Source organism: Lolium perenne, chromosome 3 (genome assembly GCF_019359855.2).
Source record: "Lolium perenne isolate Kyuss_39 chromosome 3, Kyuss_2.0, whole genome shotgun sequence".
Lineage (NCBI taxonomy): Eukaryota > Viridiplantae > Streptophyta > Magnoliopsida > Poales > Poaceae > Lolium > Lolium perenne.
In genome coordinates, this window is record NC_067246.2 from 119,412,581 (window position 1) to 119,484,669 (window position 72,089).

The 72,089-nt window shown below is 43.8% G+C and overlaps 1 protein-coding gene and 1 long non-coding RNA gene across 22 annotated transcripts; one reads left to right on the plus strand and one right to left on the minus strand.

The window, feature by feature from the left end:
* Window positions 1-10,196: 10,196 nt before the first annotated feature.
* LOC127322775 (uncharacterized) lies at window positions 10,197-18,275 on the minus strand. 4 transcript variants are annotated; one of them, XR_011755305.1, is made up of 9 exons: window positions 17,344-18,273; window positions 17,006-17,203; window positions 16,790-16,907; window positions 16,216-16,300; window positions 12,911-14,882; window positions 12,573-12,770; window positions 12,357-12,474; window positions 11,783-11,867; window positions 10,197-10,449 (listed from the first exon to the last, which is right to left on the minus strand). It is a non-coding gene; the product is annotated as an uncharacterized lncRNA (long non-coding RNA). The 4 variants fall into 4 exon arrangements; XR_011755306.1 differs by having other exon boundaries at window positions 12,911-16,300; window positions 17,006-17,200; window positions 17,344-18,275; XR_011755307.1 differs by having other exon boundaries at window positions 12,573-12,767; window positions 12,911-16,300; window positions 17,344-18,275.
* A 17,904-nt stretch (window positions 18,276-36,179) lies between these two features.
* Window positions 36,180-44,337, plus strand: LOC139838472 (uncharacterized). Of its 18 annotated transcripts, none has more exons than XM_071828116.1 (10): window positions 36,183-37,192; window positions 37,344-37,516; window positions 37,616-37,731; window positions 38,364-38,449; window positions 39,672-41,386; window positions 41,511-41,596; window positions 41,720-41,920; window positions 42,020-42,135; window positions 42,768-42,853; window positions 44,076-44,310. In XM_071828116.1, exons 5-7 carry the CDS (start codon window positions 40,978-40,980, stop codon window positions 41,855-41,857), a joined length of 633 nt encoding a protein of 210 aa, XP_071684217.1. In that variant the 5' UTR covers window positions 36,183-37,192; window positions 37,344-37,516; window positions 37,616-37,731; window positions 38,364-38,449; window positions 39,672-40,977; the 3' UTR covers window positions 41,858-41,920; window positions 42,020-42,135; window positions 42,768-42,853; window positions 44,076-44,310. The 18 variants fall into 18 exon arrangements, 13 of the variants coding, with proteins under 13 accessions (XP_071684210.1, XP_071684212.1, XP_071684208.1 ...); XR_011755310.1 differs by having other exon boundaries at window positions 36,188-37,192; window positions 41,485-41,596; XR_011755309.1 differs by having other exon boundaries at window positions 36,189-37,192; window positions 41,748-41,920.
* The last annotated feature ends 27,752 nt before the right edge of the window (window positions 44,338-72,089 follow it).

Here is a 72,089-nt window from a genome sequence, read left to right on the forward strand (position 1 = left end):
GCTTAAACATGATCTATTTGAGAGCTCAAAACAATTGCCAAGTATCAAATTATTCAAGACCATATACCAGTTACCACATGAAGCATTTTCTGTTTCCAACCAAATAACAATAAACATTAAAAGTAAAACGAAGAACACAAGTGTTCAAATGAAAAAGTGGAGCGTGTCTCTCTCCCACACAAAGAATGCTAGGATCCGAATTTATTCAAACACAACCAAAAATAAAAACATACAGACGCTCCAAGTAAAACACATAAAATGTGACGGAATAAAAATATAGTTTCACTAGAGGTGACCTGATAAGTTGTCGATGAAGAAGGGGATGCATTGGGCATCCCCAAGCTTAGATGCTTGAGTCTTCTTGAAATATGCAGGGACAAACCACGGGGCATCCCCAAGCTTAGACTTTTCACTCTTCTTGATCATATTATATCATCCTCCTCTCTTGACCCTTGAAAACTTCCTCCACACCAAACTCAAAACAAACTCATTAGAGGGTTAGTGCATAATCAAAAATTCACATATTCAGAGGTGACACAATCATTATTAACACTTCTGGACATTCCGCAAAGCTACTGAAAGTTAATGGAACAAAGAAATCCATCCAACATAGCAAAACAGGCAATGCGAAATAAAAGGCAGAATCTGTCAAAACAGAACAGTCCGTAAAGATGAATTTTTTAGAGGCACTTAACTTGCTCAGATGAAAAAGCTCAAATTGAATGAAAGTTGCGTACATATCTGAGGATCACTCATGTAAATTGGCAGATTTTTCTGAGTTACCTACAGAGAGACCTACTCAAATTCGTGACAGAAAGAAATCTGTTTCTGCCCAGTAATCCAAATCTAGTATCAACCTTACTATCAAAGACTTTACTTGGCACAACAATGCAATAAAATAAAGATAAGGAGAGGTTGCTACAGTATAACAACTTCCAAGACACAACAAAACAGTAGCAAAAAATAAAAACATGGGTTATCTCCCAAGAAGTGCTTTCTTTATAGCCATTAAGATGGGCTCAGTAATTTTAATGATGCACTCGCAAGAAATAAGAGTTGAAGCAAAAGAGAGCATCAAAAGCAAATAAGAAACACTTTTAAGTCTAACCCACTTCCTATACATATGAATCTTGTACACAAATAAATTCATGTAGAAAAAAGTGACAAGCATAGGAAGATAAAACACGAGTAACTTCCAAATTTTCAGCATGTAGAGAGGTGTTTTAGTACCATGAAAATGTCTACAACCATATTTTCCTCTCTCATAATAATTTCCAATGGCATCATGAACAAACTCAACAATATAACTATCAGATAAAGCATTCTTATTCACATGCATTAAAGTATCATTACTCTCCACATAAGCATTGTCATTCTTATTAATTGTAGTGGGAGCAAATTCAACAAAGTAGCTATCATTATTATTCTCATCACCATAATCATCAAATATAGGAGGCATAGTATAATCATAATAAACTTTATCCTCCATAGTAGGTGGTACCAAAATACCACTATCATTATAATCATCATAAATGGGAGGCAAAGTATCATCAAAGTAAATTTTCTCCTCCATGCTTGGGGGACTAAAAATATCATGCTCATCAAAACCAGCTTCCCCAAGCTTAGAATTTTCCATACCATTAGCAACAATAGTGTTCAAAGCATTCATACTAATAACATTGCCATTAGCATGCATATAAAGTTCCATAGGTTTTTTAATTTTCTCTTCAAACACCTCATGTCCTAACTCAAGATAGATTTCATAAAGATCTCTAATTTTGTTGTTGTTTTCCATTAAGCCTAACAAGTGAAAAATAAAACCAAGAAACAAAAAGATGCAATTGCAGGATCTAAAGGAAACAGCTTCGAGCACTCACACACCGGCAACAGTGCTAGGAAATAGCTTAGTAGTCGGAGGATGTGAATACCTTTTACCTTACCTCCCCAACAACGGCGCCAGAAAATAGCTTGATGTCTACGCACGCTTCTATTCCTGTAGACAGTGTTGGGCCTCCAAGAGCAGAGGTTTGTAGAACAGCAGCAAGTTTCCCTTAAGTGAATCACCCAAGGTTTATCGAACTCAGGGAGGTAGAGGTCAAAGATATCCCTCTCAAGCAATCCTGCAATTACGATACAAGAAGTCTCTTGTGTCCCCAACACACCTAATACACTTGTCAGATGTATAGGTGCACTAGTTCGGTGAAGAGATAGTGAAATACAAGTAATATGGATGGTTGTAAGTAGTAATTGCAATCTGAAATAAAGATGGCAGCAAGCAAACATGTAATAGAACTTGTTGGAAACGGTGTTTCAATGCTTAGAAACAAGGCCTAGGGATCCTACTTTCACTAGTGGACACTCTCAACAATGATCACATAATAAAACTACTCTACACTCTCTTATTGGATAACAAACACCATTCATTGTGTAGGGCTACAAAAGCACACCTCAAGCCGGAGTAAACAAGCTCCACAACATCCGGAGTTCATATTTAAAGAACCTCTAGAGTGCATAATAGACCGTTGCAATTTAGACCGAGTACTAACATAGCATACACACTGTCAACAATAGCTATGAAAGGGGGAATAGATCGCATCAATAGTATCATAGTAATAGTTAACTTCATAATCTACAACAGATTACAATCATAACCTACGCCAAGTACTACATGATGCACACACTGTCAACATTACATCATGGAGGAGGAATAGACTACTTTAATAACATCACTAGAGTAGCACATAGATTAATAATGATACAAAGCTCATGATCACATAAAGATCACATGGGAGAGAGATGAACCACATAGCTACCGGTAGAGTCCTCAGCCTCGGGGGAGAACTACTCCCTCCTCATCATGGGAGATAGCAACGGCGATGAAGATGGCGGTGGTGTAGATGGAGATGACTTCCGGGAGCAATTCCCCGTCCCGGCGGCGTGCCGGAACACAGACTTCTGTCCCCCGAATTGGAGTTTCGCGATGGCGGCGGCGCCCCTGGAGTCTTTCTGGAGTTTTGTCAATTGGTATAGGGTTTTCACGTCACGAGAGATTATATAGGCGAAGAGGCGGAGTCGGAGGAGCCAGGGGGCTCCCTCCCCATAGGTCGGCGTGGCCAGGGGGCCACCCGCACCGCCATATGGTGTGGGTCCCCTGCTGCCCTTCCTCGTCTCCCCTTCGGACTTCTGGAACCTTCCGTGAAATATACGGTCGTGGGCTTTTGCTTCGTCCAATTCCGAGAATATTGCCCGAACAACCTTTCTGGAACCAAAAACAGCAGAAAACAAGAACTGGCACTTCGGCATCTTGTTAATAGGTTAGTTTCAGAAAATGCATAAAATCATTATAAAGTGTGAGCAAAACATGTAGGTATTGTCATAAAACAAGCATGGAACATCAGAAATTATAGATACGTTGGAGACGTATCAGCTCCCATGTCTACAAAGTGTTATAGTCATGGAGATCGAAGTACCTATTGAACTTTGTAGATATGGTTTACTTTGTGCTCAAATAAATGATTTGTGAACAAAGGATTGATTTTGAACAATGATAAACCAACTACATACAAAGAAGTTATGATGGGCCCTGACTCCATTAAATGGCCATGTGCCATGAAATCCAAGATAGGTGAATACTTTTTGAAAGTAAATGGATCTATAAAATTGATGGACTTGGATGGAATATCCTTGAAGAAGCTCGACTTGTCAAAAGATTGTTTACGACAAAGTTCAAAGAGTGGACTGCGATAAGATTAGATCTTCAGCAGCGATGCTTATAGTCTATGCGGATTGTTCTAGTAATCGCTACATATTGCTTTTATGAGATATGTTAGTAGGATGGCAAAATACATTACTTAACAGAAGTATGTATTAAAGGTGTATACAAGATACATCAGAGAGTTTTGATAGTCCGTAGAATACTAAAAAGGTATACAAACTTCACTGGATGAAGTGAGTATCACGGAGTTGGAATCTTCACCGGATGAAATATTCAAAGAGTTTTGATTTCATCAGAAACGATGAAGATGCTTGCATTTTCAAGAAATTAAGTGGGAGCGCTGAGACATATCTATAATACTTTATGTAGATGACATATCGTTGATTATAAATAATGTAATCATGTACTTGATATGATAGAAGGTTTCATTGAGAATTAACTTCAATGAAAGGATATGGACTGAAACATATTTAGTGTCAAGATCTATGAAGATAGATTAAAACACATAATGAGTTTAAGTTAAAGTACATAGAATGAATATTGAAGTAGTTCAATATAAAAATATTAAGAAGGTCTTCTTTTCCATGTGAAGGTTTAACAAGACTTGAGTGTATTTGACACTCGATGAGTAAAAACACATGAGTTATTTTAGATCAAGAATAATATGTACAAAATCAAATGTCCTGTGCTCTAAAGTGTTAAGAGCATATACCAGAATGATTCATGTAATGATCATTGGACAACAGTAAGAATATCCCTGAGTGCTTTAGAAATATATAGTTTTGTGTGGGTAATGACAAACAAATCGCTGTAAGGTGTTGCACCGATATTAGTTTGGTCACATATAAAAATAAAATTTCAATCTCAATTAGGCTAAGTGTTGTTTAAAAGTAGCACAATGAGCTAGAAGAAGTCTATGCTAGATTTAGATGAGTTCTAAATATTTTGACGGATTCTACAAATGAAGGCAGAGTATGTCATTTTTTTGACAATGACTGAGGAGTTTTAAGTCGAGGAGTTCTTTGAGAACTTGGTGTAGTTCCGATAGTGTCAGAACTTTGAAACTATATTGTGTGTGAAAATATTAGTGACATATTTCAGACCGCGGAATTAAGGTTCCACCAGAAGACTGAACATATATGATTAATGCCGACTCATTTGGAAACTGAGTGATGCGTTGAGACGCAAATGAATTGCAAAATACATTATTGTTTCTGAGCGTGTCAGATCCGTTGACTGAAAGCTCTTCCGTGAGCAAAACATGATAAGCACCAGAAGGCCAAGGTGTTATATCTTTACAAATGTAAACTACATTATTGGCTCTAGTGCAAGTGGGAGGCTGTTGGAGATATGCCCGAGAGGCAATAATAAAATAGTTATTGTTATATCTTAGTGTTCATAATAAATGTTTACATCCAATGCTATAATTGTATTAATCGAAAAATTGATACATGTGTGTTATGTAAACAACAAGGAGTCCTCAAAGAAGCCTCTTGTATAACGCTTGTTGATTAATAGATGATCATGGTTTCGTGATCATGAACATTGGATGTTGTTAATAACAAGGTTATGTCATTGGGTGAATGATATAATGGACATACACCCAAATAAGCGTAGCATGAGATCAAGTCATTAAGTTCAACTTGCTATAAGCTTTCGATACATAGTTACCTAGTGCTTCGACCATGAGATCATGTAAATCACTTACACTGGAAGGGTACTTTGATTACATCAAACGTCATTGCGTAAATGGGTGGTTATAAAGATGGGATTAAGTATTCGGAAAGTGTGAGTTGAGGCATATGGATCAAGAGTGGGATTTGTCCATCCCGATGACAGATAGATATACTCTGGGCCCTCTCGGTGGAATGTCATCTGATTAGCTTGCAAGCATGTGACTAGGTCACAAGAGATGACATACCAAGGAACGAGTAAAGAGTACTTGTCAGAAACGAGGTTGAACTAGGTATGGAGATACCGATGATCGAACCTCGGACAAGTAAAATATGGTGTGACAAAGGGAATCAGTATCGTATGTGAATGGTTCTTTCGATCATGAAGTCATCGTTGAATATGTGGGAGCTATTATGGATCTCCAGGTCCCGCTATTATTTATTGATCGGAGAGGAGTCTCGATCATTTTCGGATAGTTCTTGAACCGTAGGGTGACACACTTAAGGTTTGATGTCGTTTTAAGTAGATATAAGATTCATATATAGGAAGTCACTTTCCAAGTTTGGAAATGATCCGGTGCATTTATGGAAGGCGCTAGAATATTCTAGAACCTTCCGGAAGAAATCACAATGGAAGGTGGAGTCCCGAATGGACTCCACCAACCCTAGTCGGCCAGCCAAAGGGAGCAATACCACTTCCCCTAGGTTTCACCCACATGGAAGTTTTTGAGTTGGACTCTTATTCAGATTTTGGCCAAACCCTTGGGGGTTCCACCTATATAAAGAGAGGGAGAGGGAGAGGGCTGGACACACTTGGCCGCACCACCAAAGGGGCTCCCTGGCCGGCACCCCAAGCCCCCCTCTCTCCCAAACCCTAGTCTCTCCTCTCCTCCATCTTATCCCGCGGTGCTTAGACGAAGCCCTGCCGGAGATCTCCACCACCACCGACACCACACCGTCGTGCTGTCGGGATTCCGAGGAGGATCTACTACATCCATTTCCCGCTGGAACAGGGAGAAGGACATCGTCATCAACACCGAACGTGTGAGCGAGTACGGAGGTGCTGCCCGACTGTGGCACCGTCAAGATCTTCTATGCGCTTTTGAAAGCGGCAAGTGATCGACTACATCAACAACGAGATCTAATCTCGTAGGCTTTGGAAATCTTCGAGGGTTAGTCTCATCTTCATCTCGTTGCTACCATCTACTAGATTAGATCTTGGCTTGTTATTCGTTCTTGCGGTAGGAATTTTTTGTTTTCTATGCTATGAATCCCATCACGATCACCTCCTGTCCTACCACTGTTTTCAGCCCTCTTGTCTAGACAACATCAGGTGTTCTGTGGATGATAAGTATGGATGCGCCAAACCACCTGGCCTTAGCCCTCCTTAAGGAATATGAAGCAGCAACTACCCTGCGGAAAGCAATTAGGGGTACGTCGGTCTGCCCCTCTAAGGCCTATGTGGCGTACTTCCCTCAATTGTCGTCTCTTGTTGGAAGGATATTTTGTAGGCGGTATTATAATCTACATGGTAGCCACGCCCCTCAAGAATGCGCTTTGCGCCCATTATTCTCAAGCTGTGTTTTCTCCTGGAAGGATCTCTTACCGGCAATATTGTAATCAATGCAATTGTCAAGTCTTTCAAGAATGCTCTATGCGCTTATTATTCTCAGATTGGTCATCCTCGGATCTACACATTCGTCTCTCCATCTGAGCTTCATGAAGATCAAAAAATTGTCTCAAAGTGTTCCCTGAGTTCTCGGGGAAATACGCTGCTTAAATTGGGACTAGGCATCACGCCTCACTCGGGGCAACCCATCAACTCCGTGCCCAGGAAACAATCTCTGGCAGCGGGGTCGCTACCTGCACTATGCCACCTTTCTAGGGCCTCCGGAGTCTAATCCGCTGATGCATCATGAGTACCCAAGGAACACATCGCACGATAAAAAAAACAACGTGCAGAACCCTTCGGTCACCTCCCCGAGGGACCCGCAAGGAGACACGAAATCAACGCGCAGAACCCTTCTGTTACCTCCCCGAGGGACCCGCAAGGAGACATGAAAACAATGCGCAGAACCCTTCGGGTACCTCCCCGAGGAACCCGCAAGGAGACACGAAAACAACGCGCAGAACCCTTCGGTTACCTCCCCGAGGAACCTGCAAGGAGGCGCAACATAGCCTAAGGCGCAGGTCTATGGTTGCCTCCTCGAGGAACCAACAGATTCCGCTGACAGGAAAATTCTAATATATGTGCAAATCTTATGGTCACCTCCCCGAGTGACTTACAAGGAGACACATCAGAGCCTACATGGGAATCTTATCGCCGCCTCCTCGAGGATCCATCAAAAGAACGCATACATGATGCCCCTCACGTGCAAGCCTTAACAGTCGCCTCCCTGAGGGACCAACAAAGAGTCACGTTCAGAGCCTACATGTGAATCTTATGGTCGCCTCCTCGAGGAACCATCAAGAGAACGCATACATGATGCCTCTCACGTGCAAACCTTACGGTCGCCTCCCTGAGGGACCAACAAGGAGTCACATTCAGAGCCTACATGTAAAGTCTTACGGTTACCTCCTCTAGGAACCAACAAGAAACCCCTCACGTGCAAACCTTACGGTCACCGCCCCGAGGGACCAACAAGGAGTCACGTTCAGAGCCTACATGTAAAGTCTTATAGTTACCTCCTCGAGGAACCAACAAGAACAAGAATACATGATACCCCCCACTTGCCTCGCACGTCAGAGCCTACATGCGGAGTCTTACGGTCACCTCTCTGAGGAACTAACAAGAAGACGCATAACATGACAATTCTCTAGAGCCTAGATGCAGAGTCTTACGGTTACCTCTCTGAGGGACTAACAAGAACACGCATAACGGGACGATTTCTCAGGGCCTACGTGCAAATGTCTTATGGTTGTTTCTTCCAAGAGCCAACAAGCATGAGCACATAGGAAGATATTCATTGGAGCCCACAAATGGAATCCCACGGTTATCTCCTTGAAGAACCAAAATGGGCGGGTACGGAGGACGATCTCTATATGATGAGTCTTGTGATTGCCTCCCTGAGGGGCCAATAAGGACGAGCATTCCGAGCATCCTCCTCTAAGGACTACCCGAGGAACTTCACGGTCACCTTCACAAGGGACCTGCAAGTACATCGAGGTTAATACGGTGGTGGCAGCACCCCTGATGAGCAGCGGAGTTGGCTTGGGGCCCGGGGGCTCACCCAGAGAAGCCGCACCATCACCAGACATACATCTGGCACACAGCGAAGCCGGAGCCAGGGACCTCCCGCCGCATAGGCTAAGTGCTCACCCTAAACGGGCCTTCGCTAACTCAAGGCTTGATGATTATGCGTCTCCGCTTCTCCTCAGCATGTTGGACTCCGTGGCAATCCCCATGAGTCATTCTACTTACTTCGGGAGGACCTTTAGCAGGTAGCAGCCGGTACAACCAATGGCTAGCTTTCAAAGGCGCAGCCTCATGGACAAATCAAGGCAAGAATCCACCTCGCGGATGGGTAAAAGACTCAGTGCTACCCTGACATAGAGGTCCTGAAACTAAAATTGCTCATAAGATAGAACTTAAAAGACAACTACAACAGACACAGTACCTCGAGGAGCCTATTGCATTCCCCTTTTTTGTTGATCCTAACTATCATAGTTGAAGCAGAAGCCATGCTACATCAGATCGGGTGGCATAATTACGCGGCACCAGAGGTTATTCCACACATACACAGAGAAGTGTCCGCCCCCAAGGTAGCGGAATTGGAGGATGTTGCCTTGCGAGAGCCCGCTGTCGTGGACGAATCTGTCCTAGCCGGCGGCAAAGGACATCCTTCCGAAAGACGAAACCTCAAGGCCCACGTCCCAATGGCGTCCCCCTTGGCATGAGACAAGGTGACTGGCAGGGGCAGGATGTCAACCGAGCCAAGACACGAATGCTCGGGAAGCGAGAGTCTCTCCCTCCAGCCGGGGAGACCAAGGATGGAGACAAAGTCGATGCAAGGCGGAGGGTCCTCGTCCTCCAACTTCACTGCACCTTGCGGAGGAAGAGGATGTGAAGGCGGGTTGACCTTATGGGCACCCCTCTCTTGTTGCGACTCCCTGGTGGACGGCCTCGCGGCCGTTTTGCCACTGGAGCTTCACTACTCACTCTCACCCCGGAGGATGACGCCTCGCCGAAGAGCCCCCGCGGCCGCCACGACCACCTCGACCTCCGTATCTCCCGCTCCCGAGAGGGCGACCGCGCGGCCTTCTAGGCACAGGACTTAAGTACCCCCTCCGACACGGTCAGACCTTTTTCTTCTCCGATGCGAAGAGTGTCTTCGACGCCGTCTGGTGGGAGCAAAGGAAGAGGAAGAAGACTAAGGAGTAGACTAAATAGCGGGCCACAGTTCTTGTTGGATCTTTTTGGTGGAGAGATGTTTTCAGTTTGTCTGATCAATACAGAGCTATCACCAAATGTGAGATTGGTAGTGGTGCATCTGTTTTATTTTGGGCTGATCAGTGGAAGGAGGAAACCCTTGATGTCAAATTCCCCAGTCTTTTTTCCTTCACCAAGGATAAGCTTCAGTCAGTTAAAGAGTTTTGTGCTATGGAGGATATCACAGATGGATCTCATTTACCCCTATCCACATAGGCTCGTGAAGAGATGAGGCAGTGTGACGCCCCAAAACCGGTACCATGAAGATCCCAGCGAACCCGCCGAAATCCGCACGATATCGATTTTAGGAGACGCACCACCAAGCGCCTCGTACACGCCGAAGCATGCACGCGATGCGGGTGGAATCAATCACGAGCGGTAACATTACAACAGGATTACAATAGAGCCCACAAGAAACATATATATTACAAGAACGACTCCAACGAGTCAAGATACAAATAGATACATACAAAAATCCACATCATACAGAAGATCAAATACATCCGAGTAAGGACAAGATACAAATTTGGACTAAGAGTCCTGAAGATAACCAGTGGCGTCCATAACCCTGCCCAGGCCAAGCCGGAAGGGTAACCTTGCTAGCGTCGTCTTCATCGAACATATCTTCATACCTGCCCGGTTATGTCCCGTAGAAGCAGCAATAAGTACGGGTTCGTACTTAACAAGACTTCAAGACGTATAAGCATTCGTCAACCAGTCATCCTTTGTACTTGAGGCACGCAGGGGACTTAGAGGACGCAAGAGGAACGTCATAGGCAATATGGTGGGGTTAAGTGGCAGCGGACAAGCACTAAAAACCTATAGAGACACTCTACAACAGTCGTCTATCAGAGAAGGTGAGAGGGCGCACAACTATCAGTTCTATACTCTGCAAACATAACACAGCCGATGCGTTCCCCCCTCGCAAGAAAGTACTTACAAGGGCACTCACACGGTTGTCAAGTTTTAACCATTTATTATTGAAGTTGTACTAACTTACTACACAAGTTATTATTAATAAACAACAGGTGTAAGTTGTCTATGATCGAGTCATACAGCTCCAAGTCGTCCATAACCGCGGACGCGGCTTATCGATAAGATTTAACCCTGCAGGGATGCCCAAATGTGCCCACATGCACGATCAACCCAACCTAGCAAGGGAAGGATATCACGACTCGCACTCTCCTTCACGACAACAATGTCCAGGAAGCCACCTAACTAAGTTGAACCCGAATCGAAGTCCGGCCGAATCTCCGAGACGGACCTAGCTGTTTGCGACCACGACTTCCGAGGGTCAAAACACACACTGGGGCGAATGACCCGCTTCAGCACGCGATAAACGCTCGTGCCGCACCTATACGTGCATACCAGAAACAAGGGATACAAGGCACCCAGGGGCTTCCCAAAGTAAATAAGTAACAAGCTGGCATGCACGCAACAACAAATGGTAAAACATTACGAACTAGTTGTGGCCACTGGACAAAACTGTAGATTCCGGCAGTGGTCGAGGGGAGACCCAGAAACATACCCACGTGTGGTTAGAGCGCTCAGTCTCGGAACAGATAACAAGAACTCGGGGTCCTAGGTTTCATGGAAACACAAGTGAGCCGTCATAAAACGAGCAACTGACCCACCGATGTCTCCGCTTAACAATTAAGGTAACCATGATACCCTCAACAGATATAACCATGTAGCATGTGTCATGATTCCCAAACTGATAACCTGATAAGATAGCGATAACGGTATCAAGATAACACAGCACTAGCACGCACTACGACTCGCAAGGCAGACCCGATAACCAAACAATAGCTGTAGGTGGTTGGTGGAGGCAATATAGGCTGCTTGAGGTAACAAGTGGAAGGGACACGTGACAAGAACGCAACTTAAGGATAGCATGAGGGAGAAGGCAAAATAAAATAGGTGAGCGACTTCTGCAGGGGCAGGAGTACAGGGGAAAATGCTTGCCTGTTAAAGCTTGCCGAGGAACATCCGGAGGACTTGTCGTATCTCACCACACCACTTCGCGATCCTATCCGTGAAGAAGCAGATGCTGGAACACACACAACGTATGCAAGTCTTACTACTACGGATAAAGAAGATCCAGCATGTTCATGATGATATGCATGACATGGCATAGATGGTGCAATGCAACTTATCACATTAATCGGAGTCGAAACACCGGACAAGCAAATTAGGTTGGAGTTGCATTTCTACCGACAAAGTTAAGCGTTGATTAGCATGGCATGACATGGCAAGGGTGAGCTACTTCAATATTAATCGGAGCGGGGGAAACCATATTCGGAATCCGAAATACTCCGTATATATGTTAGGTGATTATGCAAAACTACCACGAAACGACATGATGCGAAATGCAAACAGGCATATGGATGACATATTCATGTTATTCACATTTTTCTGAGCAACTTTCATATAAAATACTTTGTATTTCGAGTTACAGATTTAAAGATATAAATTTCACAAGTTTAGAGCATTTGCAGCAATTTTCAGAAAAACACAGAAAACATAGGACTTTTCTCACCGAAAAGAAAGAGAGCCTGTGCGGCTGAAGCGCAGGACCAGAGAAACAGACTGGGGCTGGATGCTGATCCTTGTCTCACCGGAGGGAAGCTAGCACAGGACACAGACGGCAGGCCCAGCTGTCAGCGGAAAGGAAGAAATATGTGAGTAAAAGGATGGCTTTGCATGTCCTCGGGATAGATCAGGGAATTGCACGTATGCAGTACATGGAACGTACCAGCTGTGCTAGCTTCAGATCATGTCAAACAGGCGTACTGCAACAACTGAACTAACAAAGCAGCTCCTTGCCTGCTGCACGCGATGCTGACGGAGGGAGGGGCGACGGGAGTAGCCGGAGCTGGCCGGCCGGAGGCGTCGACGGCGGTCTATGCTTGGCCGTGCCGTGGCTTGGATACTGGCGTTTGTTACCGGCCTGCTGCACGCGGAAAACAACTTCAATGTCAACACGAGCTCAAGCTCGTTCCCTTGCCGGCCATGCACTGGACGGGAACAGCACAACGCGGCGGTGCACGAGATGAAAGAAGAAGAGGATTTAGGTGGGGAAGGGGTGCTCACTGTGAAGGGGATTGCGTTGATGGACTAGCAGAGACGTCGACGATGGGGAGCGACACTCCTGGACAAACCGGATGGGGTTTGCGACGAAGACGCGACCGTCTGAAGCCATCTTGACGGAGCGCGGCCGGGGAGGACGGACGACGTCGGACGTAGAACATGCCGACGTGCTTGGAGACGCGCGCGCGGACGGCCACGTCGAGAAAACGGTGAACTTGCAGCTTGGAGCGGCCGGCAACGCAGCAGCGGCCGGTGCAGACGAAGAAGAGAAGAAGGGCGACTGCCGGCGAACGGCGATCTTGACGGAGGCGGACGAGAAGAGGACGCTCGCGCGTTGGCGACCTTGGCGACGAGACGGAGGAGACAGGAGGTGCAGGTTCTCACTTATGGCAGAAGTAGAGGCAGCAGCTCGAGCGCCGCGGCCGTTAGCAAGAGGAGAAGCGAGCGGCGGAGTGGCGGCGCTTGCTAGAGCAAACAAAGGGATGAGAGAGTGGCGGCGGGGAGGAAGCTGCTAGGGTTGCAGGGCTTGCGCCGGGGTCGTTTTTATGAAGCAGCGGGAAGCGATGGATGTCCCATCGATCAGGTAGGGGGGTACGTGGCTCCGCTCGATGCGCGTCCGTACGAAGAAGAAGGCGTTGTAGAGGCTGGGCTGCATGCCACGATGTGGTTTTGGGCTCAAGAAGAAACATGCCAGGAATAAAGAAAAAGGCTGGGCTCAACATTCATATGGCTAGGAGTGGCTTCGGTTGAAACTTGGGCCAAAGAGTTTGGCTGCTGTGGCTTCACTCCCACGTTCTCCAAACATTTTGAAATAAGGAGAGAAATAGAGAAATAAGGTTGGAAAGGAATTTATAACAAAGCTTCAAACAAATTCTAAGACTTTAAAAAAATAATACTTAAACCAGATTTGAAATTAGTTTTCAAGATATCCAAAATAATAATATTTTGGTTTTAATATTATTTTAAATAAGATAAAGAGAAGGGGTTATTAAATATAATAATTTTATTTTATCAAAGCATGGATGGTATGATGCATGAGGACATGATGATGCACAAAATAAAAAGAAACAAACAAATCTAATAGGGATATTTTCCTGGGTCGCTACAATTGACACCACTAACAAGGGATCGCGCCCCGAGATCCCACGTCCAGGTACGGGGGAAGAGAGGTGAACTATCGGATCTTCTGGTACCATGTTGACAAACACCCGACCTTGGCGTGGAACCTTCTTCTGTCGAGGTGTTGATCTTCTCGACACCACTAACAAGAATTCGTTGTTCCGCTGTTGATGATGCACTTCCGTCGGGATCCTGCGAAGATCGAACCTACTAGGTGAAAGGCATAGATCGTCCAACCCGCGTCGGAACCTAAGACTCGGTGAACCACATAAGGGAAGATTCAAAACTCGCAAAGGTAAGAGGAGAAAGAATATAGGTAAGGAGAAAATTCAGAGCTAATCAGATCTATCCAACGAATTTTAGAAAATAGTTTTGACACTCTAAACTCAACGACCATTGGCAAGGTTATCCTACAGGCTGGACTAGTGGGGTACCGTCAACCTGATGCTCTGATACCAACTTGTGACGCCCCAAAACCGGTACCATGAAGATCCCAGCGAACCCGCCGAAATCCGCACGATATCGATTTTAGGAGACGCACCACCAAGCGCCTCGTACACGCCGAAGCATGCACGCGATGCGGGTGGAATCAATCACGAGCGGTAACATTACAACAGGATTACAATAGAGCCCACAAGAAACATATATATTACAAGAACGACTCCAACGAGTCAAGATACAAATAGATACATACAAAAATCCACATCATACAGAAGATCAAATACATCCGAGTACGGACAAGATACAAATTTGGACTAAGAGTCCTGAAGATAACCAGTGGCGTCCATAACCCTGCCCAGGCCAAGCCGGAAGGGTAACCTTGCTAGCGTCGTCTTCATCGAACATATCTTCATACCTGCCCGGTTATGTCCCGTAGAAGCAGCAATAAGTACGGGTTCGTACTTAACAAGACTTCAAGACGTATAAGCATTCGTCAACCAGTCATCCTTTGTACTTGAGGCACGCAGGGGACTTAGAGGACGCAAGAGGAACGTCATAGGCAATATGGTGGGGTTAAGCGGCAGCGGACAAGCACTAAAAACCTATAGAGACACTCTACAACAGTCGTCTATCAGAGAAGGTGAGAGGGCGCACAACTATCAGTTCTATACTCTGCAAACATAACACAGCCGATGCGTTCCCCCCTCGCAAGAAAGTACTTACAAGGGCACTCACACGGTTGTCAAGTTTTAACCATTTATTATTGAAGTTGTACTAACTTACTACACAAGTTATTATTAATAAACAACAGGTGTAAGCTGTCTATGATCGAGTCATACAGCTCCAAGTCGTCCATAACCGCGGACGCGGCTTATCGATAAGATTTAACCCTGCAGGGATGCCCAAATGTGCCCACACGCACGATCAACCCAACCTAGCAAGGGAAGGATATCACGACTCGCACTCTCCTTCACGACAACAATGTCCAGGAAGCCACCTAACTAAATTGAACCCGAATCGAAGTCCGGCCGAATCTCCGAGACGGACCTAGCTGTTTGCGACCACGACTTCCGAGGGTCAAAACACACACTGGGGCGAATGACCCGCTTCAGCACGCGATAAACGCTCGTGCCGCACCTATACGTGCATACCAGAAACAAGGGATACAAGGCACCCAGGGGCTTCCCAAAGTAAATAAGTAACAAGCTGGCATGCACGCAACAACAAATGGTAAAACATTACGAACTAGTTGTGGCCACTGGACAAAGCTGTAGATTCCGGCAGTGGTCGAGGGGAGACCCAGAAACATACCCACGTGTGGTTAGAGCGCTCAGTCTCGGAACAGATAACAAGAACTCGGGGTCCTAGGTTTCATGGAAACACAAGTGAGCCGTCATAAAACGAGCAACTGACCCACCGATGTCTCCGCTTAACAATTAAGGTAACCATGATACCCTCAACAGATATAACCATGTAGCATGTGTCATGATTCCCAAACTGATAACCTGATAAGATAGCGATAACGGTATCAAGATAACACAGCACTAGCACGCACTACGACTCACAAGGCAGACCCGATAACCAAACAATAGCTGTAGGTGGTTGGTGGAGGCAATATAGGCTGCTTGAGGTAACAAGTGGAAGGGACACGTGACAAGAACGCAACTTAAGGATAGCATGAGGGAGAAGGCAAAATAAAATAGGTGAGCGACTTCTGCAGGGGCAGGAGTATAGGGGAAAATGCTTGCCTGTTAAAGCTTGCCGAGGAACATCCGGAGGACTTGTCGTATCTCACCACACCACTTCGCGATCCTATCCGTGAAGAAGCAGATGCTGGAACACATACAACGTATGCAAGTCTTACTACTACGGATAAAGAAGATCCAGCATGTTCATGATGATATGCATGACATGGCATAGATGGTGCAATGCAACTTATCACATTAATCGGAGTCGAAACACCGGACAAGCAAATTAGGTTGGAGTTGCATTTCTACCGACAAAGTTAAGCGTTGATTAGCATGGCATGACATGGCAAGGGTGAGCTACTTCAATATTAATCGGAGCGGGGGAAACCATATTCGGAATCCGAAATACTCCGTATATATGTTAGGTGATTATGCAAAACTACCACGAAACGACATGATGCGAAATGCAAACAGGCATATGGATGACATATTCATGTTATTCACATTTTTCTGAGCAACTTTCATATAAAATACTTTGTATTTCGAGTTACAGATTTAAAGATATAAATTTCACAAGTTTAGAGCATTTGCAGCAATTTTCAGAAAAACACAGAAAACATAGGACTTTTCTCACCGAAAAGAAAGATAGCCTGTGCGGCTGAAGCGCAGGACCAGAGAAACAGACTGTGGCTGGATGCTGATCCTTGTCTCACCGGAGGGAAGCTAGCACAGGACACAGACGGCAGGCCCAGCTGTCAGCGGAAAGGAAGAAATATGTGAGTAAAAGGATGGCTTTGCATGTCCTCGGGATAGATCAGGGAATTGCACGTATGCAGTACATGGAACGTACCAGCTGTGCTAGCTTCAGATCATGTCAAACAGGCGTACTGCAACAACTGAACTAACAAAGCAGCTCCTTGCCTGCTGCACGCGATGCTGACGGAGGGAGGGGCGACGGGAGTAGCCGGAGCCGGCCGGCCGGAGGCGTCGACGGCGGTCTATGCTTGGCCGTGCCGTGGCTTGGATACTGGCGTTTGTTACCGGCCTGCTGCACGCGGAAAACAACTTCAATGTCAACACGAGCTCAAGCTCGTTCCCTTGCCGGCCATGCACTGGACGGGAACAGCACAACGCGGCGGTGCACGAGATGAAAGAAGAAGAGGATTTAGGTGGGGAAGCGGTGCTCACTGTGAAGGGGATTGCGTTGATGGACTAGCAGAGACGTCGACGATGGGGAGCGACACTCCTGGACAAACCGGATGGGGTTTGCGACGAAGACGCGACCGTCTGAAGCCATCTTGACGGAGCGCGGCCGGGGAGGACGGACGACGTCGGACGTAGAACATGCCGACGTGCTTGGAGACGCGCGCGCGGACGGCCACGTCGAGAAAACGGTGAACTTGCAGCTTGGAGCGGCCGGCAACGCAGCAGCGGCCGGTGCAGACGAAGAAGAGAAGAAGGGCGACTGCCGGCGAACGGCGATCTTGACGGAGGCGGACGAGAAGAGGACGCTCGCGCGTTGGCGACCTTGGCGACGAGACGGAGGAGACAGGAGGTGCAGGTTCTCACTTATGGCAGAAGTAGAGGCAGCAGCTCGAGCGCCGCGGCCGTTAGCAAGAGGAGAAGCGAGCGGCGGAGTGGCGGCGCTTGCTAGAGCAAACAAAGGGATGAGAGAGTGGCGGCGGGGAGGAAGCTGCTAGGGTTGCAGGGCTTGCGCCGGGGTCGTTTTTATGAAGCAGCGGGAAGCGATGGATGTCCCATCGATCAGGTAGGGGGGTACGTGGCTCCGCTCGATGCGCGTCCGTACGAAGAAGAAGGCGTTGTAGAGGCTGGGCTGCATGCCACGATGTGGTTTTGGGCTCAAGAAGAAACATGCCAGGAATAAAGAAAAAGGCTGGGCTCAACATTCATATGGCTAGGAGTGGCTTCGGTTGAAACTTGGGCCAAAGAGTTTGGCTGCTGTGGCTTCACTCCCACGTTCTCCAAACATTTTGAAATAAGGAGAGAAATAGAGAAATAAGGTTGGAAAGGAATTTATAACAAAGCTTCAAACAAATTCTAAGACTTTAAAAAAATAATACTTAAACCAGATTTGAAATTAGTTTTCAAGATATCCAAAATAATAATATTTTGGTTTTAATATTATTTTAAATAAGATAAAGAGAAGGGGTTATTAAATATAATAATTTTATTTTATCAAAGCATGGATGGTATGATGCATGAGGACATGATGATGCACAAAATAAAAAGAAACAAACAAATCTAATAGGGATATTTTCCTGGGTCGCTACAGGCAGCTACAAGTTTTCCTTGGCAATGTGGAGTTGTCAGAAGGGGTACATGACACTTGATTGAAAAGAAAAGGTAAAGGTGTATATAATCCAAGTTTGTTATACAAGTTGCACTTTAGTACATTGTTAAATCATATTCCCTCTGGTTGGTTGTGGAAAAGCAAGTGCACTTCAAAGCATAATTTTTTTGCCCGGCTCATCCTTCATGACATAATTAATACCAAAGATATGTTACTGAGGAGGCATTGGAATGTTACCAATAATCACAATTGTGTGTTGTGTCATGATAGTTCACACGAGGATTGGCGGCATCTCTTCTTCAATTGCATGTTCAGCACACGGATCTGGAATTATTTGCAAATTCCTTGGAAGCCGGGGGACACACTTGCATCACTCATTGTTGCTAGGAAAGCCTTCTGGGGACCTTGCTTTGTTGAAGTAGTGGTTCTTGCATGCTGGAACATTTGGAAGCAACGAAATTATTATATTTTCAAACATATCAGGCCGACTTTCTGAGGTTGGAAGGCAGGGTTTTTTTCAGGATATCACCATGCTTATGCATAGGGTGAAAGCTGCTGATGTGGATAATCTGTCAATATGGCTTAAGTCTCTTCCTTAGACCCCTCTGTATATAGTTTTCTTCTTTTTTTCCTATTTTGTAAATATTGTACTCGTGTGTTTCTTTTGTTGAGTTTAATAAAATGAGGCTGTGGGGTGCTCCCCCACAGTAGAAGGTTTCAAAAAAAACAGCGGGCCACTCCATCCCTTCTTATACGTGGCTCGATCCGCGATGGTCGCTGGATCAACGGCTTCTGATCAATGGTCATTTGGTGTACATGGCTCAGATGCAAAGGGGCTTAGGTCAAGGCGCCACGTGGGGCAATCACCTTAGCAGTAGGATGACCGTTATTCCCTTCTAGGATAGCAAACGGATGCCAGTATCGGAGGTAACAAACAATCTTCCTCCCGAAGTACCCCTCTGCGTGCACCACTCGAGCGGGGGTTGGGCATGGTGTCTTATCCGGGATTAGTCCCCTCGAGCGTCAAGCCTGGGCGATTGATCTCTAGTTTCGGGCTTACCCATTACAACCACCAGACCAAGGTATCCGATGATGGATGCCTTGAGCACCACAAGCACGAGAACCAGGGAATGCATGCAGTGTGTTGTTACCCGGAATTACCTCCTCGAGGACTCCGACGCTGGATGTCTCAAGCATCACGCACACGAGAACCAGTGAATGCATTCAGTGTGTCGTTACCCTGAATTACCTCCCTGAGGAATTAACTCCCCGAGGAAACGGCTACCACTACAAGATGCTTCTTTTCCTTGTCCAGGGACAGTCCCTCCGGGAGAATACGGTTTTCCGGCAAGATAAGTTTCCCCCGCCTCTTATTTTTGGAAACTCTCTGTGTGGTTCTTATGCGCTCCTGTCCCTCTAAGAATACTATTGAAGGGTTTCAAGGCACACCCTTGCAAGTTACATCAACTGCCTCGTCCAGAAAGCAACAAGTGTCTAGTTCTGGTTGGGCTAATCAGTATGTTACTTTGACCGGAGGACAGTCTCTGAAACGATATGTGGCGGAACATAGAGGCGTACGGAACCTCCAGGAGGATGGGAGTGCACCCTAATAGACTTCATTCAAGACGTCATTCAAAATCATATTTACATTACAGGCAGTGCCCCATGGGTGATGTCTACAACAAGCTACTACTAATTATGCTCTTGTCACCAGAAGGAGTACACCCTTTTTCCCCTGTGACAGGTAATAGATCCTCCAGGAGCAAGATAAGCTCACCCGAGGAGGATCAACAAAAGGCCCCTTGAACGGGTCTTCACCGGGGCCGGGCCAGGAGCTGGCGACGGTGACGCGACGACCGTCGTGGTCCCACACGCTCACCCAGAAGTTCCCGGGTCCTGCGAAGGAGGGCGTTCTCGATGACGAAGTGCCTCCAGCCGATGGTTAAGACGAGGGCGTCGGGGCCATGGCGCTCAGCGTTTACGTTCCAATACCGGCTCCCACTGGTATGGTACAGGGCCACGCTGCCCGGCATCTCGCCGGCGCACTCCCTCACGAAGGAGGCAGGCAGCCTCAACTAGGTGACCCGGTCGGAGAAATCGAGGACCACGAGGAGGTCGACGAATGGGCCGATGCGGCCCTTCTCGGACTTCATGGCGACCAAGCGAGGCAGGCGCGGGGGCTCGCTCGATGGTTCTGCCGGCGCTTCGATCGCTGCGCATTGATCACCGGGGAATGCCACGCGCCCCGAAAACCCTACGCGCAACTGCTAGTACACGTCTTATTACGCTGCGTTTTTCAAACTAATGGTGGATGATGGTCCACCGTTTGGTGTGTACGGTTCAGATGCAATCAACTGCTCCGCCTAGCAGGCCCACGAGAAGTGACTTGTGCCAACAACTGTGGGCCACATGCCCTTTCACCGCCATCGACGACCGCGCAAAGGACACGTGCCCGGGCCTACTGTGTGATCCCTAGAAACTAGGGTGCCATTGTGGTGACCCAGCGTATCACTACATGGTGTACTACACAAGTCATTGACATAACACAAGTGAAACACCGTTCCACTCATATTACATCCCTCAGAGTGGTACAACAGAAATATATGCGAGTCCAAGGTATGTCTATAGAAGGACACACAAACTATTTACAGAAGATCAACACAGCTTCCTACTTTACAGTGAGGTAAAACTTCAAATAAAGCTCCAGAAGAACGACTCGTAGCCTAACTTATTGCTAACTCAAGCTTAAGAGCTACTTGGCTTGCTATAGACATCTAGCTACTTAGGTGCTAGGGTTAGGGAAATGTTCCCTTCTAATACTAGTCTAAGTATCCACTCTAGCTGATGCAGAAGTTGACTCCATTAACTTCTTTGATTGGCTTCTTCATCTTGTAGCAGTTGACTCCTTTGTCTTCGAGTTCCACGGTAGTTTCTCCTTCGGTGCCTCCATAGCTAAGCAGGGGATTTAAGAGTGGGATGAGTACGAGCGTACTCAACAAGTTCATATTAGGAAATAGGTGTATCATGCACTAGCTACAGCCATAGACCAGAAAGTCGTAGGCGAATGCAAGTTTTCATAAACATTTCTGCAAAAGTTTTATTTTATTCTGAAAACTATGCCTGTCAGTCTTCACAATTTGACCAGAACTTCATGGAGTTCCTTTCCTGCTGCGTTCGTAGTTCCCTTCCCGGAACAGGGAGTGACTGCCACAATTTGATACCCTCTGCAGAGGTGCGTTACTTTTCCCATAAGAGAACTTATCCTTGATACCAACCAGGTGCGCTTTCCCGTCCACACTTCCTTGGTGTGGGGCCAGGTGTAAGATCCAAGCCAATCACTGCCTTCTCTGCGACCTTGCATACCCACCCTTTTTGTAAGTCTGTCCTCTCCTTTATCTATGGGTAGACCGACCCAGGACTTTTTTCTCACCTATACCATTAAGGTAGACCATTCCGAACAACTCATGTGCCTTGTCCTATACACCATAGATAGACCGATCCGGACAACCCTTACAATCCTTCATAGACCCTTAATAAGTCTGCCCTCTCCTATATCTAATGTTAGACCGTGACCGACCACATGTCCCCACCTTTACTAAAGATAGACCGATACAGGCAACCCTTATCACTAGTCCGTTGATATGCGAGAGGGAAAAGATATAGTTGACTTCCCCAGAGCCATTATAGATCTTATGGTTAACGCGATATATACGGCGCTAGAATCACTGTACGGCATTGGTACTTAGTCCTAGATGAGTAGTACCCTTGCAATGGAACCTCCACCAAATAACACATACCATGGTTCCATTGCCCACCACATAGTCATATTCATTTTGTAAAATAATACTTTGCTTTTCAATGCAAGAGTGATAAGTATAGTACTTTGCATATAGTTTGATAAAAATAATCAAATGACATGAGCAAGCGATGAACTTGCCTTTCTTGACTGTAAGATTATGAAGGCAAAAGCTTCGATACGTGAGAACTCCAAATGCTGAAATACCATCATCGTACGGTAAGGACAATGTTTTAAAGAACTGGCAAAGATGCTATAATGCATAGTATGAGATGCAATCGTCCCGAGCGTAACCTAACCTCGATGATTTAAGATAGATGAGTTGTAAAGATTTCTTTAAGATTTGTTGCACTTTTAGAATGGTTCTCAAACAAGGTTCTTATTAGGGTTTGGTTATATTAGCATCATAACCAAGTGATATAAGACATCATATCAATCATACACACAAAGGATAGTAGGGGGATAAAATGTAAAGAACAGTTGTCAATTTTTGAAGTTCTACATGACATGGTTGATGATTACTTATATTATACTTCAAAAGAAAAACTTTTGAAGAACTTGTTGATTAAGAATTAAAAAGTATTTCAAATAAGACTAGGGCTTCTATGGTTTGATTGACATTTGTACTTCAAAAGAATAACTTCTAAAGAACAAGTTAAGAAAGAACAAGAATTACTATAAATATGAACTATGGGATTCTAGGGTTTACTAATGGGTTCATTTAGTTTGCTAATAGGGGCTGGTTGAGTTCATAGAATGGATCTATAGGTAGCAAGTATTGGTAGATTTATTGCTATGGTTTCTCCTAGACATTTATCAAAGGATATTTCAAAGTAATGCTATGAGTTGGGTGTACTATAACTTCCTATTTGTTTCACTAAGGAATCATTAATGGTTTCTAAGCTAGGTGGTTTATTAGATCCTAAATAGGGTTTAATTAAATAGGAGCATGTTATGTGCATTACTATACACAATTGGTTTTAGGGTTCATCAGTAGGACTCTACTAGGGTTTGATTGTTGAGGTTGGTCCTAATGGTATGGTGTATATGAGTGGCGATCAATGGTACTAATTCAATTAACAATTTAGGGTTTGCTCCTAAGTGACACTAGGAAATCATATGGGTTTTAAACTAAGAATAGGGACATGAAATGATAATCAAATGTGACTTGGTTTTATGCTAGTGGGTCATAAACATGCATTCTATTGTTGCTTATTAGGGTTCTATATGTCAAGTAAATCTCACATGATCCCATGTGACACATACCTAGGGTTTTAGAGTTGCTTCTAAGGTGGAATGATCTCATGAAATAATGGGATCAAGGTCTTACTTAAATTGAAACTAGGGTTTCAAAATTATGGTACAACTCCTAAAATGATGATTGGCAATATAGATGTGGTATCTAATTACTTTGCAACAAAATTAATAATGGTTTTAGCATTTTATTAATTTTCACAAGAATTAATAATTAGGGTAACTCCTATTTAGGTTTAGTTAAAAACTAGGGTTTAACAATTGTTATTAGGTTTTAGAATAATAAATTTATAATTAAAAATGTTTGAGTTCACAAATATTTAAGTTACCAAATTAATATTGTCTTTTAATATTTTCTTGATTTATTATTATTAAAAAAATAGAAATAGTAATTTGGAACTTAGGGTTTATGAATTACCACTAATCTTTAAGTTAATGAAAATATGATGAAGAAAATTAATCTTAATATTTTACTTACTTACTTAAATAGTTAAAATTTAATTTTGACACTTAATTATTTATTGAATTAAATTTGGTTTTACAACAATTAGAAGGACATAATTAATAAAGATAAAATAAGTGAATTTTTATTTTATATTTTATTTGAATAGGGATTATTTTTGTGAGCATTTTGATATATTATTCATACTAGGAAAGTTGCCCGTGCGTTGCGACGGGATAAAAATCTGAATATATATCTTGTTTCCCCTCGTACAGTTTCACCGTCGATGTCGGCCTCCAGAAGGTGATAATCTGTGTGAGTTTTTCCAGAGCCGCCATCATGTTCTACTGGTTGACGAAGAGTAAGAGTTGACGAGGAATCAGTCGATGGAGACAAGTCGAGGTGGAGCGAGTTAGTCGTTGATGCTGAAGAGCAATGTGCGGAGACCTTGCCACATCACGACGACGATAGGACAACGACAACCGCATAGTGGCATGAGTCGCCAATCAAATGTTCAATACCAACACAACTCTTCGTAAAAATAAACCAACGCAACAAAAATCAAGTGTTATTTACATTTTACAAATTGATATAAATTTGTAAACCGAAAGTGCAAAGAGAAACTACAAATGTAGCTTGGGCTACATGACGACTATTTTTCTCATAAAGTTAAAATTAAATAACATCTTAAAGTCCTAAAATAATTTAAAAAAATCTAGATGTTGATAATGATGCATTCTACCAACATGTAAAATCTCAAATCAAAACATGGCGTATTTTTGGCCACACAAAAGTGACAAAATCTAAAAAAAAATTGGAGGTTTCAAACTTTGCATGGTTTACTTAAGATTTATAAATTCGTTATTTTGCATTGCCAACAATGTAACGTATTTTGAACTGAAATTTTGCACGATTATAGGATACATCAAACAAATTTTTGGTCCAATTTTTTTGCAAACACACAAACAACCGTGAGCTAGCTATCTTTGATTAAAAAATGTCCCAAATACATCTACCAGCAAGCCTCGAGTGCATGCAGGTCCACTCTACACTCTACAGCTTCCCCGCGCCGGCCGACAGTTGCATCACAGGCCAGCCGCGTGCACGCACTCCAGCTATTAGCCCCGGCCGGCCAGCAACCCCGAGGCGAACCAGCCAGCAGTGCGTACGACCACAGCGATGCACGACGATCTTCCGCCGAGGCTCAGCACCTGGTTTCCTTGTCTCGTTCCCGTCGCTCACGATGCCGTTCTTTGGGAATCCCGGCCAGCAGCATCTCCGTGCGGAGGAGCCTGTTCAGCTCGGTGGTTAAGGCATCGTACGCGCAGCTGTAGGTCGCATTGTGCTTCTACGACGCCGATGTGATTAGATCAGTCCGTGGATACTGCAGTGGTCGCGAAGCTAACCAGACTCACTGACACCAAGCGAATCAAGGTTCCTGAATGACTCCGTCGGCGCGCCCAGGGACATAGCAACGGCCTTTCGTACTCCTCCTGCTCATGTGGTACCTATCGACTCCTCGTCGGAGTCCAGCCTGTCTCGCTACTCCCGATCATACTTTTATGTAGTAGCTATGTCGCGTGCTCCCAGATTTGTAGAGCAACGTGATCTTGTCTTCACGTAAGGATCGATCAACATATACTTTTTTAGAGCCTTGCATCGGATGGGAAAACCGAGACTTATCATGCTATGAACAGCGAGCTCCGAACAACAAAGGCCTGGCCTAATTTTTTTTAGATCGTTCGGATCAGGTTGCGATACGGATACAAAAGAAACTGCTGCTATCTCAGTTGAGTTTCCATTGATCGGAATTTCCTCCTCGCGGTCGTGGCTTCGAAGCCTCAATCCCACCGCCAAAGGTCCATCAGAACCGCACTGATCTGAATTCTTTAACCCTTGTTTGTCAACAGAGTCCTGCAACCTCCACCGGATCGAAAGCTGGAGCAGGTACGGTACAAATTCACAAGCACTCCTCGTGTCGTTAGATCAACAGCGCAGAAATCTCGTCGATTTGTACTTCAAAGCCGGGAACGGAGCTCTCACGCTCGTCGCCATGCCGACGAGATAAAGACTGCATCTCCGGATAATAGATAGCGCTGGTGGGTTTGGTGCTTATAAAGGTGGTTCTCCTCGTCTCTGACTTGCAGAAAGTCCCGGTCCGGTATGTTTTTCATTACTGGGCCTTCCCCGGATTTTGTTCGAAGCGGGGGACTTTGGCCCATAATTTGTTCACCTATTGCAATTTAATAGTAAAGATATTTTCTGAGTTGATATGAATTTTCTATGATTTTGCAAAGTTTCAGCTATTTGCTGGAATTTAAAATAACTGGAAAATACTAAATGTACCGGTTCACTTCTAGCTACTGATACTGATGAGTGGGACCGTTGACTCGGTCAGTTGCCATGTTGGCAACGACCAGTCAACATGTAACGTGACCCCACCGCCACGTTGGCAGCGTCGACGGCTTGACGCCGGCGACCATTAGACGACGGTGCCGCCGCTACAGAGCCTCCCCAAACCTCCCGTGAGTTGCGTTTGAACGAGAAGAGGATGGGGAACACTATGGTGGTCACGGAATCAACGATTGGTGACCGGAACCTTGTCAGAAAACATGTCCCGCGGCGGTGCTCTCTGGCGATCTATCGATTGAGAGTTATAGAGGGTTCTAGGAAGCAAGATCTGGATCTTCAGATGCGCAAGCTCACCCTGAATATGATGGCGTGGTCGACGACGCCGATTGCTGACGGAGACAGCGTGGCGATCTCTGGCGATGTGCTGCAGAAGGGATCGATGCAATTGGTCTGATTTCTAGCTCCCCTGGACGATTACTGGCGCCCAGATGTTCCTCTCGACGAGGCGCTCCTCCTCGACTAGACTACGAGCTCCGGGGTGGCTCCAGTCGACGGCGCCATGATGGTCACCGGCGACCAGTGGAGGAAGAAACTGAGGGTTAGAGGTGTTCTGAGAATAAAGGGAGTGGCGGAGGTGAACAAGGGGTGCACGGCGATGTCCTTCCCCCTATTTATAGGCCAAGAGAAGCTCTGAGGCCTTGATACGGCGACGGCCATGGTCGGGATGTGGCGGTGCCTGGAGGGTTCATATGGACGAAGATCTTTTGCTCCTGGATAAGCTCCGACGCGAATCGATGAGGTAGGGCTTTGAGTGTGTCTGCAGCGTCCGGCGGTGCCCTTATCCTCGATGAAGGCAGCGTCTACTGGCTCCTCCGCACTGTCGAGCTTGGAAACGATGACAACGTCGTGTTTTCCTCTCGCACGATTTTTAAAGCCAACGAAACGGTATTTGTATGTGGGCTGGACTGCTCCTGCGCTTTGATGGACTGATGCTGGGTTGGCTTCGGGCTGCTGCGGTCCAGGTAAGGTAAGTCCTCTCTCTCTTCTCTTTTCTATTTATTTTCTGTTTTATTTTCTGATTTGAATTTGTTAGTTGAATTCAAATTTGAATTTTGTTTTGTTTTGCAGGTTCTAAAATATTTGATTATCAATATAACTTGATAATAATGTCTACTGCATAGTTTGATTGTTAAATCAAATATTTAATTTACGATTAGATTGATATTTTGTGAAGCTTGAGTAAAATTAGAGATGTTTTAGGTATTTATTTCAATTCCCTTTAAAATTTGAAACCAAATCTATTGAAATGATCTGAATTTTATAACAGGTTCATATTAAACATATTATTAATTTAGGGATTTCTATTTTCGTTCCCTCGGTTTCTTAGTTGTGCTCAGATTTCCCCAGCTCCTTAGTTTTTCCCCAGTTTTCCCCAAGTCCTTGTTTGAAACCCGCAGAAGCATCTCAGATGGCAGGATTCCCGTTAAGTTGACCGTTCCGTGCTGTGCTGACGTATGGGGCCGCGCCGTGTGGGCCCTCGTCGCGTGGAGCTGGTAGAAAGGGACCGCGTGGGACAGGACGAGATAGCATTTGGTTGCACGTGAGCAGGAGGTCAGTTTTGTCTCTCTCGGCCCAAATTGGCATTTTCCCTTTTAAGAGCACCTTTTCCCCTCTTTCTCTCTCTGTCTTTTTCACCAAATTAGTATCAAATCTAGAGAAGCTTCTCTATTTCTGCCTTTTGAACCTCGTTTTTTGCCCAATATGGCAGCAAATCTAGAAGCTAGTATATGATAAATTCACAGCAGCATAATCAGAAAACGTATAATACATAAACTGCATACAGCAGCCAAAAGCAGCCAATAACATTGTTAATGTTCACGACAAACTAAGATGAAAAAAAATACAAGACGCACGCAATGTATGGCCAGCTAGAAGATTCCTCATCGCTCATATATTTCTTCGTCGTCCCATCCGTGCATTATCCCAAGGAAATATTCATTGAACTCCTTCCGTCTGCAGTATGCGGCCAATACATCCTCCAGACGGTATGGCCTGTGTTCATTTCTCAGACCGTAGTTTCCCATTCTATTCACATATCGTGGCCACTCATCCCAAGCCTTTGTATCATGAATGTACTCTCTGATATAACCCAAATCGGCGTAGTAGATGCAGCCAGGTAGAAGTGTCGGGTGTACTGTGGTGTCGATGGAGATACACCGGACATAATGCACGAAGAAGGCATGACTGCCAATGTTACTGACCGGATGGAGAGAGCGGCTCTGAGTGTCCACACGGTACACCAATGGTTGGTCCTCCAAAAGCATGTTGTCCAACAACACAAGCAGCAGATCACCATCCGACTTCACAAGATAGAACTTGTCATTTCCAAGTTGTGGAAATGAAATTAGTGTCTCCATCTTGACAGTGCTCGCGCGCTGCTGCAACTGTACATTGGTGCACACTATTCTTCCGGACTCAAAATTATCCACAGCTATTGCATACAATTCACCATTGAACGGGGTAATGCAACGCAAACTATGGTTCTCCATCGAAAAACTACCATCTCCCCAATCTTCATATATATCCTTAGTTGGAGTGCTCTCATCGTCCCAACTAATTTCGTTCGGGTAATGTGAGCAAACGAAGACCATAGTCGGGGATTTGATCACAGCGACTGAATTCAGAAAAACAGATGGCATCTGCGCCTCAAACATAGTGTTCGATGCCTTTGTGAGTGGGTTCAGAAGCCGTATCTTGTGCGGCGGGTTCTTCTGGGCAAGCAAGATGAACCACGGCAAAAGCCGACGAAGTAGTATCTAAAATATATTGATGAAGATAACATTCAACACTAAGATTGAAAATAAGAATATATTAACCCTATAGATATGGAGGAATTTGGAGGAATATGAACCTTGCACGAACTTCCGATAGATCTATGGTGACGTAGCGGGATGTGCCGAGTTGGAGGAAGGTGAACTCAACGGCGCGTGGAAGGGCATGGTCTACCATGATCCATTCGTGCAGGTGCACGTCGGGCTCAGGTAAACCTGAGCGCCAATTTCTACAGACTTGCCTCATAGCAGAGTAGGTGTCCACGTACTCCTCATTCACCAGTAAGCATTCGCCGATCTTGTGAAGTGGTCCGTCACCCACGAGAGAGGCCCAGCTCACGGAGGCGCCGCGCTTGGATGCGCCGCCCTCGGAGGCGACAGGCTCGGCGGCGACGGGCTCTGAGGCGTCGGGCTCGGCGGCGACGGGCTCGGCGGCGATGGGCTTGGAGGCGACGGGCTCGGCGGCGACGGGCTTGGAGGCGTCCGGCTCGGAGGCGACGGGCTCGGCGGCGACGGGCTCGGATGCGACGGGCTCGGATGCGACGGGCTCAGATGCGACGGGCTCGGTGGCGACGGGCTCGGATGCGACGGGCTCGGAGGCGACGGGCTCGGGGGCGATGGCCGCCGGCGCATTCTTCTTCTCCATCGCCGGCAGGGCTCGTACGGAGGTGGGGGTTTTTCCTTCGATTTGGAAAAGTTGATGGGACGTGAGAGGCGTGGTTTCGTGCGTGAGCGAGAATGAGACGTACTGTGTGCAGGGGGAGGGAGAGAGGGGCTTACGCGTCCTAAATGCGACCCGCGTCCACTAGTGCACGTTTGCACCGTGATACGCATCAACAATGGCACGTCTTCCACTTCTGCACCGCAACACGCGTCCTCGAGTCTAACCTTGGAAATTTAGATATACTCAGGTATACCCTTGAGTCATATACTAGCATTTTTTGTGTGCTCAGTTTTCCCCTTGGGTGCTAATACTGGCTAGTGCAATATACTCAGTTTTACCCTCAAGTGGCTGGTCAACAGAGAGTCAACAAATGGGATTAACCAGTTAAATGGGTTATTTAATGTGCAAAAAATTATGAAAAAGAGTGGCACTTACTCATGGAGTCTTTACCACAAGTTGCCACTTCTCAAATCATAGATAAATCATAGATAAATCAAGTTTTACCACAAATTGCCACTTCTCAAATCACCTAGTAGCTATGAAGGTGCATGGTTTTCCACAATAAGCCCTACCCAAAACAGCTTTCCCCAAAACATACTTTGTCTGAATGAGGCCATAATTTTTACACTCATGTATATTTGTATTGCAAATAGTTTGAGGTAGGCCAAGATGGGTTTCATTGTACAAAACACGCATTTTTCATTTTTTTAAATCTCATATTTGAATTCCTTAGTATGTTTACTACTCACTTGCCCTTGGTTTCTTGATACTACTCATTTTTGCCCTCTCCCTTCACAAATTCTCATAGACGCCCAACATTGCCCTAATTGGTCTAGCCCATGTCACGCGGATCGTGCCCGCCGACCGTTGATCGTATGATTTAACGGGCAGGATAACCCCTATCTCTCTCTGGTCGGGGCCACCATCCTCTCTCTCTCTCTGTCAGCGGTTAGCTTCCACCCTCTATGTATGCTAAAGGGCGGTTACCCAGTACGCTAAAGTTTGGTTTTCTGTATTATTTTTCACGAGATAAATTATAAACTCTTTTAGGTATTCTTTTTCACGCAAAAAATGATAAACCATCACCGATTTGTACTTTTCACGCAAAAAATGATACACCATCACCCATTTGTTGTAGCCATTACTTTTCACGCAAAAAATGATACACCATCACCAATTTATTGTAGCCATTACTTTCCACGCAAAAAATGATACACCATCACCCATTTCTTGTAGCCATTACTTTCCACACAAAAAATGATGAACAATCACCGATTTCTTGTAGCCATTACGGTAAAATGATAAACTATCATGAATTACCATTTCTTTTAGCCATTACTTTTCACGGTAAAATGATGAACAATCACCCATTTCTTGTAGCCATTACGGTAAAATGATAAACTATCATGAATTACCATTTCTTTTAGGCATTACTTTTCACGGTAAAATGATGAACAATCACCCATTTCTTGTAGCCATTACGGTAAAATTATAAACTATCATGAATTACCATTTGAAGGGATCTCGGGATACTAAATTAGTGTCATAAATGCTACTACTTTTTCCTATATATGTGGTCAAAGTTTAACGGGAAGTTTGACTAAACACAAAACCTAGATGACTACCCCCACAACGATCATGTCCTCCTTAGGCTGGCCATAGTGCTAGTATCTAAATAGATCTTGTACACACATTTTGTATTGAGATTCTACAAAACAATAAATTTAGAAGATTATGATATTACCCTATAATACCACCCACTATAGTGATAGTATCATAGGAAAATACCATATGCATGATACAACAATATGATACTATGCACTATGACTAGCCTTAATTTATTGTGTAAACACCCACAAGGCCACAACGGTCACCTCCTCCTTAATTTATTGTGTAAACCCCTACAACGGTCATCTCTCCCTTATAAACACCCACAACGGCCATCCCTTGTGTCAATAGGTTCTGCCTCTCTCTTCTTCGTTCACATACACTTGATCCATTGCCATGGCTTCCACGTGGATTATCATCATTGCCACCACCACCGTCAACACTTCCATTGATCATAGAGGAGTTCTTCATCGTCGTCTATGAAGATCCTTTGGTCAAGAAGGTACGTCCGCGTTCCCACATATATGATGCATGTGATTAATTATGGGGGCTACATGTATTTCGCCCTCCATTTCGTTTCCAGACTATGTTACTATTGCATAATATCAGTGGCGGAGCTAATAACTAATATCTTGTATGAAAATTCCACCTAAATTTTTCCATGAAAGAATTAGGCAATAAATGGACTCTATTAATATTACATGTACTACTACTCGGACGACGAAGATACTGACGATGAAAGCGACGACGACGTGAAGCCATGCATCCATCCCCTTTAGATAAGGGAATTATGACCAAGAATATATATGTAGCTTCATATGCATCGATTTAGAGATCTAGCTATATATTATGCATTTAAAAAATTATATCGCAATTTCCACCATGATTCGAGCACCACAGCCTCCAAACGATGCCGATATCGGCATGGTCAGAACGGCTATGCTCGCCGCCACTGCTAGGTCACCGTCGGGAAGCACCATGTTTAGCATAAGATTCACTTTAGATTAAGCTGCGAAAATAGTCATCTGCCATTGTCTGAGGCGGCCCCACAGAGCGGCTCTATATGATATTCTCTAAATAAATAGACGACCCTAGCGGTCATTGGCTGCGGAGGCCCCACAGAGCGGGAATATATAATTTTCTCTAAATAAATAGAAGACCCCACTGGTCATTGGCTGCGGCAGCCCCACAGAGTGGTAATATATGTCTTTCCTGAAAAATAGACGACCCCACTGGTCATTGGCTGCGGCAGCCACACAGAGCGGTTATATATGTATTTTCTTGAAAAATAGACGACCCCACTGGTCATTGGCTGCGGCAGCCCTATAGAGCGGCCCCATTTGTCATTGGCGGCACTGCGTATATAATCAGGAAATAAAACGGCCCACTCGTCAGCGACAAATGGATGGCTACCCGTCAGCACGAGACGGTCAGAGAGGAACTGCCCTCTGTGCCCCACCTCGATCTGTGCAGCCCCACCCGTCAGATTAACGGTAACGGTAAGGCCTCTGACCTGACGGCAACCCTCCCGTCCGAGGGGTTTCAAACTAGAGGGAGGAGAAAACTGAGGAAAAGTTAAGAGGCTAGGGAAAACTGAGCACAACTAAGGAACCAGGGGCACGAAAATAGAAATCCCATTAATTTACTAGGGCGTTTAGCAATACTTATGGTTCACACATATTTTAGTTATGTCTAGAATTTTAAAATGGATGGTAATGAGGATGAGATGAATTCATCATTTTATGTGAAGGACTATTTCTAAGATTTAAGCATATGGTTGGATAAACTCTATTTGTTTAATAATCTTGCTTAGCCACTTCTAGCTTAACTCATTTAGAATAGATTCTACACTCCTCACAGTCAATTCACTTTCTAAGGTGATGGTTCAATTATGACACAATATTCCATTTGGGCAACTAAGCAAGGTAATTGGAAGTCAAAGTAGAATTGGATATTGGTTTCACTCTACTCACCAAATGGCATTTAGTCTTTAGGTATATAGGCTTGGTTCATACTTGTGATCCATGATACACAAGTTAGGACATAATATTTTATGTGGGGTGAATCCTACGTGAAAGGGTTTAGGGTTTTGCATGCTCTTCACTAATTTAAACATAAATAAGCATGAGGCATGGCAACGTTCTACTTAGGATCCAAGGTGATGTTTCGATTGGAATTCAAATATGGCCTAGGGTTTTAGTTATGTTTCACTAATAGAACATGGCTTTCACCTCCAAGATTAAAGGTTGATTTGAACAAGTAAGATTTAATACTACTCTAGTAGTCTCTAGGGTAGACATGGCTATGGTTAGCATCTATAATCTCTCTCACTTCTAAATGTCTTGGAATAGCCTAAGGTCCTACTCAAGAGATGATGATATGATCATCTGAATATATGGTTTGCCTAGGGATTCTACCTTGGTATCTTATGTAGCTTGTTCTTCTGAAAATCTAATAAACATGCATCTTGTGGTATGCCTCCACCTCCTAGCTTCTTCATCTTGATTCTAGCTAATGCATATGGAAGGTCTCAAGGTTTTGGTTTCCTTGTAGCATGGTACAAGATGACCAAATGGATGAAGGGTGTGCCTCCTTTTATAGGCTTGGGCAAACTCTAGCATCATGACACATAGGTGAGTGACTCTTGTTTAGGTTTGATGAGTAAGGTGCTTGGTTGTCATGCCCTCATCCATAGCAATCCTTTGAGCATGAGGTGGCATAACTTGGAATGCAAGTCATGTAGATATTTCCATCCTATGTGGCATAGAGATTATCCTCTCATATGGTTTATTTTTGGATATCCAAGTGGCATTTGTTACTAAATATCTTTTGGATAGTTTTATTATTGTTGATGAGTCACTATATCATATTTGATTGGATTTATATTATAATATTGATCAAAAGGTCAAGGGTTATTTCTCAATTTTGGATAGTTGGTGTTTGAATTCACCAATTTAGTTTCATTCAAATAGTTTGAACTATAATTCGTAATGTAAATGGATTTAGTTTTATGATATTCCATATATTTAATAAGTTATGATTTAAATAAGAATGTGTGGCTTTTATGCACATTAGACCCTGTGGTTTACCTTATTTGGTAATGAGTTTAAAATTGAATTAAATTACACACAAAGGTAGTTGCTAACTTTTAAGTGTTAATAAGTTGGGGTTTGATTCTTAAAGAATGTGTTGTTGTAAGGAATATCATGTTGAGATCTTTTACAAGATCTTGTATTTAACCCTTACTTAAGGTATTATTTGTTGTAAAACTAATTCCATTTGATCTAATCCATAGATCAAATCATCTCTACCCAAAACAGGGTTTTAACAAAAATCACAGTGAAGTTTATAGCGCTTGACTTGATGATCTACTTCAATTCCAGAAAGTCAAGTGAAACTTCAGTTACTGTCGTAAGTTTTATTTGAAAGCGTGAAAATTCCCCGGATTTTCTATGCATGAATGCAATGCACACTTTGGTGTTCTCTCATTTTGTAGCCTCTAAACCTGGGATATTACCGCCATGGACCTATGGTTCCTAGGCCCATGATAACTCCTCGGAGACAATCACTCCGGGAGGGAACTTTCGAGTAAGGCTCCACGAGTTGTAAAACCCTCACGAGGACATCAAGCCGGAGCAAAAGATAGGCTCAGAAAGGAACTCCCTCGCGGAGATTCCCAAGCAACAGACTTCTCCACACGGGGAGGTCCGTGTGAAGGTGACAAGACCAACCAAGGGGCTTAGGATTCCTTCTCCACCAAGCGAACCGCCCGTACCGACGGAGTGGGCTCCCAGGCTACAAGACAAGCAAGGCATGCGCCACTCACATCATGCATGAGCTCAAAAAGCTCCATCTCGAGGAGGCAAGATTCCCTTGCCCCTTTGGTGATTAAAGCAGGCTCGACGAGGACCATAAGACCAAGGCCCTGCCCTTGCCACTTTAGTGTAACACTAGGTGGACGACACAAGCTGCCAGTGGAGGCGTCATTGATGACCTCAGCATCTGCCATGGACCGACACTTTAATCGACCATGGATTCTGTCCATCTTGTAAAGGGCAGAGAGTTTCCCGCCCTCAGTTTGGAGATGTGGGAACTCTTCCCCCTCAACATATTTCAGGGGGAAGAGCTCCCCTATAAAAGGACTAGCCTTGCTAGCGTAGAGGGGGACGATCCTGGGCGATCACAAACCATTGTATGGTCATCATCTCCATTGTGACCCGCAATACATACACCAAGGCAGGATGTAGGGGTTTTACCTCTCCGAGGGCCCTGAACTTGGGTATCTGTTGTGTCTCTCTCTGAAGTGCCCAATGTTGGTGAGACAACGGCATGATCTTGAGTCCCCTGTGTTCGAACCTTTCGGGTTCTGTCAACACCCGGATTTTTAAGTCCAGATGCCTATTATGCCATACATCGCAATCCCAGGAAGATTGTTTTTGCGAGACATAACAGTTGAATATCATAGAGTCATCATTCATTACAACACAATAATAGTCTTACAATAAAAAGGATCACATGATCCAGTCTCATTACAACACTTGATCTAATGATCAATACATAATACGTAGCGGAAGCGAAGTTGTAGAAGTCCATCTAATCCACAGGCAACGCTTGACGTTAGGAGAAGCTCCTAGTTGTCATAGATGTCCTGCTGTCCGTCCTACTGATACTGCTACTCTTCTTCATAGTCTGGTGTAACGACCCGGAAAAACCCTATATTAGATTTTTTCTCCTTTGCTTGTTTTTCCGAGTCGTTCCAAAGTCATCCGCATCATGCATACATCATATACATGCTTTTGACAAAATAAAAGTTATTTTTAAATAAACCCTATGTCACTATTTTCTTCTCATATGGTTCTATAAGAGCCCTCTTTAAATCTTTGCTTATTTAACACAACCTCTAGTTTTTATTTGTATATAAAATCCCAAAGAAAAATAAATATTTTTAAGCCTTGCAAAATTGTTTTACAATAAAAACAAATCTTTTCCAAAATCCCTCCTTTCATCCTCTTCTTTTTTGCACAAGAATTCAGCAAGAAATAGAAAAGATGGAAGAAGCTATTCTGAAGAAGAGGAGAAAGAAGTCACGGCAGCAATACAATCAGACAGAGTCAACCACGCACCAGCTTCCATCTTGTCTTTTTCGTGGGCACAGCAGGAGATGAGCGTGATCCTCCTCGCCGCTCGACCAGCCTCCTCTCAACCACTCCCTATCTCTTCTTCGTTTTCCCCATCTCCAGAGAACCCTAGTTTGCTTCCTCCCTCGCGCCGCCGTTTCCCTTCTGTCTGTTCACCACGCAAACGAGCGAGGCGAAAGTTTCATAGAAAACACCGAACACCTCCGCCGCAGCATCACCGTCGCCCCGTCGTCTCCGACCACCTCTCGCCAAACCAAGGCCACCACGAGATTCTCCTCATCACGCTGAAGCTCCTCGACACATGCGCGCAACAAATCGAGTTCGAAATCGACGACAAGGATCACTTCTCCATCTCCGCCGCCAGCAGAAATCTCATGTTCCCGGCCGCCTCCGACCTCGTCCGCCACCGACGAGGTGTTCATCAGCTTTCTGGTGAGATGGCGGCCCTTTCCCCTCTTTCCCCGTCTTGTTTGCTCTCAGTTCAGTTTCGCCTAATTCTGACGAAACTGTCGCCTTTGTTTTGCACGAGTTCATCTCCGCCATGGCCGATGACAGGCCTCCACACGCGCTCGTCCCTGCCGGCCTCCTTCCCATTCATCGACCTCGTCGTCTCTGCTCTGGTCGCACCATCCCAGTCCTCGGTGAGCCTGCGACCTGATTCCACCCCTTTTCCCGTCACAGTCCTGCATCGCTGCTGCAAAGCACGTCTCCTGTTCTGGGTCGTTCTCCGTGTTGCTGTTGATGTGTCTCCTTGTTTTGTTCAGTTCATTCAGTTAACTGTTCTTCCTCCAGCTCCTGTGCAAAATCGCAGGCTGCTCTCCGCAGCGCACGTCCGTCTTCAGCCTAACGTTGCTCCAGGCCACGGCCTCGTCGACAAGTGCAGCTCCATAATCTTTCTATGATCCCGATCTGGGTTGGTTCAAGATAGGCCGAACCTCCTTTTGGACAGCAACAGCATCAGCAAGGCGAGTGGTTTATCCCTTGTTTTCTTAGGTAGCAGACTGTGTTCAAATCCCTATTCGTGCTGGTGTTAAATCAGTCCTTTCTATCTTTGTTTTGCTCAGATCTCATACTCCAAGATATAGCTCATGATGTTGCGTGAGCCATGTCAATCAACATCTGAATAGGAATAGCAGCACAGTTGCATCAGTGCATCACCAGCCTGGGATCAACTCCCCAGGTGTACATCTTCTCAGCCCAGTTTCCATCGTCCAGTTTCTGGCTCAAGGCCTCTACCCTTTTTCTTTCTTCTTTTTGCAAAGCTGTTTAACTTGTATCTACTGATTCATAAATCAAAATAATTGAAATAAACTTTCTGCATTTAATATTAATATGCCATCTCTGTTTCCTTTTTGTATTTTAGAAAATTGTTCAAAACTTGTAAAATTCATATCTTTAAACCTGTAACTCAAAATGCAAAGTATTTTATATGAAATTTGTTCAGAAAATTGCAAGGAACATTAATATGCCATCCGTTCATCTGTTTGCATCTCGTATCATGTCGCGCGTTGATAGTCGTGCATGTTCACCTAACATATATGCGGAGTATTTTGGATTTCCAACTTGGTTTTCCCAGCTCCGTTTAAGTTTGAAGTAGCGCACCCCTGCCATGTTGTACCATGCTAATCAACACTTAACTTTGTTGGTAGAAATGCAACTCCAAACCTATTTTGATTGTCCGGGGTTCCGACTCCGATTAATATGGATAAGTTGCACCGCCGCATCATGTTTGCCATGTCATGCATATCATCTTGATCATGCTGGATCTTCTTTATTCGTAGTAGTAAGAATTGCATACGTTGTGTGTTCCAGCATTTGCTTCTTCACGGATAGGATCACGAAGTGGTGTTGTGAGATACGACGAGTTCTCCGACAAGTTCTTCTCCAACCTTTCACAGGCGAGCCCACCCCTTCACCTATTTTACTTTTACATGCTCTTTTGATCTATTGCTATCCTTATGTTGCGATTCTGTTGTGTCACGTGTCCTATCCACCTGTTACCTATATGTCCGAGATACACCTCCTCACCCTACCTATTGTTTGTTGTTTGCCAGCCTTGCGAGTCGTAGGCGTGTTTAGGCTCTGTTGTTATCTCGATCTGTTATCGGGATATGTTGGGTTGTTGGGAGATTTTTACATGCTATATCATTTGTTGGAGATAATCACACTTTACTTTATTGTTAACAACTAAAATTGTAAGCAGAGGCATCTGTGAGCCCCTTTGCAAAAGCATCGGAACTTTGACTCGCTAATGTCCCCTAGGACCCGAGTTCTTGTTATCTGTTCCGAGATTGAGCGCTCTACCCGTACGTGGGGGAGTGGGACCCCCATCACCCACTACCTTTCCTTGAGTCTGTTTATTGGGAGCCACAACCTTGGTTTTATTTGCTCATATGCACGATGCACGATTTACTTCTGTTGCCTTCGGGTGTTTATATTCTGTTCTGTACTCATAACGCGGAACGATTAGCGAAAGTAGGTTGTTCACACTTAGCATAGCCGTTGTCGCAAACCTCTGGGTCCGTATCGGAGTACGGCCGGACTTCGTCACGGGTAGCTTAGTTGGGTGGCTCCCATTAAATTTTCTCTTGCATTGGGAACGGTCTTGATGTGAGACTCCACCTGTAGCAAGTGGGTTCGAGCATGCGTATGGTTACATTTGGGCAACCCCTGCAGGGTGTACATCTTATCGATAAGCCGTGTCCGCGGTTATGGACGACTTGGAATTGTATAGCTTGACCATAGAACAACTTACACCTTATATCCTGTTGCTAATAATTTGCTAATAAAACTTTTTCAAAAAAAAATGTGTGTGTGCCTTTGACAGTACCTCTTTGCGAAGGGGGATCGCATCGGCTGTGTTATGTTTGCAGAGTATAGAACTGTTACCTTGTGCGCTCTCTTATCTTCTCTGAGTAGACGGATGTTGTAGCGAGTCTCTATTGGATAGTAGCTTTGCTGCCGCTAAACTCCACATATAGCCGGGTGAAGTTTATACCGCCCACCAGCGAGCATAGCTGGTCTTGTCTCGCAAGTACGTGCCAATGGTACTTACCCTCGCCTTCTTTTCTTTTTGTCTCCTCCCTCTTTTGTCGGCAACCGATGGCCCGACTTTGACAGGTACGAGATGACGACGTTAGCAAGGTTACCCTTCCGGCTTGGCCTGGGCAGGGTTATGGATGCCACTGGTTATCTTCAGGACTCTTAGTCCAATTTGTATCTTGTCCGTACTCGGACGCATTCGATCTTCTGTATGATTCGGATCTTTGTATTGTATTTTGTATCTTGACTCGTTGGAGTCGTTGTTGTAATATATGTATCTTGTGGGCTCTATTGTAATCCTGTTGTAATGTTACCGCTCGTGTTAATTCCTCTGAAATCACGTGTGTGATTCTTCGCGCACGTCGTGTCGGAGGGCGTCTCTGAATCGATATCGTGCGGATTTCGGCGGGATCGCTGGAATCCTCAGGATACCGGTTCCGGGGCGTCACAAGTTGGTATCAGAGCCCAGGTTGACGGTACCCCACTAGTCCAGCCTGTAGGATAACCTTGCCAACTGACGTTGTTGTGTCTAGTGTCAAAACCTATTTTCTAAAATTCGTTGGATAGTTCTGATTAGCTCTGATTTTTCTTCTCACCTATATTCTTTCTCCTCTTACCTTTGCGAGTTTTGAATCTTCTCTTATCTGCTTCCTTGAGTCATAGGTTTCCACGCGGGTTGGATGATCTTTGCCTCTATCCTATTAGGTCCGATCTTCGGAGGTCCCGACGAAACCGCATCACCAACAACGGAACAACGACTTTTTGTTAGTGGTGTCGCCGATCAGCATGGAGCAAGAACTCTTGTTAGTGGTGTCGAGGAGACCGACACGTCGCCTGAAGATCCAATAGTTCACCTCTCTCCCCCGTAACTGGACGTGGAACCTCGGGGCGAGGTTCCTTGTTAGTGGTGTCGATTGTAACGACCCGGAAAAACCCTATATTAGATTTTTTTCTCCTTTGCTTGTTTTTCCGAGTCGTTCCAAAGTCATCCGCATCATGCATACATCATATACATGCTTTTGACAAAATAAAAGTTATTTTTAAATAAACCCTATGTCACTATTTTCTTCTCATATGGTTCTATAAGAGCCCTCTTTAAATCTTTGCTTATTTAACACAACCTCTAGTTTTTATTTGTATATAAAATCCCAAAGAAAAATAAATATTTTTAAGCCTTGCAAAATTGTTTTACAATAAAAACAAATCTTTTCCAAAATCCCTCCTTTCATCCTCTTCTTTTTTGCACAAGAATTCAGCAAGAAATAGAAAAGATGGAAGAAGCTATTCTGAAGAAGAGGAGAAAGAAGTCACGGCAGCAATACAATCAGACAGAGTCAACCACGCACCAGCTTCCATCTTGTCTTTTTCGTGGGCACAGCAGGAGATGAGCGTGATCCTCCTCGCCGCTCGACCAGCCTCCTCTCAACCACTCCCTATCTCTTCTTCGTTTTCCCCATCTCCAGAGAACCCTAGTTTGCTTCCTCCCTCGCGCCGCCGTTTCCCTTCTGTCTGTTCACCACGCAAACGAGCGAGGCGAAAGTTTCATAGAAAACACCGAACACCTCCGCCGCAGCATCACCGTCGCCCTGTTGTCTCCGACCACCTCTCGCCGAACCAAGGCCACCACGAGATTCTCCTCATCACGCTGAAGCTCCTCGACACATGCGCGCAACAAATCGAGTTCGAAATCGACGACAAGGATCACTTCTCCATCTCCGCCGCCGGCAGAAATCTCATGTTCCCGGCCGCCTCCGACCTCGTCCGCCACCGACGAGGTGTTCATCAGCTTTCTGGTGAGATGGCGGCCCTTTCCCCTCTTTTCCCCGTCTTGTTTGCTCTCAGTTCAGTTTCGCCTAATTCTGACGAAACTGTCGCCTTTGTTTTGCACGAGTTCATCTCCGCGATGGCCGATGACAGGCCTCCACACGCGCTCGTCCCTGCCGGCCTCCTTCCCATTCATCGACCTCGTCGTCTCTGCTCTGGTCGCACCATCCCAGTCCTCGGTGAGCCTGCGACCTGATTCCACCCCTTTTCCCGTCACAGTCCTGCATCGCTGCTGCAAAGCACGTCTCCCGTTCTGGGTCGTTCTCCGTGTTGCTGTTGATGTGTCTCCTTGTTTTGTTCAGTTCATTCAGTTAACTGTTCTTCCTCCAGCTCCTGTGCAAAATCGCAGGCTGCTCTCCGCAGCGCACGTCCGTCTTCAGCCTAACGTTGCTCCAGGCCACGGCCTCGTCGACAAGTGCAGCTCCATAATCTTTCTATGATCCCGATCTGGGTTGGTTCAAGATAGGCCGAACCTCCTTTTGGACAGCAACAGCATCAGCAAGGCGAGTGGTTTATCCCTTGTTTTCTTAGGTAGCAGACTGTGTTCAAATCCCTATTCGTGCTGGTGTTAAATCAGTCCTTTCTATCTTTGTTTTGCTCAGATCTCATACTCCAAGATATAGCTCATGATGTTGCGTGAGCCATGTCAATCAACATCTGAATAGGAATAGCAGCACAGTTGCATCAGTGCATCACCAGCCTGGGATCAACTCCCCAGGTGTACATCTTCTCAGCCCAGTTTCCATCGTCCAGTTTCTGGCTCAAGGCCTCTACCCTTTTTCTTTCTTCTTTTTGCAAAGCTGTTTAACTTGTATCTACTGATTCATAAATCAAAATAATTGAAATAAACTTTCTGCATTTAATATTAATATGCCATCTCTGTTTCCTTTTTGTATTTTAGAAAATTGTTCAAAACTTGTAAAATTCATATCTTTAAACCTGTAACTCAAAATGCAAAGTATTTTATATGAAATTTGTTCAGAAAATTGCAAGGAACATTAATATGCCATCCGTTCATCTGTTTGCATCTCGTATCATGTCGCGCGTTGATAGTCGTGCATGTTCACCTAACATATATGCGGAGTATTTTGGATTTCCAACTTGGTTTTCCCAGCTCCGTTTAAGTTTGAAGTAGCGCACCCCTGCCATGTTGTACCATGCTAATCAACACTTAACTTTGTCGGTAGAAATGCAACTCCAAACCTATTTTGATTGTCCGGGGTTCCGACTCCGATTAATATGGATAAGTTGCACCGCCGCATCATGTTTGCCATGTCATGCATATCATCTTGATCATGCTGGATCTTCTTTATTCGTAGTAGTAAGAATTGCATACGTTGTGTGTTCCAGCATTTGCTTCTTCACGGATAGGATCACGAAGTGGTGTTGTGAGATACGACGAGTTCTCCGACAAGTTCTTCTCCAACCTTTCACAGGCGAGCCCACCCCTTCACCTATTTTACTTTTACATGCTCTTTTGATCTATTGCTATCCTTATGTTGCGATTCTGTTGTGTCACGTGTCCTATCCACCTGTTACCTATATGTCCGAGATACACCTCCTCACCCTACCTATTATTTGTTGTTTGCCAGCCTTGCGAGTCGTAGGCGTGTTTAGGCTCTGTTGTTATCTCGATCTGTTATCGGGATATGTTGGGTTGTTGGGAGATTTTTACATGCTATATCATTTGTTGGAGATAATCACACTTTACTTTATTGTTAACAACTAAAATTGTAAGCAGAGGCATCTGTGAGCCCCTTTGCGAAAGCATCGGAACTTTGACTCGCTAATGTCCCCTAGGACCCGAGTTCTTGTTATCTGTTCCGAGATTGAGCACTCTACCCGTACGTGGGGGAGTGGGACCCCCATCACCCACTACCTTTCCTTGAGTCTGTTTATTGGGAGCCACAACCTTGGTTTTATTTGCTCATATGCACGATGCACGATTTACTTCTGTTGCCTTCGGGAGTTTATATTCTGTTCTGTACTCATAACGCGGAACGATTAGCGAAAGCAGGTTGTTCACACTTAGCATAGCCGTTGTCGCAAACCTCTGGGTCCGTATCGGAGTACGGCCGGACTTCGTCACGGGTAGCTTAGTTGGGTGGCTCCCATTAAATTTTCTCTTGCATTGGGAACGGTCTTGATGTGAGACTCCACCTGTAGCAAGTGGGTTCGAGCATGCGTATGGTTACATTTGGGCAACCCCTGCAGGGTGTACATCTTATCGATAAGCCGTGTCCGCGGTTATGGACGACTTGGAATTGTATAGCTTGATCATAGAACAACTTACACCTTATATCCTGTTGCTAATAATTTGCTAATAAAACTTTTTCAAAAAAAAATGTGTGTGTGCCTTTGACAGTACCTCTTTGCGAAGGGGGATCGCATCGGCTGTGTTATGTTTGCAGAGTATAGAACTGTTACCTTGTGCGCTCTCTTATCTTCTCTGAGTAGACGGATGTTGTAGCGAGTCTCTATTGGATAGTAGCTTTGCTGCCGCTAAACTCCACATATAGCCGGGTGAAGTTTATACCGCCCACCAGCGAGCATAGCTGGTCTTGTCTCGCAAGTACGTGCCAATGGTACTTACCCTCGCCTTCTTTTCTTTTTGTCTCCTCCCTCTTTTGTCGGTAACCGATGGCCCAACTTTGACAGGTACGAGATGACGACGTTAGCAAGGTTACCCTTCCGGCTTGGCCTGGGCAGGGTTATGGATGCCACTGGTTATCTTCAGGACTCTTAGTCCAATTTGTATCTTGTCCGTACTCGGACGCATTCGATCTTCTGTATGATTCGGATCTTTGTATTGTATTTTGTATCTTGACTCGTTGGAGTCGTTGTTGTAATATATGTATCTTGTGGGCTCTATTGTAATCCTGTTGTAATGTTACCGCTCGTGTTAATTCCTCTGAAATCACGTGTGTGATTCTTCGCGCACGTCGTGTCGGAGGGCGTCTCTGAATCGATATCGTGCGGATTTCGGCGGGATCGCTGGAATCCTCAGGATACCGGTTCCGGGGCGTCACATCTGGCCATTTGAATAGCCAGGGACACAGCCGTGAGTACTTTCAAGTACTCGCAAACTAATACTAGTGTAAGCACTAACAGTTTAGTGAGAGTGTTCTAAGCTCTAAGTTTATTTGCATAAAGCCAATTTTATTTCATAAAACCAAGACTCTTCAATTGCCTAACTTAACTCAAGTGGGAACATTAGTGTCATTCCCACAACTCTGTTGTGATTCAAATAAAAGTCACCCTTTTCAAGTTCAAAACACAAGTCACCCTTTTGGAAAAGTTCTGATGATGGAACAGTATGGCCTTTCCAACTGTCCATGACCACGGACGCGGCTATTCGAATAGGTTTACACTCTGCAGAGGTTTCACACTTGTGCCACAACATTTGATTACATCCGTCAGGGATAACCCTGAATAATCATAACTCAGTATGCGGATCATCAACCATTAACCTTTCACTTACACATCCTAGTATAGGCACCTCTCCCCATGAGCTTGGCCTCCCAGTGACAACCAACTGCTATCCTGGGAACTGCACAGGGCTTGGGTAGGACATTAACCTCATTTCACGTCATTTCACTTTCAACGGAGGAAGCCTCGGCATAACCTCTATGATGCTTGATCAGAGGGAACCCATACTAAGACACATAAATTTCGAGCTAAAGTCTTACCCATAATCAGGTATTGTGGGGGTACTCAAGAATTGGAAAGGTATCGCATCCAACCCAATCATCAGTTTTTATCAAATTCATCATGTCATCCAAGTCACATTCACCCTCAACATCTTTCAATAGAATGACCCATCATTCCAAGGTTTTCCAAGTCATTTCAAATCACATGTTCTCATCTAGAGTAGTCATTTTTAGTTTTTAGCACTAGCAACTAGTCATGAGGGGTGCTAATTAGCTTGTATTGCTCTAGGCTAAATTTGATGCTCTTGTACTACTCCATAACTAGACCAAGTGAATCATGAATCAAAAGTAAACTTTGATAAACCAAAGTCAAAAGCTTGTAAGGTAAAAACTTGGATTGGGAACATTAAGCATAAGGTATTATGTAAGAATGCCTTGCTCTAGGAGAGCTTTGCACTAAGGTAGCTTGCAAGAATATTAGCTTGCCTTGGTTGGTGTACTGATCAAAGTGGTCTTCTTCTTCCTGGAAGTAGACCTCCTCCTCCTGGTACTCCTCGGTACTAGTGTCTATAATCGAAAACGAGGGATACAATCACCAAACAAGTCTTAAGGTTATACTAAGCACTCAATTGGTTCACACAGACTATTCTAGCATCACAACATTAATCACAAGGGGGTTGACTTGGGTGTTAAGTAACACTTGTAGGAGAAAATAATTTCCTCTCATTGAATCTTATTAAGATTTAATTTCCTAAAATAATAAGAAGGTATGAATACATGTTGACTAAGGACAACACTTCATATCTATTATTTGGGGAAAATGATTTAAATGAGGTACTAAACCTCATACATCTTAAATACTACTATTGCAACAATTTAATGTCTCTAAGTAATCCATTATGAGATACTATAGACCAAGTCAACACCTCGTATTGAATTGCTTAGGACCATGATTTAAATGAGAGGGAACCCCTCATACTATTTAATAAATAATTTTGGATAATTTTAAATGGACTAGAAATAGCTACATAGCCATTATTGGCCCTACTCCAAGATCATACAAACAACTATGTGATATTTTTACATACACATGTAGAGTATGTGGAATGTGATTTATGAGAGTTGGAATCAACTCAAAATCACTTAGGGTTGATTTTTAATAATTGTTTGTAGTTGCAAAAGGCCCTACCTTGTTATTTTTACCACATTATTTCTACAACGAATTTAGGGTTGAGACTAGTGGGGTTGGATACAACTTTTCACAAGCTTTCCAACAACACCAATTTCATCAAATTTGGCCCAGTAGATCTTCCTAGATTTAAATTTGAATTTGGAGCCAGTATTGATTTTGTATTAAACTGAAAATCCCAAATTCAAACACTGGGCCTGCGCGGGAAATCTAAACGGGCCGAAACGGTTTAAAAACACGAAAGCCAACCCAACAGCGTGTCTCGCACGCGTGGGCTGCCTGACAAGGTGGGCTCCACCTGTCAGCGACTATTGCAACAAGAAACGGTATGAGTTGTTCTGGGACGCACGATTAGATCGTGATCCAACGGCTCGCAGCCATCATCGTCGACGGCGAGAGGAAGGCTTACTGGCGGCGTGATCAGGGGGTCGAGGAGCTCACCGGCACTCCGGCGGTCGTCGGCGAGGTGCGCGGCGACATTGTGGTCGACGGCGAGGCTCCAGGTACAAGAGGCGTCGCTGGAGGTGGCGCCAATCGTCTCCTCCTTCTGCGGTGGCTCGACGGGCTCCGATGGTGCGATTGGGTGGCTCCGATGGGCAATGTCGAGGTGGAGAGGGTGGAGGAGGTCGAGTGAGAGGAGGGGAGGCTGCTGGTGTGGTGGACTGAGAGAGGGGAGTGCCCCTTTTATAGCTGCGAGGCGAGGCCGTGGTGCTGCAGTGAGGTCACCCATGGCGACGCGTCTACAGGGGCGCGGAGTGGCTGGTGATGACACAGGCGAGTAGGCGAGGTCAGTGCGGTCAGGCCAGGCGTGATTGCAGTGAAAACAAGGCCGTGACGAGGGTAGGCCACCGTCGTCTCTGTCGCAGGTACCGGCGGAGGTCGTCGACGGTGTCTTCGTCTACAGGGTTCCCGTAGGCCAATGAGCAAGTTTGGGCATCTCCTGGTGGCGTGGCGCTGCTGCTGGCGAGCGGAGAGAGCAAGGGGTGGCGTAGGTCAGCGGGGTGACGTCACGCTCTGGCATGCTCCGGTGCGTGCCCGTGCGCGTCCTGGCGTGCGCGGTGCGTCACTGGGTGTCCTCGTGCTGGCATGTGTGGTACTCCTCTCTGACGATGGCGTGTACCAGCGATTCCAGGAGGGTGAGAGGGAGGTGTTGGACACGGTAGTGCACGATGGAGAAGCAAGGAGAGAGGGGTGGCATGTGTGTGTGCCATGCCATGCACGGCATGGTTGAATGGTGATGCAATCATGTAGTAGCTCGTGTCTCTGGTGCTTGTCAATATGCAGGGGGTACAGGGGAGTACATTTGATGACCAAAGCTTGAGGGTTTAGGCCATGATATGCTGGTTAATGGCATGTAGGGAGTTGGCAGGAATGGTGCTCGCCATGTGTTCGGTCAAATGGCCGCAAGAAGGAAATTTTCAAAATTTGAAATGAATTTTGGTGGAGTGTATTTGAATAATAATTGAGACACAATGGTGGTGGTGGGGTGCAAAAAGGAGTTGGTTTGCAAAAATCCACATGTGGCACAATCTTGAATCTTCTTTGAAGTTCCAACTTTGCTTGAGCATAACTTTGAATCTAGCAAGAATTGCAGGGGTGGTTTTGACCAAAGTTGTTCATCTTGATGAGGTCTTGGATGAGGTGCAAAGAGTTGGAATTGTTTGGCTTACAAAACTCTTAAAATAGAGGCTCAAAGTGGGCATCATGAGATAAGTGGCAGATTTGACCATTATCTCATGTGAGCTCAATTTAAATTCTAATTTGATTTTATTTGAGTTTCTTTGATTCCAATGGTGTTATTAAGTGTTTAGAAACATTATTCAACCATTGGCACAAGTCAAAATGGCCTAGGTTAAGTATTTTCAAAAATGGCCATAAGCCATATGTGAGGGTTTTTGCAATTTTCTATTTTCTTTCTTTTCTCCTTCTTTGTTCTTCTTTGTGATCTTCAAAGGATCAAAGTTAGGGTTTTAGTATTATGCATAAGCACACAAACAATCCTCATGGCAAAGTCACACAATATTGCACAATTATTATGCATAGCACTATATGCAAATAAAAGTTTTTGTTAGGTCTAAAATTTGAAATTTGGAAACCACCTTCTTTTATTTATTTGAAATTTGGGATGTAACAAACCCTCCCCCTTACAAAAGATCTCGTCCTGAGATCTTAAAGAAAACTAGGTACTAAAGAGATCTGGGAATTCGTTCTTCATATCTTCTTCTCGCTCCCAAGTGGCTTCTTCTTCGGTATGATTGCTCCATTGAATCTTCAGGAACTTGATACTTCTGGTGCGGGTGGTTCGGAAGGCTTCTTCCAGAATACGAATGGATAAGTCAAGTCCTTGTTGATATCCACCGATCTGTGATCGATGTTCTTGAACACCTCCGTCTTCTCCGGCACTTCTAAACATTTCCGAAGTAGGGATATGTGAAGCACATTATGCACCGCTGACATTTCTTCCGGTAGTTCAAGCTGATATGATACTTCTCCTCGGCGACTCAGAACTTTGAAGGGTCCGACATATCTGGGGGCAAGCTTTCCTCCGAGTTAGAATCTCTGCATTCCTTTGAGGGGTGATACTTTGAGATACACGAAATCTCCGATATCGAAGGTCATCTCCCGGCGTCTCTTGTCGGCATAACTCTTCTGTCTTGACTGGGCAGTCTTGAGGTATTCACGGAGCATGTGAACCTTATCTTTGGCTTCTTGGAGAATATCTGGTCCAAAGACTTGACTATCTCTGTAACATCCCAAATTTCAAATCAATGAAGAGGAAGAAGTCAAATACTCAAATTTTAGAACCAACAAAAACTTTTATTTGCATATAGTGCCATGCATAGGAATTGTGCATTATTGTGTGAAATTGCCATGATGATTGCTTGTGTGCTTATGTTCTACAACTCAAAACCCTAATTTGATCATGAGAAGATCATCAAGCAAATCAAATAAAAAGAAAAGAAATAAAATGGAAAATTCACAAGACCCTCACATAGGGTTTATGCCATTTTTGCAAATCTTTAACCTAGACCAATTTGGCTTGCACCATTAGTTGTATTATGTTACTAAACACTTATTAAAACTTATGGAATCAAATAAACTCAAATCAAATCAAATTTGAAATCAAATTGTGCTCACATGCACTAATGGTCAAATCTGCCATTTTTAATCTAATCACCACTTTGAGCCTCTGTATTTAGAGATTTTCAAACCAAACAATTCCAACTCTTTGCACCTCATCCAAGTACACATCAAGGTGAATGATACGACTCAAACGTATCTATAATTTCTTATGTTCCATGCTACTTTTATGATGATACTCACATGTTTTATACACACTTTATGTCATTATTATGCATTTTCCGACACTAACCTATTGACAAGATGCCGAAGCGCCAGTTCCTGTTTTCTGCTGTTTTTGGTTTCAGAAATCCTACAAAGGAAATATTCTCGGAATTGGACGAAATCAACGCCCATGGTCTTATTTTTCCACGGAGCTTCCAGAAGACCGAAGAGGATACGAAGTGGGGCGACGAGGCGCCCAGACCACAGGGCCGTGCGGCCAAGGGTGGGCCCGCGCCGCCCTATGGTGTGGGGCCCTCGTGCCTCCACCAACTCAGCCCTTCCGCCTACTGATACGTCTCCAACGTATCGATAATTTCTTATGTTCCATGCTTGTTTTATGACAATACCTACATGTTTTATACATACTTTATGTCATATTTATGCATTTTCCGGAACTAACCTATTGACGAGATGCCGAAGTGCCAGTTCCTGTTTTCTGCTGTTTTTGGTTTCAGAAATCCTAGTAAGGAAATATTCTCAGAATTGGATGAAATCAACGCCCAGCATCTTATAATTCCACGAAGCTTCCAGAACACCCGAGAGGGACCAGAGGAGAGCCAAAGGGGGCCCACACGTGTGCCCGGCGCGGCCAAGAGGGGGGCCGCGCCCCCCTATTGTGTGGCGGCTCCGTAACCCCTACGACTCCGCCACTTCGCCTATTTAAAGCTCCCTGACCTAAAACATCGACACGGATTGACGAAACACCAGAAAGCCTTCCAGAGCCGCCGCCATCTCGAAACTCCAATTCGGGGGACAGAAGTCTCTGTTCCGGCACCCTGCCGGGACGGGGAATTGCCCCCGAAAGGCATCTCCACCGCCATCTTCACCGCCATCTTCACCGCCATCGCTGTCTCCATGATGAGGAGGGAGTAATTCACCCCCGAGGCTGAGGGCTCCGCTGTAGCTATGTGGTTCATCTCTCTCTTTGTGATCTAGTTGAATATCATCTATGTGCTACTCTAGTGATGTTATTAAAGTAGATTATTCCTCCTCCATGATGTAATGTTGACAGTGTGTGCATCATGTAGTACTTGGTATAAGGTATGATTGTGATCTCTTGTAGATTATGAAGTTAACTATTACTATGATGGTATTGATGTGATTTATTCCCCCTTTCATAGCTGATGTTGACAGTGTGCATGCTATGTTAGTACTCGGTATAATTGCGTTGGTCTATCATGCACTCTAAGGTTATTTAAATATGAACATTGAATGTTGTGGAGCTTGTTAACTCCGACATTGAGGTGCTCTTGTAGCCCTACACAATTAATGGTGTTCATCATCCAACAAAGAGAGTGTAGAGTAGTTTCAGTTATGTGATCAATGTTGAGAGTGTCCACTAGTGAAAGTATGATCCCTAGGCCTTGTTTCGGAACATCGAATCACCATTTGTTTACTGTTCTATTGCATGTTTACTCGTTGCCATATTTATTTCAGATTGCTATTACCACTCATACTCATCCATATTACTTGCATCTCACTATCTCTTCGCCGAACTAGTGCACCTATACAACTAACAAGTGTATTAGGTGTGTTGGGGACACAAGAGACTTCTTGCATTGTGATCGCAGGGTTGCTTGAGAGGGATATCTTTGACCTCTTCCTCTCTGAGTTCGATAAACCTTGGGTGATCCACTTAAGGGAAAACTTGCTGCTGTTCTACAAACCTCTGCTCTTGGAGGCCCAACACTGTCTACAGGAAAAGAAGCCAACTGTAGACAGCAAGCTATTTTCTGGCGCCGTTGCCGGGGAGGAAAGGTAAAAGGTACTCACACACTGGTCCCAGGTAACTAAGTTATTTTCTGGTGCCATTGTAAGTGCTTGAAGCTATTTCCTTTATATCCTGCAATTGCATCTTTTTGTTTCTTGTTTTTATTTCACTAGTTAGGCATAATGGAAAGCAACATGGAGCTTTTTAATCTATTTCCTGAGTTAAGACATGGATGGTTTGATGCGAAAATTAAAAAACCTATGGAACATATTAGTATGAACGCTTTGAACACCATTGTTGCTAATGATATGGAAAATTCTAAGCTTGGGGAAGCTGGTTTTGATGAGCATGATATTTTTAGTCCCCCAAGAATTGAGGAGAAAATTTTCTTTGATGATACTTTGCCTCCTATTTATGATGATTATAATGATAGTAGTATTTTGGTGCCACCTACTATGGAGAGTAAATTTTATTATGATTATACTATGCCTCCTACACTTGATGAGAATAATAATGATAGCTACTTTGTTGAATTTGCTCCTTCTATTACTAATAAAATTGATTATGCTTATGTGGAGAGTAATAATTTTATGCATGCAGCTCATGATAAGAATGTTTCATGTGATAGTTATATTGTTGAGTTTGCTCATGATGCTACTGAAAATCTTTATGAGAGAGGAAAATATGGTTGTAGAAATTTTCATGTTACTAAAACACCTCTCTATATGCTGAAATTTTTGAAGCTACACTTGTTTTATCTTCCTATGCTTGTCACTTTTCTCTTCATGAACTTGTTTATTTACAAGATTCCTTTTCACAGGAAGTGGGTTAGGCTTAAATTTGTTTTGAATTTGCTTCTTGATGCTCTCTTTTGCTTCAACTCTTATTTCTTGCGAGTGCATCATTAAAATTGCTGAGCCCATCTTAATGGCTATAAAGAAAGCACTTCTTGGGAGATAACCCATGTTTTTATTTTACTACAGCAATTTTGTTTTATATTTGAGTCTTGGAAGTTGTTATTACTGTAGCAACCTCTCCTTATCTTTGTTCTATTGCATTGTTGTGCCAAGTAAAGTCTTTGATAGCAAGGTTGATACTAGATTTGGATTTCTGCGCAGAAACAGATTTCTGCCTGTCACGAATTTGAGCAGTAGGCTCTGTAGGTAACTCAGAAAAATCTGCCAATTTACATGCGTGATCCTCAGATATGTACGCAACTTTAATTCAATTTGAGCATTTTCATTTTAGCAAGTCTGGTGCACCTAAAAAATTGGTCTTTACGGACTGTTCTGTTTTGACAGATTCTGCCTTTTATTTCGCATTGCCCGTTTTGCTATGTTTGATGGATTTCTTTGTTCCATTAACTTCCAGTAGCTTTGGGCAATGTCCAGAAGTGTTAAGAATGATTGTGTCACCTCTGAACATGTGAATTTTTGATTATGCACTAACCCTCTAATGAGTTTGTTTTGAGTTTGGTGTGGAGGAAGTTTTCAAGGGTCAAGAGAGGAGGATGATATATGATCAAGAAGAGTGAAAACTCTAAGCTTGGGGATGCCCCCGTGGTTCATCCCTGCATATTTCAAGAAGACTCAAGCATCTAAGATTGTGGATGTCCAAGGCATCCCTTTCTTCATCAACAATTTATCAGGTTTCTTCTATTGAAACTATATTTTTATTCCGTCACATCTTATGTACTTTACTTGGAGCGTCTGTGTGCTTTTATTTTTGTTTTTTTTTATTTTCATTCTCTGAATAAATGCTTGTGTGGGAGAGAGACACGCTCCGCTGGTTCATATTAACACATGTGTTCTTAGCTTTTAATGTTCATGGCGAAGGTTGAAACTGCTTCGTTAATTGTTATATGGTTGGAAACAGAAAATGCTACATGTGGTAATTGGTATGATGTCTTGAATAACTTGATACTTGGCAATTGTTGTGCTCATGATTAAGCTCTTGCATCATATGCTTTGCACCTATTAGTGAAGAAATACATAGAGCTTGCTAAAATTTGGTTTGCATGATTGGTCTCTCTAAGGTCTAAATATTTTCTAGTAAGGGTTTGAACAACAAGGAAGACAGTGTAGAGTCTTATAATGTTTGCAATATGTTTTTATGTGAGTTTTGCTGTACCGGTTCATACTTGTGTTTGCTTCAAATAACCTTGCTAGCCTAAGCCTTGTATTGAGAGGGATTACTTCTCATGCATCCAAATCCTTGAGCCAATAACTATGCAACTTGTGTCCACTATACCTACCTACTACATGGTATTTCTCTGCCATTCCAAAGTAAATTGCTTGAGTGCTACCTTTAAATTTCTATCCTTTGTCTTTGCAATATATAGCTCATGGGACAAATAGCCTAAAAACTATTGTGGTATTGAATATGTACTTATGTATCTTATTTCTTATTAAGTTGCTTGTTGAGCGATAACCATGTTCCTGGGGACGCCATCAACTATCCTTTGTTGAATATCATGTGAGTTGCTATGCATGTTCGTCCTGTCTGAAGTAAGGGTGATTTATCATGAGTTGAATGGTTTGAGCATGCATATTGTTAGAGAAGAACATTGGGCCGCTAACTAAAGCCATGATCCATGGTGGAAGTTTCAGTTTTGGACAACAATCCTCAAATCTCTTATGAGAATATTATTTGTTGTTAAATGCTTATGCATTAAAGAGGACTCCATTATCTGTTGTCCCGGTATGGATGTCTAAGTTGAGAATAATCAAAAGCGAGAAATCCAATGCGAGCTTTCTCCTTAGACCTTTGTACGGGCGGCATAGAGGTACCCCTTTGTGATACTTGGTTAAAACATATGTATTGCGATGATAATCCATGTAAATCCAAGCTAATTAGGACAAGGTGCGGGCACTATTGGTAATCTATGCATGAGGCTTGCAACTTGTAGGATATAATTTACATAATGCATATGCTTTATTACTACCGTTGACAAAATTGTTTCTTGTTTTCAAAAATAAAAGCTCTAGCACAAATATAGCAATCCATGCTTCCCTCGTCGAAGGGCCTTTCTTCTACTTTTATGTTGAGTCAGTTCACCTACTTCTTTCTGTCTTAGAAGCAAACACTTGTGTTAACTGTGCATTGATTCTTACATGCTTGCATATTTGCATTCATCATATTACTTTATGTTGACAATATCCATGAGATATACATGTTGAAGTTGAAAGCAACCGCTGAAACTTAATCTTCCTTTGTGTTGCTTCAATGCCTTTATTTAGAATCTATTGCTTTATGAGTTAACTCTTATGCAAGACTTATTGATGCTTGTCTTGAGAGTACTATTCATGAAAAGTCTTTGCTATATGATTCAGTTGTTTAATCATTGTCTTTACCATTGCTTTGAATCGCTGCATTCATCTCATATGCTTTACAATAGTATGATCAAGATTATGTTGGTAGCATGTCACTTCAGAAATTATTCTTTTATCGTTTACCTACTCGAGGAAGAGTAGGAACTAAGCTTGGGGATGCTGATACGTCTCCAACGTATCTATAATTTCTTATGCGCCATGCTTGTTTTATGACAATACCTACATGTTTTATACATACTTTATGTCATATTTGTGCGTTTTCCGGAACTAACCTATTGACAAGATGCCGAAGTGCCAGTTCCTGTTTTCTGCTGTTTTTGGTTTCAGAAATCCTAGTAAGGAAATATTCTCGGAATTGGACGAAATCAACGCCCGGCATCTTATAATTCCACGAAGCTTCCAGAACACCCGAGAGGGACCAGAGGAGAGCCATAGGGGGCCCACACGTGTGCCCGGTGCGGCCAAGAGGGGGGCCGCGCCCCCCTATTGTTTGGCGGCTCCGTAACCCCTCCGACTCCGCCTCTTCGCCTATTTAAAGCTCCCTGACCTAAAACATCGACACGGATTGACAAAACACCAGAAAGCCTTCCAGAGCCGCCGCCATCGCGAAACTCCAATTCAGGGGACAGAAGTCTCTGTTCCGGCACCCTGCCGGGACAGGGAATTGCCCCCTTAAGGAATCTGCACCGCCATCTTCACCGCCATCGCTGTCTCCATGATGAGGAGGGAGTAATTCACCCCCGAGGCTGAGGGCTCTGCTGTAGCTATGTGGTTCATCTCTCTCTCTTTGTGATCTAGTTGAATATCATCTATGTGCTACTCTAGTGATGTTATTAAAGTAGATTATTCCTCCTCCATGATGTAATGTTGACAGTGTGTGCATCATGTAGTACTTGGTATAAGCTATGATTGTGATCTCTTGTAGATTATGAAGTTAACTATTACTATGATGGTATTGATGTGATTTATTCCCCCTTTCATAGCTGATGTTGACAGTGTGCATGCTATGTTAGTACTCGGTATAATTGCGTTGGTCTATCATGCACTCTAAGGTTATTTAAATATGAACATTGAATGTTGTGGAGCTTGTTAACTCCGGCATTGAGGTGCTCTTGTAGCCCTACACAATTAATGGTGTTCATCATCCAACAAGAGAGTGTAGAGTAGTTTCAGTTATGTGATCAATGTTGAGAGTGTCCACTAGTGAAAGTATGATCCCTAGGCCTTGTTTCGGAACATCGAAGCGCCGTTTGTTTACTGTTCTGTTGCATGTTTACTCGCTGCCATATTTATTTCAGATTGCTATTACCACTCATACTCATCCATATTACTTGCATCTCACTATCTCTTCGCCGAACTAGTGCACCTATACATCTGACAAGTGTATTAGGTGTGTTGGGGACACAAGAGACTTCTTGCATTGTGATCGCAGGGTTGCTTGAGAGGGTTATCTTTGACCTCTTCCTCCCTGAGTTCGATAAACCTTGGGTGATCCACTTAAGGGAAAACTTGCTGCTGTTCAACAAACCTCTGCTCTTGGAGGCCCAACACTGTCTACAGGAAAAGAAGCCAACAGTAGACAACACCTACTTAAACTCTCCGTCGCGAAAACCCTATTACCGGGGGCCACGATACGGAAATAGTTCCAGAGACGCCGCCGCCGCCAATCCCATCTCGGGGGATTCAGGAGATCGCCTCCGGCACCCTGCCGGAGAGGGGAATCATCTCTCGGAGGACTCTTCATCACCATGATCGCCTCCGGACTGATGTGTGAGTAGTTCATCCTTGGACTATGGGTCCATAGCAGTAGGTAGATGGTTGTCTTCTCCTCTTGTGCCATCATGTTTAGATCTTGTGAGCTGCCTATCATTATCAAGATCATCTATTTGTAATGCTAACTGTTGTGTTTGTTGGGATCCGATGAATATGGAATACTATGTCAAGTTGATTATCAATCTATCAAATATGTGTTGTTTATGATCTTGCATGCTCTCCGTTGCTAGTAGAGGCTCTGGCCAAGTTGATACTTGTGACTCCAAGAGGGAGTATCTATGCTCGATAGTGGGTTCATTCCTCCACTGAATCTGGGACAGTGACAGAAAGTTCTAAGGTTGTGGATGTGTTGTTGCCACTAGGGATAAAACATCGATGCTTTGTCTAAGGATATTTGTGTTGATTACATTACGCACCATACTTAGTGCAATTTTCTATCGTTTGTAACTTAATACTGGAAGGGGTGCGGATGCTAACCCGAAGGTGGACTTTTTATGCATAGATGCATGCTGGATAGCGGTCTATGTACTTTGTCGTCATGCCCTAAGTAAATCTCATAGTAGTCATCATGATATGTATGTGTATTGTTATGCCCTCTCTATTTGTCAATTGCCCAACTGTAATTTGTTCACCCAACATGCTATTTATCTTATTGGAGAGACACCACTAGTGAACTGTGGACCCCGGTCCATTCTTTTACATCTGAATACAATCTACTGCAATTATTGTTCTCTGCTGCTCATTGCAAACAAATATCATTTTCCACACCATACGTTTAATCCTTTGTTTACAGCAAGCCGGTGAGATTGACAACCTCACTGTTAAGTTGGGGCAAAGTATTTTGATTGTGTTGTGCAGGTTCCACGTTGGCGCCGGAATCCCTGGTGGTGCGCCGCACTACACTCCTCCGCCATCAACCTTCACGTGTTCCTTGACTCCTACTGGTTCGATAACCTTGGTTTCTTACTGAGGGAAAACTTGCTGCTGTACGCATCACACCTTCCTCTTGGGGTTCCCAACGGACGTGTGCTTCACGCGTATCAAGACTGTTTTCTGGCGCCGTTGCCCGGGAGATCAAGACACGCTGCAAGGGGAGTATCCCACATCCAATCTCTTTACTTTCTTTTTGTCTTGCTTTACTTTATTTTATTTACTGCTTTGTTTGCCTTCTATATCAAAAATACAAAAAAATTAGTTACTTGCATTTACTTTATTTACTTTCTTGTTTGCGTTCTCAATATTAAAAATACAAAAAATTAGTTACTTGCATTACTTTATTTACCTTTTGTTTATTTCATCATGTTTCCTCCTAAGTTCACTCTGAAAGATATACCGGTAGGACAAGGGTCTATCATTGGAAGAGATAATATAGAAGAATTTTTCACTCATGTTAGTACGGTTGAAGATTTTGAGGATAGACACTTGGTAGAACTTGCTCCTACTTATGAAATTGCTACTGCCTCTTTAGTACACATGTTGGAAGCTAGATTTGTTAATCTCAACCCCGTAATGCAACATATGTTTCTTACCCTCTGTGATATGGAAGAAGGAGAAAAAAGAGATTTTGTTTTAAATGTCCTTCTTAGAGAATTTGGTGATATAGCTAAAGAAGCTAGAAAAGTTTTTATTAAGCATAAAAGGCTTGGTATTTTCACCGATTTTGCAAAAACACTTGAAAAGATGGACATGGATAGAATAAAGTACACTAATAATGTCAATGATGGGGGGGAGATTAAAGTACCGATACCTAGTAAGCTCCTAGGAATGCGTGAAGCTCTAGAAAATAACTATGCTTGGCTTGTTCCTGAAAATTTGTTTGATGAGGATAGTAAGCCTAAGAGCAACGAAAGAGGAGCTACTTACATATACAAGATACAATGCATTGTTGAGGAAACTCCCAACTCCCCTGATTATGATGCTAATGATTCATCTCTTGATAATACTTGATTCACACTTTCTGCGCCTAGCTGAAAGGCGTTAAAGAAAAGCGCTTATGGGAGACAACCCATTATTTTACTTATGCACTTTTGTTTTATATTTGAGTCTTGGAAGTTGTTACTACTGTAGCAACCTCTCCTTATATTTATTTTATTGCATTGTTGTGCCAAGTAAAGTCTTTGATAGTAGGGTTGATACTAGATTTGGATTACTGCGCAGAAACAGATTTCTTGCTGTCACGAAATTGAGTAGCCCCATCTGTACGTAACTCAGAAAAATCTGCCAATTTACGTGCATGATCCTCAGATATGTACGCAACTTTCATTCAATTTGATCGTTTTCATCTGAGCAAGTTAAGTGCCCCTAAAAAATTCGTCTTTACGGATTGTTCTGTTTTGACAGATTCTGCGTTTTATTTCGCATTGCCTGTTTTGCTATGTTGGATGGATTTCTTTGTTCCATTAACTTTAAGTAGCTTTTTGAAATGTCCAGAAGTGTTAAGAATGATTATGTCACCTCTGAATATGTGAATTTTTGATTATGCACTAACCCTCTAATGAGTTTGTTTTGAGTTTGGTGAGGAGGAAGTTTTCAAGGATCAAGAGAGGAGGATGATACAATATGATCAAGAAGAGTGAAAAGTCTAAGCTTAGGGATGCCCCGTGGTTCATCCCTGCATATTTCTAGAAGACTCAAGCATCTAAGCTTGGGGATGCCCAAGGCACCTCCTTCTTCATCGACAACTTATCAGGTCACCTCTAGTGAAACTATATTTTTATTCCGTCACATCTTATGTGCTTTATTTGGAGCGTCTGTATGTTTTTTTTTGTTTGAATAAAATCGGATCCTAGCATTCTTGTGTGGGAGAGAGACACGCTCCGCTGTTGCATATGAACACTGGTGTTCTTAGTTTTACTTTTAATGTTCATGGCGAAGGTTGAAACTGCTTCGTTCATTGTTATATGGTTGGAAACAGAAAATGTTTCATGTGGTAATTGGTATAATGTCTTGAATAATTTGATATTTGGCAATTTTTGTGCTCATATAGATCATGTTTAAGCTCTTGCATCATGTACTTTGCACCTATTAATGAAGAACTACCATAGAGCTTGTTGACATTTGATTTGCATGATTGGTCTCTCTAAAGTCTAGATATTTTCTGGTGAGGTGTTTGAACAACAAGGAAGACAGTGTAGAGTCTTATAATGCTTGCAATATGTTCTTATGTAAGTTTTGCTGTACCGGTTCATACTTGTGTTTGCTTCAAACAACCTTGCTAGCCAAAGCCTTGTATTGAGAGGGAATACTTCTCGTGCATCCAAATCCTTGAGCCAAAACCTATGCCATTTGTGTCCACCGTACCTACCTACTACATGGTATTTTTCTGCCATTCCAAGTAAATACTTCATGTGCTACCTTTAAACAATTCAAAAGTTATTTTATCTTATTTGTGTCAATGTTTTATAGCTCATGAGGAAGTATGTGGTGTTTTATCTTTCAATCTTGTTGGGCAGACTTTCACCAATGGACTAGTGGCTTCATCCGCTTATCCAATAATTTTGCAAAAAGAGCTGGCAATGGGGTTCCCAGCCCCAATTAATTAACTTTCATTAATAATTCTCTTCACATGTTTTTCTCTGATTCATCAGTAAGCAACATAATCTCGCAAATAGACACTCAGTCATGGTATGAGAATGTTGGAAGGCACCCGAGGATTCGGTTAGCCATGGATTGTGAAAGAAAAAGGTTGGGAGGAGTGTCATCCATAAATAAAAACTAAAGTACATGTGTAAACAAAAGAGAAGAGGGATGATCTACCTTGCTGGTAGAGATAACGTCCTTCATGGGAGCGGCTCTTTGAAAGTCTGCTTGATGAGGGGGTTAGAGTGCCCACTACCATTCGTTGACAACAACAAACACCTCTCAAAACTTTACTTTTATGCTCTCTATATGATTTCAAAACTTGAAAAGCTCTAGCACATGATTTTATCCTCGCTTCCTCTCGCGAAGGGCCTTTCTTTTACTTTATGTTGAGTCAGTTTACCTACTTCTTTCTATCTTAGAAGCAAACACTTGTGTCAACTGTGTGCATTGATTCCTACATACTTGCTTATTTGCATTCATCATACTACTTTGTGTTGACAATTATCCATGAGATATACATGTTGAAGTTGAAAGCAACTGCTGAAACTTATATCTTCCTTTGTGTTGCTTCAAAACTTTCTACTAAGAATCTATTGCTTTATGAGTTAACTCCTATGCAAGTCTTATTGATTCTTGTCTTGAAAGTACTATTCATGAAAAGTCTTTGCTATATGATTCAGTTGTTTAATCATTGTCTTTACCATTGCTTCGAATCACTTCATTCATATCATATGCTTTACAATAGTATTGATCAAGATTATGATAGCATGTCACTTCAGAAATTATCCTTGTTATCATTTACCTACTCGAGGGAAAGTAGGACCTAAGCTTGGGGATGCTTGATACGTCTCAAACGTATCTATAATTTCTTATGTTCCATGCTACTTTTATGATGATACTCACATGTTTTATACACACTTTATGTCATTATTATGCATTTTCCGGCACTAACCTATTGACAAGATGCTGAAGCGCCAGTTCCTCTTTTCTGCTGTTTTTGGTTTCAGAAATCCTACAAAGGAAATATTCTCGGAATTGGACGAAATCAACGCCCTGGGTCTTATTTTTCCACGGAGCCTCCAGAAGACCGAAGAGGATACGAAGTGGGGAGACGAGGCGCCCAGACCACAGGGCCGCGCGGCCAAGGGTGGGCTCGCACCGCCCTATGGTGTGGGGCCCTCGTGCCTCCACCGACTCTGCCCTTCCGCCTACTTAAACTCTTAGTCGCGAAAACCCTATTACCGAGAGCCACGATACGGAAATAGTTCTAGAGACGCCGCCACCGCCAATCCCATCTCGGGGGATTCAGGAGATCACCTCCGGCACCCTGCCGGAGAGGGGAATCATCTCCCGGAGGACTCTTCATCACCATGATCGCCTCCGAACTGATGTGTGAGTAGTTCATCCTTGGACTATGGGTCCATAGCAGTAGCTAGATGGTTGTCTTCTCCTCTTGTGCCATCATGTTTAGATCTTGTGAGCTGCCTATCATGATCAAGATCATCTATTTGTAATGCTACATGTTGTGTTTGTTGGGATCCGATGAATATGGAATACTATGTCAAGTTGATAATCAATCTATCATATATGTGTTGTTTATGATCTTGCATGCTCTCTGTTGCTAGTAGAGGCTCTGGCCAAGTTGATACTTGTGACTCCAAGAGGGAGTATTTATGCTCGATAGTGGGTTCATGCCTCCATTGAATCTGGGACAGTGACAGAAAGTTCTAATGTTGCGGATGTGCTGTTGCCACTAGGGATAAAACATCGATGCTTTGTCTAAGGATATTTGTGTTGATTACAATACGCACCATACTTAATGCAATTGTCTGTTGTTTGCAACTTAATACTGGAAGGGGTGCGGATGCTAACCCGAAGGTGGACATTTTAGGCATAGATGCATGCTGGATAGCGGTCTATGTACTTTGTCGTAATGCCCTAAGTAAATCTCATAGTAGTCATCATGATATGTATGTGCATTGTTATGCCCTCTCTATTTGTCAATTGCCCAACTGTAATTTGTTCACCCAACATGCTATTTATCTTATTGGAGAGACACCACTAGTGAACTGTGGACCCCGGTCCATTCTTTTACATCTGAATACAATCTACTGCAATAATTGTTATCTGCTGCTCATTGCAAACAAACATCATTTTCCACACCATACGTTTAATCCTTTGTTTACAGCAAGCCGGTGAGATTGACAACCTCACTGTTAAGTTGGGGCAAAGTATTTTGATTGTTTTGTGCAGGTTCCACGTTGGCGCCGAAATCCCTGGTGTTGCGCCGCACTACACTCCTCCGCCAACAACCTTCACGTGGTCCTTGACTCCTACTGGTTCGATAACCTTTGTTTCTTACTGAGGGAAAACTTGCTGCTGTACGCATCACACCTTCCTCTTGGGGTTCCCAACGAACATGTGCTTCACGCGTATCAGTGAACAACTTTGGTAAAGATCACCAGTACAAGTTCATCCTAGATCAAAAGTTATGCTCAAGCAAAGTTGGGACTTTTTAACAGATTCTGGTTCTTACCCAATTTGACATTCTTCAATTCTTTTTATTTTTGAATACCACCACCACCAATGTGTGTTGTTGATCATCTGAAGCAAGTCCATTTCATCTCATTCAAAATTTCCAAGTGCACTTGCATGAAGCAAATTGGACAAACACTTGTGATCAAATTCAACCCAAATCCGAAAATCACTATTCTCAATAGTGTTGGCCAAACCCTACTCACCACTTGATCTCACCATGTCCCCTGGTCCCCTCTAGCCCTAACCTCTGAATAGAAACCCTAGGGAAGGCCAAGCATGGCCATGCCAATGGCATGCCGACCATGCTCACCATGCCCCATGCTAACCCTAGCATCTCTCCTCTCTACCTTGGCCAACCTTGCCCTACTGCCTCCACTTGACCTCCTAAGCATGCCTGTGCCCTCCATTGGTCGAACGGTGGACGACAACGCCCAGACCAACGCGCGCCCGCGATGCTCTGGCGCGACAGGAACGGCATGGACGCGTCGAAGCGTGTCTGCCGAAGCGCGCCACGGCCACGCGTCGCCTCGCCACCTCGCACCACCCCTGGCCCCCTTCTCCTCACGTTGAGCATCCTCACTGCACCAGGAATCCGCTAGACACGCTCGCGACGCCGACCCGCGCCCGCCGCTGCCGGAGAAGATGACAGCATCCTGCCACTGCCGCGCAGTACTCCGCGACCACCCGACAGCGTTGGGCACCGCCTAGCCTAGCCGACGCTGCCCAGAGGACCGCCTGGACACGCGGAACAGGACGCCGCCCTCGCCTACCTCCCTACGCCACCGGAGAGCCCGCGCCATGGTCGACTTGCCGCAGCACCCACGGTAACCTTCCGCGCATATAAAAGGAGACCACCCCGCGTCGATTTCTCCACACCGCAAGCTTCCTCTCATCTCCCTTGACCTCCTCAGCCACTGGCCCATCGACATTAGCCGCCGTAGCCCCTCAATTGCACCACCACTGCCGTGAGCCAACGCGGAAGTTCACCATCGATTGGAGCCCTCCCCGGAGACGCCGCTGGTACTAGGGAGTTCGCCGTCGTCTACACCTTCCTCGAGCACACTGCCAACCATCGCTGGAGCCACAGTGAGCTCGCCGGACCACCTGCCTCGCCGCGCCAGTAGCTAGTCTCGCCGGAGATGACGACATGTGTGAGCCGTCCGATCCAACTCTAATCCTACGCCTCACAAACCCCCGTACCGCTTCGCGTTTTAACAGAGGCTGACAGGTGGAGCCCACCTCGTCAGACAGCCCACGCGTGCGAGACGCGTGGTGGGCTGGAATTCTCTTTTTGAACCGTTTCGGCCCAGTAACTTTTCCCGCGCGGCCTTTTCAATTCAAATTCGAATTTCTGTTTTAAATCTAATTTGCTCACATATACTTTTTCAAATTTAAATAGAATTAGTTTGGCTCAACCAAATTTGATGAACTGCATAAGGATAGAAAGCTAGAGAAAATATCTACACAACTACACTGGTCTTAGCATGAGATTCTTTGTAGAAATAATGTGACAAAAATAACAAGTCAGGGACTTTTGCAACTTCAAACATTATTTTAAAATCAACCAAACATGCTATTGAGTTGATTTCAACTCTCATAGATCAAATTTCACATACTCTAATTGATTATGTAAAAATATGGCATGGTTACTTTGTGTGATCATGGCCTAGTTGAAATAAAGGACTATATGGCTATTTCTAGTCAAATGATATTGTCCAAAACTATTATGTAAATCTTATAAGGGGTTTGCTCTCATTTAAATCTTGTCCCAAGTAACTTCATATGAGGTTGTGACCCTGGTCTACTTACTCTCACATTGAATTACTTGGTGATGTTAAATCATAAGTGGTATTGTTATATGGTATGAGGTATTCTACCTCATTTAAATCATTTCTCCCAACTGATGATTATGAATGGTTGACCTTGGTCAACATGGGTTCATACATTACTTACTTGTGGAGATTAAATCTTAACAAGATTCAATGAGAGGAAATTATTTCCTCCAAGAACTAAATAGAAACTCTAATCTATATTGTAACGAGAGGAAATTATTTTTCTTAAAGAAAGAAAATCAATTCAACTAATATGTGATGTGTGTCATGATACTAGAATAGTTTGTGTGAAGCCATGGTGTGCTTAGTCTAGCTCTTGAATCTTGTTTGGTGATTGTTACCTCGTATCCGTTTTTAGACGCTAGTACCGAGGAGTACTAGGAGGAGGAGGTCTACTTCCAGGAAGAGGAAGACCACTTTGATCAATACACCAACCAAGGCAAGCTAATATTCTTGCAAGTGCAAAGCTCTATTGAGCAAGGCAATCTTACCATTTACCTTATATGCAATGATCCCATCCCAAGTTTTACCCTTCAATCTTTTACTTTCTTTATCGAAGAATACCTTTATAGTTAACTTTGGTCTAAGTATAGAGTGTTACAAGAGTAGTAAAGTTAGCCTCAAAGCTTGACAAGCTAGATAGCACCCCTCATGATTAGTTGCTAGTGCTAACAAATAAAATTGACTACTCTAGATGGTAACTTGTGAATTGAAGTGCATTTGAAAACTTTGGAATGATGAGTCATTCTAGTGAAAGATCTTTGAAGGTAAATATGACCTGGATGAAATGGTGAATTTGATAAAAACTGATGTTGGTTTGGATGCGATACCTTTCCAATTAGTTAGTACCCCCACAATACCTGATTATGGGTAGGGCTTAACTGGAAGTTTATGCATCTTAGTATGGGTTTCCTCTGGACAAGCATCATAGGGGTTATGCCGAGGTTGCCTCCGTAGAATGTGAAATGATGTGAAATGAGGTGAATGTACGGCCCAAGCCCTGTGCAATTCCCAGGCTGACGGTTTGTCTTCACTTGGAGGCCAAGCTCATGGGGAGAGGTGCCTATACTAGGGTATGTAAGTGAAAGGTTATGGTTGATGATCCGCGTACCGAGTTACGATGATTCATGGTTATCCCTGACGGATGTAATCAAATGTTGTGGCACAAGTGTGCAACATCTGCAGAGTGTAAATCTATTCGAATAGTCGTGTCCACGGTTACAGACGGTTGGAAAGGCCATACTGTTTCCGGTGTCAGGTATTTTCTTGAAAACACTTGATGAATTGAATAGGTGACTTGACTCAAATCACAACTGAGTTGTGGGAATGACACTAATGTTCCCACTTGAGTTAGTTAGTACATGAAGAGTCTTTGATCAAATACTTGCGAACTAAAACTGGCTTTATGCAAAATGAACTAGAGCTTAGCACCCCCTTACTAAAATTGATAGTACCTACACTAGTATTAGTTTGCGAGTACATAAAGTACTCACGGCTATGTCCCTGGCTATTCAAATGGCCAGACTATGAAGAGGAGCAGCACTACCAAGGTGACGACCAGCAGGACGCCTACGCCAACTAGGAGTTCTTCTAACGTCAAGCGTTGGCATGTGGATTAGATAGTCCACTTCTATTACGCTTCCACTATGTATTGTGTTCGTTGATCATTAGATCAACTATTTGTGTAATATTGGATCATGTGATCTAAGTTGTAAGACAATTATGGTTTGTAATGAATGATGACTTATGATATCAACTATTATGTTTCGCAACAACAATCTTCCTGGGATTGCGATGTATGGCATGATAGGCATCTGGACTTAAAATTCCGGGTGTTGACAATCTCCGACTTCCGACTAGTTCAGAGGGGTGCGGCACTTCCTTCCATACAGGGCTTCAAAGGGGGCCATTTGCAATCTTGCTTGATAACTGTTGTTGTACGAGAATTCTGCGTATGGCAGGCAGCCTTCCCACTTAGATCCATATTCTAGCACACAGGCTCTCAACATATCTTCAAGTATCTGGTTGACTCTTTTGGTCTGTCCGTCAGTCTGCGGGTGATAAGCTGTGCTGAAATTCATCCGGGTTCCTAGTCCTTCATGTACTTTCTGCCAGAATCTTGAGGTGAATTGAGATCCTCTATCTGACACAATTGACTTCGGGGTTCCATGCAGTCTGACTATTCGGGAGATATATAACTCAGCTAGCCTTGGGCCTTGGTAGGTGGTCTTGACGGGGATGAAATGGGCTACCTTGGTTAATCTATCGACCACTACCCAAATAGAATCATTTCCTCTACTTGATTTAGGAAAACCAATGATAAAGTCCATTCCTACAGAGTCCCACTTCCATTCGGGAATCTGTAACCGCTGCAACAATCCTGCGGGTCGCTGATGTTCTGCTTTGACTCGTTGACAGATGTCACACTTAGCTATGTAGCTTCCAATTTCTTGCTTCATTCCATGCCACCAAAATTGTTCCTTCAAGTATTGGTACATATTGGTTCCTCCGGGGTGAATGGAATACAGGGTATCATGGGCTTCCTTCAGAATGACTTGCTTCAACTCTGAATCTGACGGCACACATAGGCGTCCGTTGTACCAAAGAACTCCTTCTTCATCTTCGGTGAATCCCGGTGCCTTTCCTGCAGCTATTTGACTCTTGATTCGATCAATGCTGGCATTTCCCTTCTGAGCTTCCTTGATCTGACTCATCAAGGTAGGCTGGAGCTCAATGCTCGCTAGGAATCCTTCACTAACTAGCTCTAGTCTTAACTGTTCAAACTCTTGGTACAAACTAGGTTGTTCTTCTGCGATCATGGAGTTCAACTGACTAGGTTGTCTACTCAGGGCATCCGCTACCACATTGGCCTTGCCGGGGTGATAGTGAATTTCCATATCATAATCCTTGATTAACTCTATCCATCTTTACTGCCTCATATTCATCTCCTTCTGGGTGAAAATGTACTTCAAGCTCTTGTGATCCGAATAGATCTCGCATCGATTATCCATGAGGTAATGACGCCATACTTTCAAGGCTAAGACTACTGCTGCTAACTCTAAGTCATGGGTTGGATAGTTCTGCTCATGTTGCTTCAGTTGCCTTGACATGTAGGATATCACCTTGCCTTCTTGAATCAACACACATCCAAGACCAATCTTGGATGCGTCACAATAGACGTCAAATGGCTTGGTGATATCGGGCATGATTAATATTGGGGTTGTGGTTAATCTGCGCTTGAGTTGCTGGAAACTCTCTTCACACTTGTCAGTCCATTCAAACTTCTTGTCTTTCTTCAGTAGTTGAGTAATTGGTCTTGCGATGCTTGAAAATCCTTCAACAAACCTGCGGTAATATCCCGCTAATCCCAGAAATGCACGGACTTCAATCTGGGTGGTTGGGGCTTTCCATTCCTCAACGGTCTTGATCTTAGCGGGATCTACGACAATTCCTCCTGCAGACAAGATATGTGTCAACACCCGGATTTTTAAGTCCAGATGCCTATTATATCATACATCGCAATCCCATGAAGATTGTTTTTGCGAGACATAATAGTTAAGTAGCATAGAGTCATCATTTATTACAACAAATACTCGTCTTACAACAATGGATCACATGATCCAATATTACACAAATAGATTGTTCAACAACACAAATAGTAGAGGAAGTGAAGTAGTAGTGGACTATCTATTCCACGGGCAACGCTTGATGTTAGAAGACGATCCTAGTTATCGTAGACGTCCTGTTGTCCGTCATGCTGATACTGTTGCTCCTCTTCAAAGTTTGGCATTTGAATAGCCAGGGACACAGCCATGAGTACTTTAAATTACTTGCAAACTAATAGTAATGTAAATACTTATTATTTGTAGTAAGGGGTGCTAAGCTCTAGGTTTATTTGCATAAAGCCAAGTTTTAGTTCAATAATTTTTTTAGTAAAGACTCTTCATTTGCTAGACTAACTCAAGTGGGAACATCAGTGTCATTCCCACAAATCATTTGTGATTCAAGTCAATTCACCTTTCAATTCACCAATCCATTTTAAGACAAAGATTCTGATAACGGAACAGTATGGCCTTTCCAATCATCCGTAACTGTGGAAACGGCTATTCGAATAGGTTTAACACTCTGCAGAGGTTGTACTCTTGTGCCACAACTTTTGATTACATCCGTCGAGGATAACCCCGAATCATCGTAACTCAGTACGCAGATCATCAACCTTAACCTTTCACTTATACACCCTAGTATAGGCACCTCTCCCCATGAGCTTGGCCTCCCGGTGAAAACCAACTGTCAACCCAGGAACTGCATAGGGCTTGGGTCGTACATTCACCTCATATTCACATCATTTCACTTTTAACGGAGGCAGCCTCGGCGTAACCTCTATGATGCTTGTTTAGAGGGAACCCATACTAAGATACACAAATTTCTAGTTAAGCCCTACCCATAATCAGGTATTGTGGGGGTACTTGTATAATTGGAAGGGTATCGCGTTCAACCCAATCATCAGTTTTCATTAAAATTCACCAAGTCACCCATGTCACATTCACCTTCAACTCCTTCAAAGTCAAATCACACGTTCCTATCTAGAGTAGTCAAATTTTATTTGATTAGTAATAGCAACTAGTTCATGAGGGGTGCTATCTAGCTTTGATTTGCTCTATGCTAACTTTGACTCTTGTTCTACTCTAGACCAAGTGAATCTTAAATCAAAAAGATACTTTGAAATACAATAAGCAAAAATAATTGCAAGGTAAAAACATGGGATAGGTAAGACTTAAAATAAAGTGTGATGGTGCCTTTCTCTTGTAGAGCTTTGCATTATGGTGGTTGGCAAGAATATTAGCTTGCCTTGAGCAGGGTAGTGGTCAAAGTTTTCCTCCTCCTCTTGAGAGTAAACTTCCTCCTCTTGATACTCCTCGTTACTAGCGTCTATATACGAATACGAGGTATACAATCACCAAACCAAACTTTACATGCTAGACTAAAACACACCAAAGGTTCACACAAACTAACTCTAGCATCACATCATTCATAGCATGGTGATTTACTTAGTTTTCTTATTTAAGAGAAGAATAATTTCCTCTCATTCCAATTGTTGAGTTTGGTTTGCAATTTAAGTCTTTGGAGAAATAATTTCCTCTCATTACATCCTATTAAGATTTAATCTCCTCCACTAATAATAGGGTATGAAACATAGGTTGACCATGGTCAACATTTCATATCTATTAGGTGGGAGCATAATTTAAATGAGGTGCTACACCTCATGCATTTTAAGTATAACATGGTAATGATTTAAAATCACTAAGTAATAGAATAAGAGGTTCATTAGCTAAAGGTCATTACCTCTCATTGTATTACTTAGGATCAAGATTTAAATGAGAGAGTAGCTCTCATACTATTTAAAGAATTTGAATTATAAGATTTAAATGCACTAGAAATGGCTCCATAGCCATTATTTTGATCTAGTCCATGATAGTACAAACAACTTGGCTATATTTTTGCATAATCAATTAGAGTACTTCAAATGTGATTTATGAGAGTTGGAACCAACTCAAAATCAATTATGGTTGAATTTTAAATAAAGTTTCAATTTGTAAAAGTCCCTGCCTTGTCATTTTTAGCATTTGAATTCTACTACGAATTTGGAGGTGGGACCAGTGGCATTGGTTAGATAATTTCATGGGATTTACATAGATGTAAAGTTTGCTAAATTCGGAGCAGTAGATTTGAAACTATTCAAATTTTAAGTTGACATCAGTATTTGATTTGAGCTGAAATGAATTATTCGGAATTTGAATTCCTGGGCCGCGCGAGAAAAGCCTACGGGCCCAAAACGATTTAAACGGAGAAGCTCAGCCCAGCAACGCATCCTGTGTGAGTGGGCCGTCTGACGAGGTGGGGTCCACTCGTCAGCGTCTCTTAAAACAGCGAAGCGGTACGAGTGATGAGAAGCGTCGGATTAGAGAGGAGATCAACGGCGCATAGGCATCATCGTCTCCGACGAGATGCCGTGGCTCTGCCGGCGAGCCTAGGGGGTCGGAGGGCGTACCAAGGCTCCGGCGGTCGGCGGCGAGGTTCGCGGCAACGTTGGCGAGGGTGCTGAAGCTACTGGTACAGGTGGCGGCGCTTGGGGAGGCTCAAATCGACGGCTGCAACCTCCGGGTACTGGCGGCTTCGAGCTTGCAATTCCGGCGACTCCGGCGATGATTGGGCTAGCTACTGGTGCGAGGCGAAGTAGAGAAGAGAGGAGAGTGAGATGGTGTGCAGGGTTGAGTTGAGGGAGTGCCCTATTTATAGGATTGAGAGGGTGCCGCGGGTGCTGTGAGATGGCGTCCATGGCGCGGCGGTTCCAGGGCACGAAGGGGCAAGGTAAGGACGACATCGTGTAGGCGTCATCATGGCGATGCTCAACCATCTTTCGGCGCTGCAAAAGCTTGACGGGATCGCTCAGGAGTTTGTGATGAGTGCGGCAGGGCTTGCGGTGCTTTTCCGACGAGGACGACGGCGACATGGCTTCTGCGCGCTCTGGAGTATGTCTAGCAGCTAGAGGATAGGGAGAGGGTGCTCGATGCAGTGGTAGGGATGCAGGGGAAGGACGGAGGCGATGGGTCGAGCGATGCCCTGGCGCGTCCAGTACGCGGTGAGCGCGCGTACTGGCTTGCACTGGCATAGTGCTGGGCGTGCATCGCCTGGCCAATGCCAGCCTCGCGCGTGCCTCGGCTGTGCATGGTCATGATCAGCATGCTGTGTAGATTCTCCAGGACAAGGTTTGGGTGAGAGAGTGAGGCCAGAGAGAAAGTGAGCAAGGGTGGCCGGCATGGCACGGCAATAAGAGAAAAGGGGCCTCTCCTCACTTTATTCATTACCAGCAAGGACATGGCTCGATGCAGAGGGTGCAGAGGAGCAACATCATCACAAAATTAAAGTGGTTTAGGCTTAGAACTGCTGGGTAATGAGGTGTGTTGCATTTCTGAAATGCTGCCTGCCATGTGTTCAACACAATGGCCGCATGAGATTTTTATTTGAATTTTGAAAATCTTTTTGGTGCATCTCATTCATATATTTAAAGAGGTAGAATGGTGGTGGTGGTGGTGGTCAATTTGGTGAAGTTTTGCAAGATTTCAAATTAGAGCTCATCTTCTCTTTGTTTTAATGTCTCATCTTGTCAACTCCTTTCTGGTCAACCTAGTCAGAGTCGACACTGGTGGTCAACATAAAATTGGTTCACCTTGACATGGTCTTGGATGAGGTGGCAAGTGTTGACCACGTTTGGTTTAAGAATAATCCAAACCAGGGGTGCAAAGTGGGTAAGATATTATAAAGTGGCCAAATGACCATTATCACATGTATGTTGAATTTGATTTTTCTTTGATTTGAATTGTGTTTATTTGATGCAAAAGTGTGTGTTATTGATATCTAAGTGTTTTACAAGTAAAGGAACAAGCCAAATAGGCCTTGGTTGATGATTTTCATAAGTGGCTAAATGTGTATGAGAGGGAAAATTGAATTCTTTTCCATTTCTTTTATTTCTCTCAAATTAGGGTTAGATGATCTTGATTTAGGGTTTAAGCACAATAGAACAACAAACAAACACTCATCATGGCAAATGGCATATAAGAATGCATGATCAATTATGCATAGCACTATATGTGAAGAAAAGTTTTTGTTAACTCCAAAATTTGGGAAATTGCATTTCTTGTCTTTATTGAATTTGGAAAAC

Coding starts and splice junctions, on each gene's coding strand:
- LOC139838472 (XM_071828107.1), top strand. CDS start 40,978: ATGAGCGTGATCCTCCTCGCCGCTCGACCAGCCTCCTCTCAACCACTC. Junction 41,597..42,767: donor TCGCACCATCCCAGTCCTCG/GTGAGCCTGCGA, acceptor TGTGTGTTCCAG/CATTTGCTTCTTCACGGATA. Junction 42,854..44,075: donor TCTTCTCCAACCTTTCACAG/GCGAGCCCACCC, acceptor CAACTTTGACAG/GTACGAGATGACGACGTTAG.